Here is a 72089-nt window from a genome sequence, read left to right as displayed (position 1 = left end):
CCCATATAAATATAAGAGGCAAGCCGAGGTCGTGGAGTCCACCCCAAACATACGTACAAACCCGTGTTTCACAACCACTGACGGCGACGTGCACCGGTGGAGCGGCAAAGTAGGTGACGTGCACGGGCATTGTGGCAATTTGGGCGACATGCGGGAGCGCCGGCGGGCAAGGTGGGCGACGTGTCGTTTGAAATGCGATGTGCCGCGCGGATGTTAGCCATGAACCTGCACATGGTTGTTCATTAGCAGTTTTTCCGGTTGCATGCAAGTAGTATAGTGCGTGCATGAGCCTACATTTTCTTTGTGAGGGCCTTGCCCTGATTAGTGGATCAAGCCTGACGTGAAGTTAGTCTAAAAACATAATTAGTTTTTATTTTGTTTTGAAAATAACACATACAGATAAATGATTAGTTGAAAAAGCAAACAACATATAAGTTGACCTCGGGAGTCACGCACCATTAATAGATGTATATGGAGTACTTCACTAGAAAAATATGTATATACAACTCTGTCACATGCATGTGTACCAAATACAATCTGATTTCTTGCATAATCAGCAGCAGACAAGCATAAAAAAAAACAATAGCCCAGAAGCACAACACATGCACTATCAGTTTCCTGATTGATTTCTATTGCCTCAATTATTTTTTTTAGGATCACCTTAATTGATTTCTGTCAAGCACATAGATGCTCATTCATTTTCACACGGACTAAGCAGGACTCGAATAATATGAACCCGAGGTGACAAAATTGACCGAAACAATTCACAAGAAAGAAAAAAAGAGAAATGACCACAAATGTGAAATATTACTGTCAATACAAATACATGACACACAGTGGTATAAACACATACTGCGATGGAAGACAGCCAGCAAATTGAAAGAAAGCCTACACCAAATCTATATTTCATTAGTATTTAGTTTGTATTTTAATTTCTAAAAACATAAACTCCAATTAGGTTTAAATTACGATTTGAACTACAAATATGGGATTTTGAATTTAAAGATTTGTATATTTAAAGTTCTCATAGTATATGTCTAATTTTTTTGATCTGTTTTTAGTTTTTACACAATAAAATCCCTCAAAATCAAATAACAAGATGATTGTTGACAATAGTTCATTCATGTTTCTACATATCTTGATAAAGCTAAATTTTTCATGAATTGTGGATGTAAATATTTAATCTTAATACGGGCCAATTTTTCTCTACCGTTGCAACACACAGGCTCGAAAATTTCCATATTTTTTTCCTTCAGATCATAACCCATGTCCTAAGCTTCATGTTGTGATTCTCAAATCAACCATCTTTTTTTTCATGAGTGGCCATTGTCACTTGACATAGTTCCTCGACCTCACCAACCATACTTCATAGGAACTGGTATTTTCGCATTTGTGCTAGTAAATACCAAAGATGAAAACCTACGATCTCCTCTCCTAGATGATGAAGCAATCGCCAACTTCATGAGGCACATTCATCCGGATACATCTTATTATGTAGCGTTGTAGACTATATAATGTCGTGAATCTTAGAAGCATATAGTCGATCTGATCATACAGATGTCTTGCAAATTTGCCTTTTTATATTCAGATCAATGGGAGTACACAGTTCTCACATATAAGGTGTATTTTTTTTTTATAAAACTTCAGAATGAAAGGTGCATTTCTTATAATTTCTCATAACTCCCTTGTTATTCCTCGACAAAAGGGAAAGTATCTCTCTCCTGATTGTATGTATCTCTCCTTGTAGCAAAAGAAGAAAAGTATATGTGTGTCAATTGCATCTATCTCTTACTTTCCCTGTCTAGCTGATTTACTTGCCACTAACCAACAAATTTGCCAAGGGTAATTTCGTCATCACATGTCTATAATTATGTGCCTTGGTCACAGTGCCGAAAATAATACACCTTACATGAAGGAACAGAGGGAGTATGTAACAACATAAATAAACACCCAAATGGCAGGAACAACAAACCCATCCTCCCACCCATTTCCAACAAATTCACCAAAACACACAATGTTTTTGTGGTCAGCTTGCCGTGGCCTTTCCGGCAACTTTCTGCGCTATCCATCCCATCCCATCATAGAGGCCCTCACCAGTGATCGCACACGAGGCCTGTATGTGCCAGTCGTGGTTCTTTATGCTGTGGAGGGACAGGGCGTCTGTGATCTCAGCCGCCGACATGGCATCCTTGAGATCCTGCTTGTTCGCAAACACAAGGACCACCGTGTTGTCAAGATCTGCATGCTGAATCAACCGGAAGAGCTCATCCTTGATGATGTTGATCCGAGCACGGTCGGTGCTGTCGATTACCACGATGACAGCATGAGTTCCTCTATAGTATGTCGCCCATGAAGCGCGTAGGCTCTCTTGTCCTCCAAGATCCCACACCTACTTCATCAAACATATATGAAGTTAAGTACAAATAATACAATTGCATTTACTGAAAAACAGTTTTTTAGTGAATGTGCCACATGAATGGGTCAAACAACCTCCATAAGTCAAGAAGTAACCTTAAAACAGAATATGCAACTTCCACAACACAAAGGCATGTTTGGTTTTGTTTGTGCCCATCTAGTTAAGCATCAAAAATTGGTTATGGACGAAACAGGAGAACGACAAATATTGTAGTTAAATATTAGATTAGAGTTTGAACTATAGCGACTCCAAACCTGCCAAAAAATGGCGAAGCATTTCGTCATCCACAAATTTAGACTAGGATTTGACATGTCTTAGTTCCGTGCAAGTTGCCAATTCTGTTTTCATGAAATTTGACAAGCGTGCAAGACGAATTTTGCTACCAGTCCAACTAAGAAAATGTTAGGCACTATCAAGTTTTAGTAAGCTGTGGTAGTCAGACGATCGCATCTTTCCAGGAAGCAAGTGAAATTACAGATTGCTGGGATTTGTGGTAAATGATAAGTATGGACAACTCACCACATTAGACCTGGTCTAGGAATAACCAAGTGAAGTCTTATAACTTGAAGAAAGGCAAATGATTAAATGGATAATGGCTTATGAACACAAGGATAGTTGGGCTTGGGAGAATAGATAAAATTTAGACCGACAAGTACTAAGTTTGAGCGGAGAAACAAGACAGACTTGATTTGATTTCGGGTGGCATGGAAGTGTTGGCCAATCCTGCCAGAATCTGATAGCCATTGTTTTGGTCAATACTGGCACCAATGTGCAATTGGAAATGGGCATACCAAAAGTTTGACAACATCTAAATAAATTTCAATTTTCTGGACATGGCCAGAAAACTAGTAGGCAACTAATGTATATATGTGAGACAGTTCCACTATTGTGTTAAATTTTGTATATGTACAACAAGCTTGACTTTCTTTTTCATATCCAATTGGATCATTTCCTTATTGGCATTTCTGTTCTGAACTTGAACAATTTATTAGTTGGGCAAAATATGGGTGTGCAGACATGTCCAGAAACAAACTATGAAAGTAGATCAAAAAGTTCCTGCTATAGGTAGAAGGTTCTCCTTTTACTACTAGTCTGGATGGAGGTACGTGGTATGCACCATCCTCAGCAAGTCAGCATAGTGACATGTAAGATAGGCAAATCTAAGCTACTCAATAGATCTAACAGCAAGGAATTCATTATCTGCAACTTCGCTAAAGTGTTCACATGCCCATGGAGCTATGAACGTACACAGACCTACAGAGGCAACCAAGATCGCCTGCTGCTCATCGCTGCTAGAACTTCTCAAGGAAGAAACAAATAACTCTTTTGTATCTCCTAACCCTCTTGCCGAGACCAGATCTTTAATCTCAAGGAAAAAACATACAGCGCCGGATGCATGATATGCCATGCTTTCCGAGCACACTAATCATGGAGCAAGAAGCAGGATCTGAGTATACCAGCAAGAGCAAATCTAGTCGCGCAAATTCGGATTCTAGCATCCAGACCGGGAGAAAAGGAAGGGGCTGGAGCGCTGACCTCGAAGCGTATATTCTTGAACACGACCTCCTCGACGTTGCTGCCGATGGTGGGCGCGGCGGTGACCGCCTCGCCGAGGTGGAGCTTGTAGAGCGTGGTGGTCTTTCCGGCGTTGTCGAGCCCCACGACCACGATCTTGTACTCCTTGGCCGGGAACATGAGAAACCACACCCGGGACATCCACGCCCCCATCCTTCCCCTCCCTCAAATCTGAACCTCGATGGTGATCGGATCTACGAGGGGACGGAGAGGAGATTGGATCGGATTCGTGGAGGAAAGCGAGGAGGAAGAAGGAAAAGGTGTCGTCGCGTCACCCGCCGTCCGTGCGTGCCACAGCCGGGCTGTACCGAACCAAGACAGAAACTCGGTGTTCTGTTTTTGTGTGAAACAGCAGGATTTGCCGTCCCTTGCAGACATGTATATCGCGCCAACCCGCAAAACTCGTTTACAATTTACGGAAAAAGATTTCACGAGCCGGCCGGCATCCGGCCGAATAGACTCCGCATTGCGGAACTGTAAAATAGAATATCCGCGGATATTTTATTTTACAGTTTCGTTATGCGGTGTATGCTCTGCCGGCGCCCACGCGCGGCCCGCATATCAGATACGGTTTTATCTGAATTTGACACATATGCCACATATTCAAAATTACTAATTTAATATAAAAAAATAACAATATTACAATACAACAATCATCCAAATTACAATAATTATTCATATCACCGAAGCAAACTAAATAATTTAATACAAAACTTGTCCTGAATACAAATCACACATGAATTAAATGAAAATGAATGGAAAAAATGGAATGTGTTACTGCCCAGCCCTTTGCCAATGGTGCTTAATGAGATCCTCCTGAAGCTGAAAGTGAGTGCTTGCATTTTCAATCTCCCTGTAGATCTGAAGAAAAGCTCTAATGCGATTAGGGTCTCTACCTGATTTGACACGGCTACCCACATTGTCGTAGAAGAACTCCAAGTTCATGCCTCTCTTATCTTCGAGAATCATATTGTGAAGAATAACACAACATGTCATGATGTTTTTCAGGGACCGCTTGTCCCAAAAATGAGCAGGACCATGAACAATGGCAAACCTAGATTGCAAAACCCCGAATGATCTTTCAGTGTCTTTTCGGGCTGCCTCTTGTACCCTTGCGAATTCACATTGTTTCCCAGTTTGGGGGTCTTTGATGCTCTTGACAAATGTGCACCAAGGAGGGTATATACCATCTGCAAGATAGTACCTCTTTGTGTATTTATGCACATTAATAATGCAGTTGCAAGCAGGAACATCACCACTAGCAAGCCTAGCAAACAAATGAGACTGTTGCAATACATTGACATCATTGAGAGTACCCGACATACAAAAAAAGCAATGCCAAATCCATAAATCCTCGGATGCTACGGCTTCTAGCACAATTGTTGCATCACAAGACTTGCCACAATACATTCCCTGCCATGCCTTCGGGCAGTTATTCCAAGTCCAGTTCATAAAATGAATGCTTCCTAGCATGCCAGGCCAACCTCTTCTCTCATTAGATGCCATCAATTTTTTTTGTCTTCCTCGTGGATGCCCGAAGATATTCAGACCAAAGACACGGATGATCACTTTGGCAAACCTACGCACTGACTCAATTGTAGTATCTTCACCAATGCGAAAGTACTCATCGACATAGTCAGCCGGAATGCCGTATGCAATTGCCCGCATAGCTGCCGAGATTTTTGATATGCACTAAATCCCTTCAAGCCCGCGACATTTCTTCTTTGAGTAAAATACCGACAGTTGGCCTTGCAAGCTTGAACTATTTTCACAAAGAGGGATCGGCGCATTCGGTACCTTCTCCGGAAGAGGTGTGGCGGATATGTTGGATTGTCCGCGAAGTAGTCTTGCATCAACATCTCGTTCCCGAGATGGCAATTTTGAGGAATGCAAAGACGGCCGACGGTCGATCCTCGCTATCTCTTTCGGTTCTCATATTCGTGCTCCATCACGGCGAGGGCCATCACCAACGTCTGCTAGCGATAGTTGACAAGCAGCGTCTCAACATCCGAGTCGTCCGAATCGGAAGAATCCTTAAGCAAAAATTTCTCGCACGGTCTCAATTCCATCTAAATTTACAAATACGCACGTCGCGTTAACCAACTATGCATACCGCTCGGCACAAGCACAAGCACAAGTACAAGTACTCACCGGCGGCTCAGGGCGGTGGCTCTGCGGCGGTGGATCCCGGGGCGGCGACGGCGACTAGGGGCAGCTCGAGGAGGTGGCTCTGCGGCGGTGGATCCCGGGGCGGCGACGTCGACTAGGAGCGGCTCGGGGCGGTGGCTCCGCAGTGGTGGATCCCGGGGCGACGACGGCGACGTGGGGCGGTTCAGATCGGCGGATCCGGGGAGCCGGTGAAGCGCTAGGTGGCAGAGGGGAGGGGCGCCCTCGCGGCGCGATTGCGCCAGCAGATTTGGCTGGAATTGTCGGCGGCGGACGGGCGGCGGTGGGAGGGGTGGGGAAAGGGCGTGGGCTGAAATGTCCTTCTCGCCAATCGCTTTTCTGGGATACGGGGCACCGTCGGGGTTAGGTGGAAACCTGCGTTTTCACGGGTTCGGGATGGGATTTTACCGTGCCCCTAAAAAAATTTACGGGTCGGATGTGTTTGCGGAGTCTGGACAGGCAGCATTTTATGCACAGACTCGTATTTTGGTGGTTATTTTCTCTGGCAGACCCCGTATAATGCCGACCCGCAAAATGCGTTTACAGTTCGCGGAAAAATGGATTTACGGGCCGGCGAGGGCTGCGGCCAAGCAGACTCCGCAAAGCGGACCCGTAAAAAAGGATATTCGCAGATGATCTATAGTACTTTGTTCCTACGTCAGACGAACGATCCGGTTTCTACGTCAGCTTTGTTCCACCGACCATGTGTGGCACTCGCGGAAGAGCCGCTCTGCTTCCTCCTGCACCGTGCGGAGCATCACGTGGCGCCCTAGCCCTATGGTCACTGGCGGAGGTGTCACCAAGCGACCATTCCTCGTAAATCTTGTCGAGCTCCCCGTCGAGGCGGCGGTTGATGTGGTCACCTATTACAAGCAGGGTCAAGGACCCATCAATTGGGACCCACATGGGGCTCATCATCATCATAGGTAGGTCCCTGGACCGTGCCAACATTGGGATGCATACATTAGGAAGTTCACTCGGACGGCTCTGCGGCACTCGGGCGATCGCACGTCGCTCGGCTGATGGACCACCACTCGAACATAGAGGACATGGGGACATCGTTGGAGCTCCAACGGTCGAGGAATCCTAAATCATCCACTAATTAGAGTTATAGCTACCGTTACCTGTAACTGTTGTAGTAGAGGCTCATTACACTAGTAACTGACTCATTCAGTGTCATTAATTGCCCAAACGGCATGGAGGGCGTGGAGCTGCAGCACACTTTATATAAGCTGCACCCCCTCCATAGCAGGGCACGAGCAATCTTTGTAACTATACCCATCAAATCAAAGAAAGCCTTAGGGCACGAGACGTGGGACTTTTACCTCCACCGAGAGGGGACTGAACTCGTAAAACACAGAGTGTTACACCTGTGCCGTAGCTAGGCTCTACCCCTTATTCGTACCCCTAGTACTCATTGTGAGGATTGTAACCCTAACAGTTGGTGCCCACCGTGGGGCTATGTGCCGCCCCCGGTTCGACCGTACACTAATCATACACGCAAATGTGTACGATCAAGATCAGGGACTCATGGGAAGATATCACAACACAACTCTACACACAAATAAAATAATACAAGCTTTATATTACAAGCCCGGTGCCTCGAGGGCTCGAATACGTAGCTCGATACACAAGAGTCAGCGGAAGCAACAATATCTTAGTATAGACATAAGTTAGACAAGACTGCCTTAAGAAGGCAAACACAAACGCAACAACGATCGAAGAGGCAAGGCCTCCTGCCTGGGACCTCCTAACTACTCCTGGTCTTCGGCGGCCTCCATGTAGTAGTATCCGTCGGCGGTGGCATCTGGCTCCAGGGATCCACCATCTGGTTGCATCAACTGGAAAGAAGAAGGAAGGGGGAAAAGGGGTAGCAAAGCAACCATGAGTACTCATCCAAAGTACTCGCAAGCATCAGATCTATACTAAGTATGCATTGGCATCAAATGGAAGGGTTGCATCTATCGAGAATGCCAGAATAGAGGGGAATGCCTAGCCTATCGAAGACTAGCATCTTCAACCAGCTCCAAGCATCTTGCAGCATGTAGAAGAGTAAGGAATAGCAGTTTATATATAACCACTAGTAGAAAAAGGGCCTATTGTTCCGGTTGGTAAGGGCCTTTTGTCCCGGTTTTTGAACCGGGACTAAAGGGTCGTTACTAATGCCCTAACCCTTTAGTCCCAGTTCTTACATGAACCGGGACAGATGGGCCTCCACGTGGCCGGTGCGGCGAGCCCAGGCAGGAGGGCCTTTGGTCCCGGTTGGTGGCACTAACCGGGACCAATAGGCATCCACGCGTCAGCATTTCAGGGGCTGGGGTTTTTGTTTTTTTTGAAGGGGGGGGGGGGTTGGGGGTTTTGGGGGGTTAATTTAGGTGTTTCATATATTGTGTTAGCTAGCTAATTAATAGAGAGAAGTGTCCTCTCTTATCTCCATGCTTGGTCGACGCTACGTACTATATACGTATGGAGAGGACTAGACACGCTAGCTAGTAAGCAAATGAAGGAAACAGAAGATCGTCATGAACATATGCATACAGAGAGAAGTGATATCGACCACCTCTCCTTCTTCGTGAGATTGGTCGAACAACAAGTTCTCGTATATCTATCCGACACTACCGGCTACATATATACAATAATTATCTCTTACAATATAATCTCCTAATTAAATTGCAAGAACACAGGGTCCACATAGTATTCTCCGTTTTCAGCGATCACGTGGTCAAGGAAGAATGCCGCCAATTCCTCTTGAATTGCTCGCATACGATCTGGTGCTAGGAGTTCATCCCGCATCCGAAAGATCTAATTTGAAGAAGGGGGTCAATACATATATATATGAATAAATGAAACTCGACACAAATGATGGTAATAAAATAAAATTGTGAATATTATTGCTTATGCACTTCATATTGTTCGTCAGAGTAGCCCCGCTCACAGGTCGTGTAGCGGATGGACTCGCAAACGTAGTATCCACAGTAATTATTCCCGGGTTTCTACCACAACCACTTTACAAGAAATAGAGGTCAATCAAAATGATAAGCAAGCATGCTAAATGGTATTGATGAAACTAGCGCTTGAATCACTAGGAGATGCGCGGAACATGCTACTATAGTACTTACTTTTGGGTGTCTAAATTGCAACTTCTTCGGCAGTCCCGGAGCTTTTTTGGTGAATTTTCTCCAAACCCTGCCAGACAAAGAAAACAATTACTTGATATCAGGAAATGAACAAAGTTGCTGATATGGTGGATAATGATCGATTTAACTTACTTCTCGAGCATTTGAGTCATGGCTGCATAGTCCTGGGGATCTTTTCGTCTCGAGTCTAAGACGGTTACTACTCCCTGCTCAAGCTTAATCTCTAGGAGAATGTAGTGGAAGCTGCGCACGCATGCATAAGTCATTAATTACATTACTATAACCCGGACTAATAAGGGAAACCGAATATGCACAAGACAGTTACACTCACTTGACGTTGTAAGGAAAGAGTATTATATCTTTGTTTTCATTTATTACCAACGATCGTAGCAAGTTGGCCTCGGTATTTTCGGCATGATATTTAACCTCAGTTGCATCTATGAGATTTGTGTTAATGAACCCAATATCACCGATTTGTCTTTTCTTCAATTCGGCGATCTTCAATCTGCATAATATAGTGAGGGTAATTATAAATACATGCAATGAAAGAGCTGACCTATATAGAGAGACTTAATGACAGAAGTAGTACTACTTACAGACAGTAGCAAGTGATCGTTGATTTATCGAGGGCCTTTTGATTGAAAAACTGGAAGAACTCCTCAAATGGAACATTCAACAGTTCAATTCCAACGAGGTCATGCTCCGGTTTAACTCTCAGCGTCAAAGTATTCCTCCCCCCAGACTCTCTGCAGGTTTTCATGTACCAATCATGTAATCTTCGCATCATCGTTGTTAGAGATCTTTCATCTTTGACGAGAGGCTTCCTGTAATGGTATTTGTGTTCGTCCACCTCCAAGATTTCATAATGTACATCGTCGGGCAGGTAATCTCCAAGATTGCTATAACCGGGCACCATCCTCGGATCTGCAGCGATGATGTCGCTAGACACCTTGAGCGGGGGGCACGATTGGTTCGCTTGTTCGCCGAGCTGGGCAATTTTTTTCCCAGCTCGTCGTTCTTTTAACCTTTGATCACTGACAGTACTTCCCGACCGCTCCGCTTCGGCAAATGTCTTTGCAATAATGCGCTCATAGTTGCCTCTCGGCGGAGACTTTGGTGGTTTTGTCAGGGCAGCCAGAGTGCACTTCGCTTTCACCGGATCTACCTTCTCCTCCGGAGGTGGATGTTTCTTTGCTTTCACCACTTCAAAGAAGTTCGTCACTTCGGCTCGCACGATCTTCGTGGTTTCCTCCTCGGTCCTCTCGTATGGTAACTTCTCTGGAGTCTTCAGAGACGGACCGAATCTGTATTGCCTCCCGCCTCTGGCTGTACTGCTAGACGCCGGCAGAGCAGACGGAGCGGCTGCGGCTGTCTTCTTTCCTTGATTACGAGGCAGAGGAGAAGGACTACGACGCGCCGGAGCAGCCGGAGCGGCGGCGGGTCTCTTCCGCCCTTGCTGACGAGGCGGAGAAGGAGGAGGCTGGCTGCTCTGGCGCACCGGCGCAGGCGGAGAAGGAGGCGAGAAGGAGGCTGAGTGCCCTGATCACTCGCCGGAGAAGGAGGTGGAGGAGGAGGCGGAGTGCCCTTACTCGCCGGAGGCGTCCAGTTCGGAAGGTTGATGAGCTCCTTCCGCCATAGGCATGGAGTCTTCAGAGCAGAACCTAGCCGAGTCTCCCATTCACCGGTAGGGTGGTCAAGCTGGAGGTCCTCAAATCCCTCAGTTATTTCATCCACCATCACCCTAGCATATCCTTCTGGAATCGGCCGGCAGTGGTAGGTTGCGCCGGGTTCAGGAGGTAAAACAGAGCCAACAGCCGCCTTGACTTTGAAGTTCTGCCATTGCGTCATAAGGTGGCAATGTTGAGACTCCGTGATAGCATCCACGGGGTAGCTAGCAGGAGCCGTCAAGACATGCTCCGGCTGAAGCAGCTCGGTGGAAGCCACGCTGCTTCTCCGCTGAGATGGCGGGGTAGCTTCGTGGGTAGTTTCGGCATGTCGATTGTCGTCTCGTACCTCTAGCGCTTGAACCCTTTCGTGCAGCTTCTGAATTTGGGTCTGCTCCACTTTTTTCCTCCTCTCCTGGCTTTTGTAACCGCCTGCGTCCGGAAAACCAGACTTCCACGGAACGGAGCCTGGCGTGCCTCGTGTCCGTCCAGGGTGCTCAGGATTCCCGAGGGCCATTGTGAGCTCGTCGTTCTCTCTGTCTGGAACGAACATCCCTTCCTGCGCTGCATCGATATAGTGCTGAAGCCTCTTGACTGGTATTCTCAAAAGCTCGTCCGTCCAAATGCACCTCCCTGATACAGGGTCCAATTTTCCGCCAGCCCCGAAGAACCAAGTCTGGCAACGGTCTGGCCAGTTCATTGTCTGTGGTTCGATCCCTTTATCAAGCAGATCATTCTCAGCCTTGGCCCACTTAGGCCGGGCTTTGAGGTAGCCACCTGACCCCGTGCGATGGTGAAGCTTCTTCTTCGTAGCATTCTTCTTGTTTGTCGCTAACATCTTCTTACTCTTTTTCGATGTCTTGTGGGCCACAAATGCGGGCCAGTGATCTCTGATCTTCTCATACCGGCTGATGAATTCTGGTGTCTCTTCTTTGTCGACAAACATTTTCAGCTCATTCTTCCACCTCCTGAATAGGTCTGCCATCTTCTTAAGAGCATGAGACTTGATTAATTGCTCTTTAACTGGCTTCTCCGGATCCTCCTCTGGCGGTAGGGTGAAATTTGCCTTCAGCTCAGTCCAAAGATCATCTTTCTGCATATCATTGACATAAGACACCTCAAGGTCTTCCTTCTTAGGCTTATACCATTGGTGGATGTTGATCGGGATCTTGTCCCTAACAAGAACCCCGCACTGAGCAGCAAATGCTTCCTTTGTCTGGATGGGTTCAATCGGTTGGCCGTCGCGCGCGATTGCTGTGATCTCAAACCTTTCATCCGAGCGCAACTTTCTCTTCGGGGCTCGTCTCTTTACCGAAGTTGTGCTCGATCCGGAGGGCTAGAAAAAAGAAGAAAGACGAAAGTTAATTAATATGTGTACATACCAAAACAATGAATGCATCAATTAGCTAGTCAGCGCAGGCTTAACTAATATATTTACCTGGTCGGACTCTGTTCGGTCACCGGAGCCGTCACCACGGGCTCCTTCTTGCACCAGCATTGGGTCACCGAAGCCATCATAATCATGCCTTTCCTCCTCCACTCTTCGATCATCGTAGCCTGCTTCGTCACCCTGTTCTTCCAGACCATCATTGTCATTAAGATACGACAAGACATCACCTCCGGCTAAGATTATGTCCCCCAACACCTCTTCTGCTTCCTCGTCTCGTCCGTGCTCCATTGTTTCTGCAAATATTACAACATGGCAATTATTACACAAACATGACAGCAGGTGGATATATTAGTGCAAACGTAGACCTAGCTTATTCCGGGTTTGGGGTGGCCTCAGCAACGCTTCAAGGGTAGGGGCGCGGCGGGAGGGGGTAGGAGACCGACATCGTTTTTTTTCTACGGTTTGGGTGTCCTCGAGAGTTTTGGTCGAGCGAGAGGGCCGGGGGGTGCTCCCGTGGTATAAGTTATCACGGTCGAGAGGGGGTATATATATCGACCACACATCATGTCGAAGTTATTTTGGAATGGAGGTCCCGATAAAAATTAAGAAGAGGAAGTAGAAGATAAAAAAAGAGGAGAAGAAGAAAAAAAGGAGAAGAAGAAAAAAAGGAGAAGAAGAAGGAATAGAGGAGAAGAAGGAAAAATAGAAGAAGGAATAGAGGAGAAGAAGGAAAAATAGACTCTATTTTTCCTTCTTCTCCTCTATTCCTTCTTCTTCTCCTCTTATTTTTCTTCTTAATCCTCTTCTTAGTTCATTCCTTCTTCCTTTCTTCCTAGCTAGATATATAAAACTTTTCTAAAAAATGTTGTCGGGGAGGGGGTATCGACCTCCCCTCATGTTGAAATTATCGGGGAGGGGGTATATCGACCCCCACCCCCCTCATCATGCATATATAGCTACCACATACATATATACATTGAAAAAAATTACATATATACAACAAAAACATTAATACACATATGAACAAAAAATACATATATGAACAAAAACATGTTGTGAACAAAAAATTAATGTAATAAATCTAATAATAAATTAATCTAATAAAAAACATGCTCTGAACTTACATGTAGCCACATACATACAAATATACATTATATATATATGAACAAAAAATTAATCTAATACAAAATAAAAACAGAGTCGGACCGGCGCGGCGGCTCACAGCGGGGGCGTCTGGCAATGGCGACGGCGGGGGAGGCGAGGGCGCCGGCGCGCGGGGACATGCCACGGGAAGGGGCTCGGGCGCGCGGCAGGGGCCGGCGCGGCGACGGCGTGGTCGGGGACAGGCGCGGCGCGGCGCGGCGACGGAGTCGGAGGCAGGGGCGGCGCGGCGACGGCGTCGGAGGCAGGGCGGCGACGGCGTCGGAGGCAGGGCGGCGCGGTGACGGCGTCGGAGGCAGGGGCGATGACGGCGACGGCGACGAGGAGCAGCGCTGGGGCGTCGGGCACGAACTGACGGTGAAGTTGTGAAATTTCACAAGTCCAACTTATATACAAAGAGCATTGGTACCGGTTGGTGGCACCAACTGGGACCAATGCTACCTTTAGTCCCGGTTGGTGCCACCAACCGGGACGGAAAGCCTTGCACAGCGGCGTGGTGGTGGGAGTTTAGTCCCACCTCGCTAGCTGAGAGAGAGCCGCACCTGTTTATAAGGTGCGGTGCGCCTGAGCTGTCGAGCTCCTCTCTAAAGCAGGCTTACGGGCCTAACCTCTCTGTACATGCCTGTGGGCCTACTAGGCCTTCTGCGGGCCTGAATCCTGGCCCATGGATGGGTTTCTAGTCGTATTCAGGCCGTGGTGGCCCAGTAGGTGGCATAATTTTTATTTTTTGCCTGTTTTTTTGTTTTCCTTTTTGCTTTATTTATTTTGTTTTGTTTCTACTTACAACAAAAAACTTATTTATTTTATTTTATTTTGTTTCTAATTACTTATTTATTTTACTTTATGATAATTCTTTTTGCTATTAAAGTTTCTAACAAAAAAGTTCTTTATGAAAATTCTTTTTGCTTTCAATGATTTTGAACAGAAAATACTTCGATAATTTCAGTTGCATCAATTTTATATAATTTTAGTTTCAATAATACTAGAGGTTGCTTATAATGTTTTGAACAGAAAATACTTTGATAATTTTAGTTTCATAAATTTTATTTATGTTATTAAAGTTTATTTTATTTTGTTTCAACTTATATATTTTATTAAAGTTTATATTATTTTGTTTCTAATTACTTATTTATTTTATTTTTTATTTTTCATGCATTTACTGATTATTTTGAGCTATAAGACCCTAAAATTGAAAAGCATTTCAAATGAACTCTGAAAAGGTTGAAAGTTGGCATGGTATCATCATTTGATCCACATAGCATGTGCAAGAAAGTTGAGAGGGTTACGGCAAAAACTGGATGCACTTCATGTACAAAACGGACAATCTCTTTCGAAGTATCATCATAATAGTTGCGGGAGAAAGTCTTCACTTTTTCTTCGCTTGTGTCATTTGCTTATTGCGCCGTAACCATGGATAATCTTCATCGTTTATCAGGATGCTTGGGTCAGCCTTGACTTTGAAGGGAGGAATTTCATGAAACTTTTCATAATCTTCAGACATGTCTGTCTTGCCCTCCACTCCCACAATGTCCCTTTTTCCTGAAAGAACTATGTGGCGCTTTGGCTCATCGTATGATGTATTCGCTTCCTTATCTTTTCTTTTTCTCGGTCTGGTAGACATGTCCTTCACATAGATAACCTGTGCCACATCATTGGCTAGGACGAACGGTTCGTCAGTGTACCCAAGATTGTTCAGATCCACTGTTGTCATTCTGTACTGTGGGTCTACCTGTACCCCGCCTCCTGACAGACTGACCCATTTGCACTTAAACAAAGGGACCTTAAAATCATGTCCGTAGTCAAGTTCCCATATGTCCATTATGTAACCATAATATGTGTCCTTTCCCCTCTCGGTTGCTGCATCAAAGCGGACACCGCTGTTTTGGTTGGTGCTCTTTTGATCTTGGGCGATCGTGTAAAATGTATTCCCATTTATCTCGTATCCTTTGTAAGTCAATACAGTCGAAGATGGTCCCATGGACAACGAGTACAACTCATCACAAATAGTGGTGTCACCTCTGAGACGTGTTTCCAACCACTGCTGAAAGTCCTGATGTGTTCACATGTAATCCAGTCGTCACACTGCTCCGGGTGTTTGGAGCGCAGACTGTTCTTGTGTTCATCGACATACTGGGTCACCAAGGTAGAGTTCTGTAGAACTGTGTAGTGTGCTTGAGACCAAGAATGCCCGTCCCTGCATATTATTGAGTCTGCTCCTAGCGTGCCTTTTCCAGTCAGTCTCCCCTCATACCGCGATTTAGGGAGACCTATCTTCTTAAGACTAGGAATGAAGTCAACACAAAACCCAATGACATCCTCTGTTTGATGGCCCATGAAGATTCTTCCTTCTGGCCTAGCGCGGTTATGGACATATTTCTTTAGGACTCCCATGAACCTCTCAAAGGGGAACATATTGTGTAGAAATACGGGCCCCAGAATGACAATCTCGTCGACTAGATGAACTAGGACGTGCGTCATGATATTGAAGAAGGATGGTGGGAACAGCAGCTCGAAACTGACAAGACATTGCGCCACATCACTCCTTAGCCTTGGTATGATTTCTGGATCGATCACCTTCTGAGAGATTGCATTGAGGAATGCACATAGCTTCACAATGGCTAATCGGACTTTTCCGGTAGAAGCCCCCTCAATGCAACCGGAAGCAGTTGCGTCATAATCACGTGGCAGTCATGAGACTTTAGGTTCTGGAACTTTTTCTCTGGCATATTTATTATTCCCTTTATATTCGACGAGAAGCCAGTCGGGATCTTCATACTGAGCAGGCATTCAAAGAAGATTTCTTTCTCTTCTTTCGTAAGAGCTTAGCTGGCAGGACCTTCATACTGCTTCGGAGGCATGCCGTCTTTTTCGTGCAAACGTTGCAGGTCCTCCCGTGCCTCAGGTGTATCTTTTGTCTTCCCATACACGCCCAAGAAGCCTAGCAGGTTCACGCAAAGGTTCTTCGTCACGTGCATCACGTCGATTGAAGAGCGGACCTCTAGGTCTTTCCAGTAGGGTAGGTCCCAAAATATAGGTTTCTTCTTCCACATGGGTGCGTGTCCCTCAGTGTCATTCGGAACAGCTAGTCCGCCGGGACCGTTTCCAAAGATTACGTGTAAATCATTGACCATAGCAAGTACGTGATCACCGGTATGCATGGCGGGCTTCTTCCGGTGATCTGCCTCGCCTTTGAAATGCTTGCCTTTCTTTCGACATTGATGGTTGGTCGGAAGAAATCGACGATGGCCCAGGTACACATTCTTCCTGCATTTGTCCAGGTATATACTTTCAGTGTCATCTAAACAGTGCGTGCATGCATGGTATCCCTTGTTTGTCTGTCCTGAAAGGTTACTGAGAGCAGGCCAATCGTTGATGGTTACAAACAGCAACACGTGCAGGTTAAATTCCTCCTGTTTGTGCTCATCCCACGTACGTACACCGTTTCCATTCCACAGCTGTAAAAGTTCTTCAACTAATGGCCTTAGGTACACATCAATGTCGTTGCCGGGTTGCTTAGGGCCTTGGATGAGAACTAGCATCATAATGAACTTCCGCTTCATGCACATCCAAGGAGGAAGGTTATACATACATAGAGTCACGGGCCAGGTGCTGTGATTGCTGCTCTGCTCCCCGAAAGGATTAATGCCATCCGCGCTTAAACCAAACCATACGTTCCTTGGGTCACCTGCAAACTCATCCCAGTACTTTCTCTCGATTTTTCTCCACTGCGACCCATCAGCGGGTGCTCTCAACTTCCCGTCTTTCTTACGGTCCTCACTGTGCCATCGCATCAACTTGGCATGCTCTTCGTTTCTGAACAGACGTTTCAACCGTGGTATTATAGGAGCATACCACATCACCTTCGCAGGAACCCTCTTCCTGGGGGGCTCGCCATCAACATCACCAGGGTCATCTCGTCTGATCTTATACCGCAATGCACTGCATACCGGGCATGCGTTCAGATCCTTGTACGCACCGCGGTAGAGGATGCAGTCGTTAGGGCATGCATGTATCTTCTGCACCTCCAATCCTAGAGGGCATACGACCTTCTTTGCTGCGTATGTACTGTCAGGCAATTCGTTATCCTTTGGAAGCTTCTTATTCAATATTTTCAATAGCTTCTCAAATCCTTTGTCAGGCACAGCATTCTCTGCCTTCCACTGCAGCAATTCCAGTACGGTACCGAGCTTTGTGTTGCCATCTTTGCAATTGGGGTACAACCCTTTTTTGTGATCCTCTAACATGCGATCGAACTTCAGCTTCTCCTTTTGACTTTCGCATTGCGTCCTTCAACTAAATTTAACCTCTCGACAATAGGGTCGGTTGGAATTTCCGGTTCACATACCTCCTAGATAAATAAAATCTATGTCACGTTGGTCGGCATAATTTTCATAAACAATAAATGAACCAATAGTTATAAAGATAATATATACCACATCCGAATCATAGACAGGACGAGGGCCGACGGGGGCGGATACCAAAACCATTGCACTATATAATAACAAGCAATACAATAGTAAGAAATATAGTCAAGTGTCTATCTAAAGTAAGAATTTTTTTCTTTCAGAAAGAAGATAAGAACAAGAGGCTCACCACGGTGGTGCCGGCGACGAGATCGGCGCGGGCGATCAACGGCGGTGAAGACGGGAATGGGATGTGACAGGCCGCTAAACCTAGACAAATCTCGAGGAAAATGGAGCTTTGAGGTCGAGCTTCGAGAGGAGAAAGCTTAACTACTGTGGCTCGGGCATTTCATCGAACACCTCATGTGCATAGGAGGTGAGCTGGAGCACCACAAAGCCCTCCCCTCGCCGGCCAGAGAAAAACAGAGCACTAGAGTGCTCTGCTCGCGGGCGAGGGGTATATATAGGCACCTCATTGGTCACGGTTCGTGGCATGAACCGGGACTAAAGGGCAGCATGTGGTCCCGGTTGAAGCCACCAACCGGGACCAATGGTGGTAGGCCAGGAGCGAGGCCCATTGGTCCCGGTTCGTCCCACCAACCGGGACCAAAGGGGCCAGACGAACCGGGACCAATGCCCCCACGAGGCCCGGTAGGCCACTGGCCTCACGAACCGGGACCAGTGCCCCCATTGGTCCCGGTTCTGGACTGAACCGGGACTAATGGGCTGACCCGGCCTGAACCAAAGCCCTCTTTTCTACTAGTGAACAAACATGTTGTAGCATTAACGCCCAGAGATCCTTCCTCGACTCCCTACGAGAAAGCAATCCGGGAGCCACATATCCATCACATGTCTCAAGTAACCAGTTCTAGTTATAGTTTTAATGACCCGAGACCGACGCTCCAGAAGCCTTCCATGTTCTTCGTTGTCGTCGTGTGTTTTATTTTGTTGTTGTTGCATTTCATCATGTCATCATGCATATTGCATCCGCATGTTTTCATAGAACTCGTAGTCATTCATAGTTGTCGCTTCTCCTTGTCTCTGGGGGATGTCGTCAGACCGTTTGTCTTCCTTGACCATTCTCAGTCCGACCACACACTTGACCTTGTCCGCCTAACCCTCTTTGCATAGTGCATCGACCCCTCGCCCGTGTTCGGAATTTCTCCGAACCCGAACCGGACTATCGTTACCGTTGGGTCCGGATCATCCCTAAACATCTATAAAACATCTCCGTTTTCTTAATTGGACGTCCTAACCTATATTTTCTCACCCGTCCGATTGCGATCGTAGGGACGTGATATCCCCTAACCTAAATTCATCTGATATAAATATCAGTCTAACCCTAGATCCTAGGGGCTTGTCCCATCCACCAAATCCCCTCACCCGTCGCCGCCAGTCCTCTTCCACCTCGGCATCTCCTCCCGACCCAAATGCTCTCCGACCAAGTCCCTTGTTTTCCGCCGCCACCCAATCCACCCATCCAGCCCGCAATAGTGCCTCCCCTCGATGGCTCCATCGCTCTGGAGCCCGACGCCCTCTGCGCCTCGATCCCCAATCGCCAAGGACCTCGCGCTCGAGGGCCTCACCGACCACCATCTCCTCCGTTTGCCTCGCCGGAGCAGACCAGAGCCACCTCATCTCGCGGCCTCCTCTGCTTCTCCTCGAGCCCACAGCAATAGCACAACCCCGAGCACCCCAGCTGATGTCCAGGCGCCGCCTCCCGAGCCTCCTCACGCCGCGCCGGCAACCTCCAGGCCAGTCCTCGCGCGCCTCCCTTCTCCTCCTTCCTTCTTTTTCTTCTCTGCGTCCCTTCTCAACTCCATGTCAACTCTCTCTGCACAGGAAAACGCCATGGCCGCCTGAGTTCTTCCACGCCGGCCAGCTACCTCGCCTCCCCGACCCGAACTGGCCCGGATCCGGCCATATCCGACGCCGCCTCGCCGGAGTCCCGCTCGCCCCACCCGCGCCCGTTTGACCGCGTCAGCGCCTCCTCAGCCGGCCCGGTTAGCGCCTCCTCAGCCGGTCTGCCTCCTCCACCGAACCGGGCCGAAGCCCATGGGTGAGCAGCCCCTCCAGCCCCTCTGCTCTGTTCGGCCAACCAGTTTTGGCCCGATGCATGTTTTTTTTCCTCTGTTGCGATTTTAGCATTATCCAGAGAATGCCTGTTTTGCAGAAAAACCCTTGCTGTTCATGCATTTAATAACTAAATAACCATGCACCATATGTTAAAACTTCAAATATGAAAAGTGCTTAGAATTTCTTCTAGTTTCATATTTTCCAACTCTCATCCATGTTTAAAATGTTTAAACTTTCTGTTTGTTCAATTTTGCATAAATACCATGTTAAAATGATTTATTTCATAACTAATTAACCGTAGCTCCGAATTTAAACAAACTTTATATGTAAATGGGGTGGAATAATGCATAGATTAACTTGGTGCACTTTGTTTTATTGTTTAACAACATTTAAACATGGTTTAGGGCAGAACAGTACCAAATTCAAAATATGCATATGGGGATTTTTCGGAATTGTTGTTTGGCGGCCTCATTTAACCTTGCCTAGATAGGTAGTTTTATTATGCTTCACCTCTTGCCATGTTAACAACATTTAATATTGTTGGGTACATAAACGAGAGAGAACTAAATAATTGATGTGGTGTTTCGTCAATATGCAAATGCATATTGAGCTCCACTTAATTTGTAGTATTGTTTGTTGCACTTTGTCATGTCATGCCTCATTAAACCGAACATGCATCATACTTGATTGTGCATCATGCCATGTTGATGTGATGGTTGTTTACCATGATGTTTCCTTCTTTCTGGTTGCGCTTCTCCTTGATAGTTCCGGTTACGTTGCGATTGTGAGGATTCGTTCGACTACGTTGGTTCGCCTACTTCATGGATTCGGTCTTCTTCCTAGCGGGATTTCAGGCAAGATGACCATTACCCTCGATATCACTTATATCTTTGCTTGCTAGTTGCTCGTTCTATTGATATGTCGCGCCACCTACCACTTGTTATATCATGCCTCTCATATTGCCATGTCAAGCCTCTACCCCACTTTGCTAGCAAACCGTTGTTTGGTTAAGTTACCGCTTTGCTTAGCCCCTCTTATAGCGTTGTTAGTTGCAGGTGAAGTTGAAGATTGCTCCATGTTGGAACATGATTATGTTGGGATATCACAATATCTCTTATTTAATTAATGCATCTATATACTTGGCAAAGGGTGGAAGGCTTGGCCTTTTGCTTGGTGTTTTGTTCCACTCTTGCCGCCTTAGTTTCTATCATACCAGTGTTATGTTCCTTGATTTTGCGTTCCTTACGCGGTTGGGGTTATGGGACCCCCTTGACAGTTCGCTTTGAATAAAACTCCTCCAGCAAGGCCCAACCTTGATTTTAACATTTGGCTAACAACCCCCTAACCTTTTCCCTTGGGAGTTGCAAACCCGAGGGTCATCTTTATTTAACCCCCCGGGCCAGTGCTCCTGTGAGTGTTGGTCCAACCTAGAGCCACTTGCGGTCCCCTTCACCCAGGGTCTTTGGTTGCTGTACATAGTGTTCATCCGGTGTGTCCTGAGAATGAGATATGTGTAGCTCCTATCGGGATTTGTCGGCACATTCAGGCGGTCTTGCTTGTCTTGTTTTACCATTGTCGAAATGTATTGTAACCGGGATTCCGAGACTGGTCGGGTCTTTCCGGGAGAAGGAATATCCTTTGTTGATCGTGAGAGCTTGTGATGGGCTAAGTTGGGACACCCCCGCAGGGTATAAACTTTCGAGAGTTGTGCCCGCGGTTATGTGGCAGATGGGAATTTGTTAATATCCGGTTGTAGAGAACTTGACACTTGACTTAATTAAAATGCATCAACCGCGTGCGTAACCGTGATGGTCTCTTTTCGACGGAGTTCGGGAAGTGAACACGGTTGGGTTATGTATGAACATAAGTCGTTCAGGTTCACTTAATCATTTCTAGCTTACGACCGTTGCGTAGTCTCTCATCTCACTCTTGTACTCGTATGTTAGCCACCATATTTGCTTAGTGCTTGCTGCAACTCCACCTCATATCCACATCCTACCCATAAGCTTAAATAGTCTTGATGTCGCGGGTTTTGAGATTGCTGAGTCCTCGTGACTCACAGATATTTCCAAAATAGTTGTAGGTGCCGATGATACCAGTGCAGGTGATGCTACCGAACTCAAGTGGGAGTTCGACGAGGACCTTGGCCATTACTACGTGTCTTTCCCTGATGATCAGTAGTGGAGCCCAGTTGGGGGGGAGGGTCTAGCATTTGGGGTCATCTTCTTTTTATTTGGATTTGTCCGTAGTCGGACTATGTGTGTACTCTGATGATGTATGAATTATTCAATATTTGTGTGACGTGGTGATTGTAAGCCAACTCTATTTATCCCTTTCTTGTTCATTACATGGGATTGTGTGAAGATGACCCTTCTTGCGACAAAACCACAATGCGGTTATGCCTCTAAGTCGTGCCTCGACACATGGGAGATATAACCGCATCATGGGCATTACAATAATAGATCAGGATACAAGTCTGAACGTCCATTACCGTGGACACGGTATTCGAATATATATCTTCCCTGCAGGGGTGCACCACATTACCCAACACGCTCGATCACTCTGGCAGGACACACTTTCCTGGGTCATGCCCGGCCTCGGAGGATCAACACGTCGCAGCCCTACCTAGGCTCAGCAGAGAGGTCCCCCGATCTACATCCTAAGTGCCTCGGGGTCTTGGGCCCACACTACTATAGATAGACGCTTACTAGTAGCGCGTTATATTGACCCACACTACTGCTAATTACTAGCAGCGCGCCACATTGACCCCTCGCTACTAGTAAATATTTACTAGTAGCGCATGACAAAAAACACGATATTAGTAAATATTTCTTGCAGACCGGACATAGCAATAGCGTGGGTGGTAAAACCAACACTACTACTAAGCGAATAGCCATAGTGAGGTGAGATACCCCACGCTACTACAAGCGTGTCCACCGCCCCACCCCACGCACGGCCCCCTTCCCCCACTATATCTGGCCATGGGCCGGGCCGGGCCGTGCTTGGGCCGGGCCTAAAAAAGCCCACGGCAGAAAACTAAGGCCCAGGCCCTCCCAGGCCCTATCATTAGGCCTACTTTTCAAGCCCAAGCCTGACCCATCTGGTAAAAAGCCCTGAAAAGCCCTTAGGGCTTAGGGCCATGGGCCGAGCCTCTTCCTTAAAATGCCAATATGCCAAGCCCAAGCCCGTCCAGGCCCTGCCGGTGGGCTCAAAACTTAGGCCCAAGCCCGGCCCACGGGCAAGCCCATCGGGCCTAGGCCCTGGATTTTAGGGTAGGGCCTGGGTGGGCCGACAGGGCCGGGCCTGAGATGGCGAGGACTATCCCCCACCCTCTCTATCACGAATCCGTAAAAACTCTCTCTCTCTCTCTCTCTCGTGACCCTCAGCGGCTCAGCCCCACCCCCTCGGTCGACCTCCTCTCCCCCACGGTCTCCTTGCCGCCGCCACCACCCACGCCGGCCGGTTCCGGCGAGCTCTGGCCGAGCGCAACACGCCCCCAAGCTCCTCAAGCTCCGCCCCTCCCCCTCCGTCAGATCCGTGCCTCAAGGCCTGCACCTTTGCCCATATCACCCTCGCCCCCCTCCTCCTCCTGCTCCGCGCGCTGCAGCTCTCGCCCCCCGCGGATGGCCTCCGCCCTCTCCGTGCCGACGGCCTCTGCCTTCGCCGCCGCCCGGTGCAAGGCACGGGCCCGCTTCTCCACACTTGCCTGTCGGTGCTCCTTTTTGTGCAGTGGAGGATTTTGAACCTTTTTTTTTCTGTCGTGGGCGCAGGTGTTCTGAGGAGGAAGGCAGGATGGGAGGGTCGTGGGCGTAGGTGTTCTGAGGAGGAAGGCAATTGAGTAGCATCGTGTCCTGAACTGAATCCAATGCAGCTGTCTATCGTTGCACAATTTCGTAAGTGCATCCATCCACATCGTGTCCATCTTGCAGTTCCAGGCTGAGCTGATTTCTTGAGTGCTCTGCCCTCCCTGGAACTTCTCAAACATGTGTTCCAGGCCAGGCATGTGGCCTGGAGCAAGACCCTAGGGCATCGTGTCCTATTTTTTCATTGATCCATGCGAATAAGTCCCACATGAACACGCCCCCAGGGAAGGCACACCGTAAATCTAGCCAGCCAACCACAAGATCACTGGACGACATCAATACATGGATAGATGAACAAGAAACAAGTACTCACTCCGTACTAGTACTAGATGATCTCACTGAAGAAAGAAACTTGTTTTTCTCTTCAGATAGAGAAATAAAATACTACTACTAACAAGAAGCTTTAGTGCACGAGCAAGAAAAAAGTGAGGGAGCCTTTTTTTCTTGTCCTCGCTAGCTAGTGATATATGTATATAATATAGAAACCCATGCATCATGCACTCAAAGGCACACATGTATACCCATCCTGCCTGCTGAAGAAACAAACTCTTCATGTGTAGTGATTTTTTTCTTCTTTCTTTCTTTCCTTCACATTCCAGTAGTGATTTTTTTGTCCCTGCCTGCACAATTTGTGTCTTGATCACGCCATGTTTCACAAGGGAGGGGCAAGCGCATAGATACACAGATAGATTTATCCATGCGGTGAATTCTTACAGCACTAAATTCTTACAGCCATACTGTAGTAGTACTGTTTTTTGTTCACGCGAGCTGTTGGATTTGTAGCAGTAGCAGTGATGATTCAGAGTTTGAGACAATGCCTCCACGCACTAGGATGAGGTGAGGGTCCAATGCCTGCACGCATGAGTGACATTGACGCGGCCTGCCTAGATTAGGCAACCAGATTGATTATGATAGTACTGTAAGTATTACTGACACAAACCTGCATCTACCCAAGATTCAGACAGATTTCATTTCTTTTTTTGTAGCAGCATGCAGCGTGTCCTGAACCACCTGCACAATTTTCATTTCTTCAGTGTGTCCACCCGCATCTGCGCAAGTTTCAGACAAATTTCTTGAGTGCCCTACGTGTTGTGTTGCCTGAATTCGTTTCCGTTCCATTGCATTCCACCACCACTCGAGAATAAAAGCTTTATATTCATGATCCTGCTCCACCACTTGAAATAAAAGCCTCTGTTCGATCAAAAAAATAAAAGCCTGTGCAGTGTTAGATCAAAAAAATAAAAGCCTGTGCCATATACAAGAATGGCCGACATAGAGAGAGAGAATTCATTTCCTCTCCGCAGAATTACATATGACATACAGAGTGACATTGGTCCTTGTTAATCACCACTATAGTAGTAGTAATTATTGCACACAGAGTGGTCCTTTTTTATCTTCAAATGGCAGTATGTGTAGGATTCAATAGGGGCTGCTAGTGGTTTAGTATTAATATATGTACATCAATGTTCAGAATCGGCTAAGCAAGTGCATAGTCTGCACCGTGATTGGCAATCGTGCATGATGCTACAAGCTTTTAGAATAACAGCGGTTCATGGAGTAATATGCTTTGGACTGCTGTTGTGCCTCCTGGGATTCAGCTTTTTTGTGGCCTCGTAACTTGCTTCCTGGACTAGCAATTCAGGACTACTAGCGTTTTGCTTGCGGTGTTCTCGGTTCAGGACTGTGATTTCCAATTGTGCACGACGCCACAAGCTTTTAGAACCATAGTGAGTCACGCGGAATCTTATCTGGGCTGCTGGTGTCTCCTGGGATTCAGACTTAGAATGACTCAGAAAAGCATATCGGCAGCTGGTCATCTATTCTTTGTCCTCCTGATATATGTTTGGATGTTAGATGGTTCATGCATATTTCTGTCTACTTCTTCTAGAATTATTGTGTTACCTAGATTCCAAAACCACTTCAACATAGATGGCATTGTGAACATGAAACTGAATACAGAACTTACCCTCTCTGTTTTCATTTCGTTTTGGAAAATCACAGGTCTCTAGAAGTAGTCTGCAGGGGACCTCTAGTACTAGTGTTTTTTCTTTGCAGATGAGCATGTTGTTTGTTCATCTGTGATTCGTCCTTGAACTCCTAAAACTTCTGATGAGAAGAATGTTAGTAGATGCACATTTTATCTGCTTCTGCTAGTTTTCATGTGTCCGGTCTTGCCTTTTCGGAGCCTCTACAAGAGGTTTTGTTTGTAGAAAAGTATAGTTGACTGTCCATCTACTCCCTCCGTTCCAAAATAGATGACCCAGCTTTGTACTAACTTTGTATTAAAGTTAGTATAAAGTTGAGTCATCTATTTTGGAACGGAGGGAGTATTTGTTTGTAGGAAAGTATATCTGACGGTCAGTTAAGCATAGATGCACATTTTTCCTATTGTTTTAGTGATAACATAATAAATAGATGGATTGGTTCTACAAGAGATTTTATCTGTAGAAAAAAGCATATAGGCTGCCTGTTCATTTATTGTTTGAACTGAAACATCCTGATGTCCTGATAAGTTTGGATGTTAGATGGATACATGCTTCTATCTGCTTCTTCTAGAATTACTGTGTTACCAAGATTCCAAACTTCTTAGTGTAGCATTGTAGCTTTATTTTTACATGGTCAAACTACCTTCTGTATGCAGTATGCAACAACACTATGTTGTATATCTTCAGTAGTAAATGTATCATCTTAAGAGTGTACTGAAGCTAGATTATTTTGTAGCTCATTTTTTATGCTCTCTCCATGGTTAATATAAATTATGCAAAACAATGTTTACTATGAGTGTAACTCTAGTGCTATTCTTATTATTCAATGTACATCGATGGTGCTGCTGGACATGTGCTAGTCAGAGGGGAGAAAGCTAAGAACCTTGGCCTTTAAGTTCTTGCAAGGATTAGAGGGTATGTTGGTGCTGCTCAGGTAAATCTTACATGCCTCGTCATTAATCATTGTTGGTGAAACAAATGCCATTTGAGAAATCTCGGTCAATTTTTCTTGTTAATGAAGACTTTTACCAATATTATCCTTCCCGTGCCTCGAAACTATCAACCTAGCCCAAAGAATGATCTTTTTCTTTAGGATTCATGGTTATTTTTCTTGTTATTATGCATTACTATTGATTCATGTGCATGTGCTAAAAAGAAAGAAAATACCCTACTAGATGTGGATGCGGACACCAACTAACAAGTTTTCACTTTCCAACATGGGCTCAGGGGTGATCGACGTGGACTACCGCGACCTGGTGGGCATCGTGTTCTTCAACCACTCGGAGGCGGACTTCAGCGTGAAGCCCGACGATCGCGCCGCACAGATGATCGTCCAGGTCATTGCGACGCCGGAGGTCGCCGAGGTGGAGGACCTCGACGCCACCGTCCGCCGCGAGGGACTGCTCGGATCCACCGACGTTTCAACTCAGAAACTTTGTAGATACATCTAGGGAAGTGGTCTAGTCGTTTATTTGCACTGGACGTGTCTTGATTTCCATCCATGATCTCGAGTTGAGATGTTCAATGTTGTATCCATGAATGTTGCAGGTGCTAAGATGGTTCTGTGAACTTAGTTTATTTGCACTGGACGTGTCTTGATTTCCATCCATGAATATTGCATTTGACTTCTATTTTTATTTTTTTATTTTTTGGTTACTTAGTTGTAGCGTGGGGGAAAGATGTGGTGCTACTAGTACTTGGATAGTAGTAGCGTAGGTGTAAATGGGGCACTACTAGTAGTTAGATAGTAGTAGCGTAGATTTGGAATAGTGGTAGCGTGGGTGGCACCGCGCTATTACTAACTTTTTTAGCTGTAGCGCGGGGTAAAAAACATGTTACTGCTAAAAGTTAGTTGTAGCGTCGTAGTAGCAGCGTGGGAACTCACGCTACTAGTATGCAAAAAACCTACGCTACTGGTAGTGTTTTTCCTAGTAGTGCCATCACCCGTTGCACTCCGGGTCGTTGCGCGCAGGGTGAATACCAGTGCCACCTCGGATGGTCGACGCGATCCGACCGTGCTGCCTTGCTGAACTGGTCGTCTGACAAAGCTTTGGCTGATACTGCGACATCGAGGCCCATAACCATCTCGCGTGGTGGTTAGTGCGTAAAGGCCAAAAGCCAACTCAGAACAAATACCCAAACCTGTTAGTGCATTGGGGGCTGGCGGAGACGAGCAGAGAGTCACGATAATGTGACCCCGTCGCCCCGTCTCATGGACTTACGACAAGGGCCCAAACTGTGCGGCCGTGCCACGTAGAAAACTCGCGGGTGCTCTACAGGCCCGCCCGACTTTCACATCAACTCGCGGGTACCCCTCAGGGCCGACCCGACTTCAACAATGGTCTCAAGTAAAGTCCGAGTAATCGTGTGACCAAAACATCAAGGAGGAAAACCCGAGGAATCACCCTCGGTGAATTCCATTTGAGTAATCATCAAGGTGAACGTAAGAGGAACCACCCTCGAGGTTCACACTTGAGGGGATGCACGACAGAGCCGTATCGGGAATGGTGAAGGAGGAACCACCCTCATTGACCACGATCGAATAGCTACACTACAGAGTTGTCATCATGAGTGCATTGTGAGGTATCACCCTCGGCACTCGATAGTAGCTCTGTAGAGTCGAGCAACAAAAGGGGCGTGATCTGATGTGAGGTGTCGGGCTCTGGTCGTTGATCACGTTGATCGAGTCGTCGTGATGAAGCAGGGGCAACAAGGACAAGGTGGGGGTCACTGATGGATCACTAACCAACCTATACTAAGCAGTTTAGGATGACCAGGTAAGGTACAATGAGCAGGTTACAAAAGCAGGCTATGCATCAGAATAGGAGCAATCAATTACAATAGCAAAATCTAATGCAAGCATGAGAGAATGGAATGGGCGATATCGGTATGATCAAAAGGGGGGTCTTGCCTGGAAGCTCCGATGAAAGGGAAGAAGGGACGTCGTCGACGTAGTCAATCACAGGGGCATCAACAGCGGTCTCGGGGTCCACCGGAGAGAAGAGTGGGGAAGAAACAATAAATACAGAGCAAACAAGAGCAATACTATGCATGACAAGACAAAAAGCAGCACTAGGCGTGTTCTAATGCGATGCTACACAATACCGGCGAAGGGGGGAAACATCCGGGAATGTTTTCCCGAAGTTTGGTATTTTCGGACAGATGAATCGGAGGGGAAGGTTGCATGTTCGCTATTCTAGGGACGTGTGATAGATGAATGGACCGCGTATTCGGGTTCGTCTCGTCGTTCTAAGCAACTTTCATGTATAAAACTTTTTCATCCTAGTTACAGATTATTTTCTATGATTTTTCAAAGATTTAAACAATATCCTGAAAATCCCTGAAATTTTGCTAAGTCTGAGAATTTGTCAGTTTTAAGCATAACTTGGCTGTTTTCAAAACGCGACAACTATTGTTCTGTATATCCTATGATTTTGTGTCTTATATCAATTTTGAGCATTTTATGTGAACTACATGTTAGTATCACTTTCATCCATATTAGTGTTCATTTGCTTGATCATCAACAGCTCTAAAGTAGCTATGAAAAAAGCTGTTTTTCGGTTTTTCTGTTAACAGAACATTGAACTTTGTGATTTTCGTAGGAATTAATCCATGCGTCAAAAGGATTTGGTCCCATGGGATAAAGTGGAGTTTGTCAAGTGTACTTTCTACTCATATTTTTTTAGTCTTGTTAACAGTTGTTTAACCACAGTTTTGGGGCTGCCCAAGGGGTTATTCAGTGTGATATTTGTGAAGCTAGCCATAACTATAGTAATCAACCGTAGCACACCAGAGGTAGCAGCGGTGGCTAAAAGCAGGCAAGCAGCAGCAGGTGCATCAGCGGGCAGCAGCACTGCGAGCAGCAACAGGCGATGGCGAGGCCACGCACGGGCGCAGGCGGTCGCGGCCAGGACGCGCGAAGCAGGCGTGGGGTGGCTACAGGGTGCAGTCTAGGGATGCGGCGAGCGCGCGGGCAGGGGAGGCCAGGGCTCGCCAGCGCGGGCAGCAGAGGCCAGCAGTGGGGACAGCGGCGGTGGCGACAGGTAGCAGCAACAGCTAGTGGCGACAGTGGATAGAGCAGCGGCGGCGGCGCCAAGGAGCAATAGAGCAGCGGTAGGGCCACGGCCGCAGCGGCGAAACGAACGGCAGTGACGAGCTTCGGCAACAACGGCGACAGTGGCTACCAACATGGAAATGAGCGGGAAAGAGAGGGGAAGGACGCGGTGCTCACCGGGGAGCACAAGGGTGGCTCGGCGAGGGCTTAGGAGTAGCAGGGGCGATGTAGTTCGTCGGAGTGGCGTCGGTGACCGAAGGCGAGGACGAGCTTGATCCAGTCGAGCTGGGGTCTCCAGCTTGATCCAATGTGCGTGGTCGACGTAGAGGAGGCAGACAAAGCTCCCGGACACGGAGCTAAATGGCGGGGAGCAAGGTGGCCGCGGGACCGACGAGGGTGCGAGGCGAACGGCGTCGAACGCGTCGGGCGAGAAGGGGAAAGGGGATCTGGGTAAGAGGAAGGGAGGCCGAGAGGGTGAGGGAAACAGGCGGGGTAGCTTGGGTTTCAGGGGAGGGGCAAGGGGGTCTCCCATATAGGTCAAAGGGAGGGGCTCGTGGCATCCATCCATGGCCATGGCGCCGTGGATGAGCGCAACGCACTCCTGGTCTCCTGTAGAGGAGGGAAAGGTGGAGGTGGGCTGGTTGTTTAGCTAGATGGGCCAAGTGGCCCAGTGTCACGCCCAATATGCGATACTATCCTAAAGAGACTCGAAGGTCCCACCAAGGATAGAACCGCATATTGACACGCTTTTGCAAGGTGGATATCATTACATCAACATTACATAATATATGGGGATACATACAAGGCATACAAATGCCGCAATAATACATCAATACATCAACCATAATATCAACATCCGACTACGGATGAAACACAAACAGAAGCTCAAACGACATCCACCCTGCTAGCCCAGGCTGCCGACCTGGAACCTATCCCCTGATCGAAGAAGAAGCAGAAGAAGAACTCCAAAACAAGTAACATCGCTCTCGCGTCAAGATCATCGCAAAACCTGTACCTGCAACTGTTGTTGTAGTAATCTGTGACCCACGAGGACTCAGCAATCCCATTACCATGGGTATCAAAACTAGCAAAGCTTAATGGGTAAGGAAGGGGTAAAGTGGTGAGGTTGCAGCAGCGACTAAGCATGTAAGGTGGCTAACATACGCAAGTAAGAGCGAGAAGAGAAGCAACGGAACGGTCGTCAACTAGTAATGATCAAGAAGTGATCCTGAACTCCTACTTACGTCAAACATAACCCCAAAAACCGTGTTCACTTCCCGGACTCCGCCGAAAAGAGACAATCACGGCTACACACGCGGTTGATGCGTTTTAATTAAGTCAAGTGTCAAGTTCTCTACAACCGGACATTAACAAATTCCCATCTGCCACATAACCGCGGGCACGGCTTTCGAAAGATAATACCCTGCAGGGGTGTCCCAACTTAGCCCATTATAAGCTCTCACGGTCAACGAAGGATATTCCTTCTCCCGGGAAGACCCGATCAGTCTCGGAATCCCGGTTTACAAGACATTTCGACAATGGTAAATCAAGACCAGCAAATACACCCGATGTGCCGACAAATCCCGATAGGAGTCGCACGTATCTCGTTCTCAGGGCACACCGGATTGTCCAAACTTCCGGTAGGCGAGCCCAGAGTTGCCCCTGGTGGCCACCGGCGGCTGACAGGTTGGACCAACACTCAGAGGAGCACTGGCCCGGGGGTTTAAAATAAAGATGACCCTTGAGTCTACAGAACCCAAGGGAAAAAGGCTGTAACACCCCGCATGTAACTTTCCATATTTGTAACTCCGACTCTTGCCATTTTCGGCTATGTGTTATGATTTTTCCCTCCGTGGTCGGGTTTTGTTTCTCGTTTTGCCTTTTGTTCATGTCATGCATTTCATATCATGTCATCATGTGCATTGCATTTGCATACGTGTTCGTCTCTTGCATCCGAACATTTTCCCCGTTGTCCGTTTTGCAATCCGGCGCTCCTATCTCCTCCGGCGCATCCCTCTTGTTTTCTTTCGTGAGCGGGTGTCAAACTTTCTCGGAATGGACCGAGGCTTGTCATGTGGCCCTAGTATACCACCCGGAGACCACCGGTCAAGTTTCGTTCCATTTGGAGGTCGTTTGGTACTCCAACGGTTAACCGGACATCCGCAAAGTCCATTTGTGTGTGCAGCAAAACCCCCCTAAAAAACCAGCCCAAAACCCACCAAACTCTCTTCCATGCTCTAGGTCGTTCGATCACGATCGTGTGGGCGAAAACCGCACCTCATTTGGACTCTCCTAGCTCCCTCTACCTATTTATATGTGAGACCCCGAATTTTTCCCGAGACGAAACCCTAGCAACTTCCCTCGCGCCGCGCCGGACGTGTCCGTCCGCGCCGGACACATCTCCACCGACGGCCGCCCCGCCGCGGGCACCCGCGCCCCGCCGCCCTCGACGCCGGGTCCTCTCCCTCCGCCGCCGCCGCGTCCTCCTCCTCCCGCGAGGGCCCGCCGTCTCCTTCCTCCGGCGCCGCTCCGGCCGAGCTCGAGCTCCCTGTTGCACCCGATCCAGATCTGTGACTTCCCGTTTCCCGATTCCACTAAGTCCTTTTTTCTCACAATATGTACCCATGTTCATCGTTGCATAACTCCTTGCATGTATCTCCGTTTTGCGCGTGTAATATGTCAAATTGTTCGTCTCGTGATGCTCTACATTTTGTTCAATTGCACCATGTTCATTAGAGGTAATCTTGATGCCCAAATCTCTGTTGCAAGAAGGCTAGTTGCTGTTATCTTCTGGTTCTTAGCCGAACTTGGAGATTTGTCATTTTTGCATCTTTAAATCTGTGCATCTTATGGGCATGAGCTCTATATGTGATTTGTTGTATGCCATGCCATCTTTCCAGTGGTGTATGCCATGTAATTTTGTGGTCTCTGTGGTGACTAGCACAAGCATGCAAACTAGGCCCCGTAATGTTTCTGATTTCAGGGACTTAATGATTTCTCTAAGTCCTTGTCTGCTGTTATTTTGTTGCCATGTAAACTTGATGCTACAGAGAGATCCATGCATATTTTCGAGATATTCATTAAGGATGTTTTGTATCTATAGTTGTAATTGATCCATTCCTTCCCTTGTTTGCAATTATGGAGTGCCATAGCATGACTCAATCTTGCTCTACTTTTGCTATAAAATATTTCTGGCAGATTCTTAACATGATGTTCATTTTTGCCAAGCTTATTGTAGCTGATCCATGGATGCTATGTACTTGCTCTTGCCATGGTTAGCTTCATAAACATTCCATATTGCTGTAGGTATGCTTGTTTTGTCATGCATTGCCTTGTGGTGAGTGCATCAAGCTCACCAACATGCCCTCATATTATTGTTTCTGCCATGCTCTGTTTTCTGCTAAGTCTGAAACCTGATAACGAAACTTGCTATGTTTACATGCTTGCCATCATATCTTCTGGTCCTTTTTGGCTTATGGTCAATAAGAGACTTTTGTCATATGCATTTAGTAGAACACTGCGATGCCTTGTTTTGCTATGTTAAGTTCCTGTAGCATATTGATTTCGTGCTCTGAACATTGCTACCTGATGCTGTTTCTGCCATGTCCAGTCATTTCACCAAGTCTGTAAACCTGTTATCTTTTGCACTTTTGCCATGCTTGTTTGAGCTTGTTATGTTGTGAACTAGCCATAGGTCAGTGTTCATCTTTTGTCAAGCATCTTCTGTAGATTACTGCCATATGCTCTGTTGCTATGTTGGAGTGCTGTAGCATTGTTGCTTGTTGCATTTTAAGTGCTATCATGCTGTCAATCACAGATTCGTGTCATTCTTGTTTTGCTTGCCATTTGCAACCGTGCATCCGTTTCCGGTGATCTTTATATCGATTTTGACCAAAATCATCTCATCTTTCCAGTGGCATGCTTGGTTTGCCAAGTTACTGCCTTGTTCACCATTTTCCTTCCGGAGCACGCATATGCATCGCATATCATATCTTGCATATCATACATGTTTTGCATCATGTTGCTTGTGCATTTCTTGTGGTTGATTATGGTTCCGTTTGTTTGTGTTCTTGTCCGGGTAGAGTCGGGAGACGAGTTCGTGAACGAGGAACCTGTTGAGAACGCTTACGAGGATCAAGCTTTCGACAACTCTGAGAACCTTGCAGGCAAGATGACCACCCCTCGAAATCACTTCTATCTTTGCTTTGCTAGTTGTTCGTTCTATTGCCATGCTGCGCTACCTATCACTTGCTATATCATGTCTCCCATTTTTCCATGTCAGCCTCTAACCATCCTTTCCTAGCAAACCGTTGTTTGGCTAAGTTACCGCTTTTGCTCAGCCCTTCTTATAGCGTTGCTAGTTGCAAGTGAAGTTGAAGTTGGTTCCATGTTGGAACATGGATATGTTGGGATATCACAATATCTATTATTTAATTAATGCATCTATATATTTGGTAAAGGGTGGAAGGCTCGGCCTTATGCCTGGTGTTTTGTTCCGCTCTTGCCGCCCTAGTTACCGTTATACCGGTATTATGTTCCTTGAGTTTGCGTTCCTTACGCGGTCGGGTGATTTATGGGACCCCCTTGACAGTTTGCCTTGAATAAAACTACTCCAGCAAGGCCCAACTTTGGTTTTACCATTTGCCGCCTAAGCCTTTTCCCCCGGGTTTTCGCGAGCCCGAGGGTCATCTTTATTTTAACCCCCCCGGGCCAGTGCTCCTTCGAGTGTTGGTCCGAACCGAGCAGCCTGCGGGGCCACCTCGGGGAAACTCGAGGTCTGGTTTTACTCGTAGCTTGACTTATCTGGTGTGCCCTGAGAACGAGATATGTGCAGCTCCTATCGGGATTTGTCGGCACATTCGGGCTGCTTTGCTGGTCTTGTTTTACCATTGTCGAGATGTCTTGTAAACCGGGATTCTGAGACTGATCGAGCCTTTCCGGGAGAAGGTTTATCCTTCGTTGACAGTGAGAGCTTATGATGGGCTAAGTTGGGACACCCCTGCAGGGTATTTATCTTTTGAAAGCCGTGCCCGCGGTTATGAGGCAGATGGGAATTTGTTAATGTCCGGTTGTAGAGAACTTGTCACTTGACCCAATTAAAATACATCAACTGCGTGTAGCCGTGATGGTCTCTTCTCGGCGGAGCCCGGGAAGTGAACACGGTCTGAGTTATGTATGACGTAAGTAGGAGTTCAGGATCACTTCTTGGTCATTGCTAGATGACGTCCGTTCCGTTGCTTCTCTTCTCGCTCTCTTTGCGTATGTTAGCCACCATATATGCTTTTGCCGCTGCAGCTCCACCTCATTACACCATCCTTTTCCTATAAGCTTAAATAGTCTTGATCTCGCGGGTGTGAGATTGCTGAGTCCTCGTGACTCACAGATTCTACCAAAACAGTTGCAGGTGCCGACGATGCCAGTGCAGATGATGGGGTCGATCTCAAGTGGGAGTTCGATGAGGAGCGTGGTCGTTACTATGTGTCTTTTCCTGATGATCAGTAGTGGAGCCCAGTTGGGACGATCGGGGATCTAGCATTTGGGGTTGTCTTATTTTCATCTGGATTTTGGCCTTAGTCATATGTATGTATTTTGGATGATGTATGAATTATATTTATGTATTGTGTGAAGTGGCGATTGTAAGCCAACTCTTTATCCCATTCTTGTTCATTACATGGGATTGTGTGAAGATGACCCTTCTTGCGACAAAACCACTATGTGGTTATGCCTCTAAGTCGTGCCTCGACACGTGAGAGATATAGCCGCATCGTGGGCGTTACAAGTTGGTAATCAGAGCCATCCCCGACTTAGGAGCCCCTGCTTGATCGAATCGCTGGCGTTGTTGAGTCTAGAACAAAAATGTTTTGAGTCTTAGGATTATATATATCGGAGAGTAGGATTCTTTTTACTCCTTAGTCCCTTCGTCGCTCTGGTGAGGTCTCCTGACGTAGAAGTTTTGACTATTCTCTCCTCAAATTTCACTAAATTTTTTTTAGGATCACGCGGGTATCTTGGAATCGTTCCGATGGTTTTGTGACGAGAACATTGTTCTTGGTGCCTCCTGACATTTAGGGGTTGTGGCAGTGTCCCGGGGAGTTGAGCTCCGAGGTGTTGTCGTCACAATTTTATCGTTGCAGTTCTGGAATACCTGAGTTTCGCCGACATCGAAATCTCTTTTATGCAGTTGTTGGTGAGATCACCTCGACGCCACCCAGTACTGGGGCGGGAGTTCGGGAGTATTGCCATAACTTGTATAACGGATGTTTTTCGAAGGTTGAGGTAAACGATTTCCGAAGGTTTCTTGGTTATGTGTTGACGGATGGATACAGCTGGATCTAGGGATTGCTAGTTTGGGTGATATATTTTGTGTCCCCTGTATCCCCAACACCAGATTGCATAACCAGAAAGTTTCGGGAGTTTATAAGTGGGAATTCAAGTAGCCTTATGATATCTTTCCGACAGACGCATGATATGAGATTGGGGTTCGACGTCTAGTGGTCCGCCTGTACACGGTTGGTTTTACAGTGGTCTCGTAGTGTCTTAAAGAGTCCTTGGCTATGCCGACTCGGGGACGCTTTGTATGTCACAGCCTTGTACATGATGGTGCTGTACGATTGAGCCCGTGTGGGCCCCACCACGAAAACTTCGGACGAAATCTTTATCATATGTTTGTTCCGGCTTATTCTGCAAGCCAATACTTTGTTTTGTTTTGTATTGTGGTATTCGAGTTGTTTTGAAGTCAGATGTTGATTCCATATCTTTTTCAAGTGGCTTCTCAACTTATGGAAGTGTGATGATTTACTACGGAATTCATTCGTTCATCCTCGTTCGAATGTTTATTGTGAAGACTATATGTTGCAATTTCTATCCGTTGATTCTACTTATCTATTTGTCTATCAAGATGCTAACGGATGTCACCCTCTTCAGGATGGCTCCGCCAACGCGTCAGAATCCGGATCACAATGAAGGGAGTCAAGCGAACCCTCCGCCACCACCTCCACCTCCGGAGGCATGGCAAGCTATCATGGCAGCCACCAACGCCAATGCTTAGATGATTCTGCAACTCTTGCAAGAACGCACCCAAGGGCAAGGCAATCAAGGCAATCAAGGTCAAGGCAACAATCAGTTTCACTTCGCTACACTCAACCAGTTTCTCGCAAATCAGCCCAAGTCTTTCAGCTACTGTGCCGAGGCCACGGATGCCGATGATTGGCTCGTGGACATCAACAAGCATTTTGAATGTAGCAATGTCAGGCCTGAGGACTATGTCAAGTTCGCTTCTTTCCAGCTCAAGGACCAAGCTGCTGATTGTTTTCAGCAATACAAAGATTCCAGAGGAGGTCGTGTGATCACTTGGACTGACTTCTGTCGGGACTTCAAAGTGCACCACATTCCACAAAGTGTTGTTGAGAGCAAGCGTGAGGAGTTCCGCAATCTCAAGCAAGGCAACATGTCTGTGTATCAATACAACATCCAGTTTCAGAAACTTGCTCGCTTCGCTAAACAAGACGTTCCTGATGAGAGAAGCATGATCTATCACTTCAGAGGTGGCCTTAAAGAGGATCTGCAGTTAGCTCTCGTTCTTGTTGAGCCTACTCAGTTTGATCAATTCTATAACATGGCACTGAAGCAAGAGGCTGCTCAGCTCAAGTGTGAGGCTTCTAAGAAGAGAGTCAGGGACGCAGTTCAGTCTTCTTCTTCCTCACTTGTGACAGCTAAGCAACAGAAGTTCTGGTTGCCTCCTCCTCTGTTTCGTCAGCCTTACCAGCAGAAGAACAAAGGTGGCCATGGTTCTTCCAACTCTTCCAACTCTGGCTATCAGAACAAGTCTCAGAATCAAGCTCCAAAGTTCAATGCTCCTTATCACCGTCCACTCTCAGAGGTGACTTGCAACAAATGTCAGCAGAAAGGTCACTATGCTAACAAGTGCTTCAACCAAAGGCGTCTTCCTCCCCCTCCTCCTGTCAGATCTTCCAGCAATGCAGTGGTCAAGCATAATCCAAAGTCTGCAAAGGTGAACATGATGAATGTAGCTCAAGCGGAGGAATCTACTGATGTGATAATGGGTAATCTTCCTGTTAATGATATTCCTGCAAAAGTTCTTTTTGATACTGGTGCATCGCTTTGTTTCATGTCAAGACCTTTTTTGCCAAGCATGAATTCACTTGTTCTCATCTGAGTAAACCCATTGATGTCGTTTCTCCGGGTAAACGTTTGAGTTCTAGTATGATGGTTCCGGATGTTTCCATCAAGATGGGCGACTATGAATTTCTGTCTTCTCCAATTGTTCTTGGTGACTCGGATATTGATCTTATTCTCGGGATGGACTGGCTTTCTAAGCACAAGGCTCAACTTGATTGTGCTGCCAGGGAAATTCAATTGACACACTCTTCTGAGGATGTTATCATTTATGCCGCTTGTGATGAAACCATTCGTTTTTTCCCTCAATGAGAAGGGCGAATTGAATGCCATCTCTCAAATTCCAGTCGTTTGTGAGTATCAAGATGTCTTTCCAGAAGAGCTTCCGGGTATGCCTCCTCACTGGCCAGTTGAGTTCGTTATCGAACTAGAGCCTGGCACTGAACCCGTTTGCAAGCGTCCATACAAGCTTGGACCCAACAAGCTGAAGGAATTGAAGAAACAGCTCGATGAACAAGAGCGTCTGGGTTTGATCAGACCGAGTTCTTCTCCATGGGGTTGTGGTGTTCTTTTTGTCAAGAAGAAGGATGGCACGGACCGACTTTGTGTCGACTACCGTCCATTGAACAAGAAGACAATCAAGAACAAGTATCCACTTCCCAACATCAATGAGCTATTCGAGCAACTCAAAGGTGCTAAAGTTTTCTCGAAGCTTGACCTTCATATGGGTTATCATCAGATTCACATTCGTGAAGAAGATATTCCCAAGACAGCATTCAGAACAAGCTTTGGTTCTTATGAATATACTGTCGTGTCTTTCGGCCTTGTCAATGCTCCTCCAGTATTCTCTCGGATGATGAATTTCATCTTCAACCCCTATACCAATGAATTCGTTCTGGTGTATCTCGATGATATCTTGGTCTTCTCCAAGAATAAGAAGGATCATGCCAAACATTTGCGATTGGTGCTCGACAAGCTCAGAGAGTATCAATTCTATGCGAAGTTCTCTAAATGTGAGTTTTGGCTTGATGAAGTTCTTTTCCTTGGCCACATCATCTTTGCCAAGGGCATCGCTGTTAACCCCGAGAAGGTGTCCGCAATTGTGAATTGGGAACCTCCTCAGAATGTCAAGCAGCTTCGCAGTTTTCTTGGTCTTGCAAGCTATTGCCGAAGATTCGTTGAGAATTTCTCCAAGATTGCAAAGCCTCTTTCCAACCTCCTCCAGAAGCATGTGAAGTATGTCTGGTCTCCTGAGTGTGACGTTTCTTTCAACACTCTCAAAGAGAAACTAGTCACAGCTCCTGTCTTGACTCCTCCTGATGAATCCAAGCCGTTTGAAGTTTTCTGTGATGCTTCTCTCCAAGGTCTAGGTGCTGTGTTAATGCAAGAGAAGAAAGTTGTGGCATATACCTCTCGTCAGTTGAAGCCCAACGAGAAGAACTACCCCACTCATGATCTTGAGTTGGCGGCAGTTGTCCATGGATTGATAACGTGGAGACATCTCTTGTTGGGAAGACAAGTGGACATTTTCACCGATCACAAGAGTCTCAAGTATATCTTCACTCAGCCCAACCTCAACCTCAGGCAGACTCGATGGGTCGAAATGATTCAAGAGTACAATCCGAGTATTGAATATACTCCAGGCAAAGCAAATGTCATTGCAGATGCGTTGAGCAGGAAGGCCTATTGCAACAACTTAATTCTCAAGCCATTCCAACCGGATCTTTGTGAAGCTTTCCGCAAGCTGAATCTCCAAGTTGTTCCTCAAGGCTTTCTTGACAACCTCATAGTCTCTCCTACTTTGGAAGATCATATTCGTGAGGCACAACTCCTTGATGCCATGGTGAAGAAGGTGAAACGTGGTATCGACAAGGGTCTTTCCAAATACAAGTGCTATCGCATTGATGACAGAGACACTTTATTCTTCGAGGACCGGATTGTGGTTCCTAAAGGTGATCTAAGGAAAGTCATAATGAACGAGGCGCACAATTCTCTTCTGTCCATTCATCCTGGAAGTACGAAGATGTATCATGACCTCAAGCAGTCGTATTGGTGGACTCGAATGAAGCGAGAAATCGCTCAATTCGTGAATGAATGTGATGTCTGTCGAAGAGTGAAAGTAGAACACCAACGACCAACTGGTCTCCTCCAATCGCTTGCTATCCCAGAGTGGAAGTTTGATCATATCGAAATGGACTTCGTGACTGGCTTTCCAAAGTCCAAGCGTGGAAATGATGCTATCTTCGTTGTCATCGACAAGCTTTCTAAAGTGGCTCATTTCCTTCCAATCAAAGAATCCATCACAGCAGCTCAGCTGGCAGAGCTATACACCTCCAGAATTGTCTCCTTGCACGGCATTCCACAATTGATTTCTTCAGATCGTGGAAGCATCTTCACCTCTAAGTTCTGGGGCTCCTTCTAGAAGGCCATGGGCACAAACATTCGCTTCAGCACAGCTTTCCATCCTCAAACTAGTGGCCAAGTCGAGCGAGTAAATCAAATTCTTGAAGATATGCTCAGGGCTTGTGTCATTTCCTTTGGCATGAAATGGGAAGATTGTCTTCCATATGCTGAATTCTCCTACAACAACAGCTTCCAAGCGAGTTCGGGTAAGGCCCCATTCGAGATTCTCTATGGCAGAAAGTGCCGTACTCCTCTCAATTGGTCAGAGACTGGTGAACGCCAACTTCTTGGCAATGACTTAATCACTGAAGCTGAAGAAATGTGTAAAGTCATCCGTGCTAATCTCAAAGCCGCGCTATCACGCCAGAAGAGTTACTATGATAGTAAGCACCGTGATTTGGCTTTCGAGATCGGAGACCAACTCTATCTCCGCGTCTCTCCAATGAAAGACACTCGTCGCTTCGGTATCAAAGGGAAGCTTGCCCCTAGATACGTGGGTCCTTTCAAGATCATTGGCAAAAGAGGCGACCTCGCCTATCAACTTGAGCTTCCTTCCAACTTCGCGAACGTGCACGATGTGTTCTACGTGTCACAGCTTCGCAAGTGCTTCAAGACGCCTGAGCGCACTATCAACTTCGAAGAGATTGACCTCCAAGAAGATTTGTCTTATCATGAGCACCCCGTTGCTATTCTTGAAGAAACTGAGCGCAAGACTCGCAACAAGTCAATCAAATTCCTGAAAGTGAAGTGGTCGCACCATTCCGACCGGGAAGCCACATGGGAACGCGAGGACCATCTCCGTTCCGAATATCCGGAGTTCTTTCAGTCCTAGATCTCGGGACGAGATCCTCTCGTAGTGGTGGAGTGTTGTAACACCCCGCATGTAACTTTCCATATTTGTAACTCCGACTCTTGCCATTTTTGGCTATGTGTTATGATTTTTCCCTCCGTGGTCGGGTTTTGTTTCTCGTTTTGCCTTTTGTTCATGTCATGCATTTCATATCATGTCATCATGTGCATTGCATTTGCATACGTGTTCGTCTCTTGCATCCGAACATTTTCCCCGTTGTCCGTTTTGCAATCCGGCGCTCCTATCTCCTCCGGCGCATCCCTCTTGTTTTCTTTCGTGAGCGGGTGTCAAACTTTCTCGGAATGGACCGAGGCTTGTCATGTGGCCCTAGTATACCACCCGGAGACCACCGGTCAAGTTTCGTTCCATTTGGAGGTCGTTTGGTACTCCAACGGTTAACCGGACATCCGCAAAGTCCATTTGTGTGTGCAGCAAACCCCCCCCCCCCCTAAAAAACCAGCCCTGTTGAGGATATAGACCTTAGAGTCACCCGCTAGGAGGGTCCGGTTACTCATATGGTCATTGCCAGAAGCCCGGCGCCCAGCTTAAAGACGGTGGGCCAAAGATGGGCTTAAGACCCGGATATGGCTTAAGGCCCATAGTTACAATCGTTATTATGGTAGAACTTGTAGTGTAAGGCAAGAATAGTTGAGAGTCCGAGCCGGACACTCTTATGAGCCGGCCGGGGCTCTAAGAGCTGCAGGGCGTCAGCCTCTTTATATAAAGGGACGACCCGGCAGCGGTTTGAGGGCGACAACAATCTCATCGTGAGCCGGGCATAGCAGTTTAGCTCCCTGGTTATCGAAACCTCTAATCAATACCACATCAAACTGGACGTAGGCTTTACCTTCACCGTAAGGGGCCGAACCAGTATAAACCCTCGTGTTCCTTGTCCCGCATTAACCCCTACAAGCTTCCTAGCTGCGATGGCTCCACGACTAAGTCCTAACTCAAGGACATCTGCCGTGACAATTCCACGACAGTTGGCGCCCACCGTGGGGCCTCCGCACGGTGGATTTGAGTTCTTGAAGGGCAGCTTCGAAGGGCTCAAGGGATACGCTGTGGGCCGGATGACCAAGAGTCGTCGCGGCAAGCTCTACATCGACGATGCAAACTGGGGCCCCGATGCCGGCTCAATTGAGTACGGGTACCGGGTCCCCTTCGGCGGGATTCATGTTTTCATTGGCAAGATTGGTGAGCCGGGCCCTGAGCCGGGTCTCTGCGCCGATCTCGTCGAGACGGCTCAGCGTGCGCGACCCGCCCGGGCCCGGCCTGCCGTAAGGCGCGCTTTTGTGGGATGTATCCATGGAGGGCCCTCTGATCTGTCTGGGTCCGGTGATGAGGCGGTCGCCGGCTCTGACGGCGAGTCGGCCACTGATGAGTCAAACTCGCTGTATCAACTTCAAGATGGCAGGCTCATGGGTTGCTCCGATGGTGACAGTATTCCGGACCCGTTTGAGCCGCCAAGTCAGGTTGGAGTATTTATGGCTGGCGCACAGCCTGTTCAGAACCCCGCTGCTGGAGCGGGAAACCCGGTGCCTTCTCCGGCTCAGGTAATGATGGATCTCACGGACAAGATGACGACCCTGTTAACCGCCACGGTTGACCCAGCGGATCAAGCTCAGCATGATGCGGAGGTGGCACAGTTAAAATTGGATCTAGTGAAAGCTAAGGAGGAGCTCGCAGCAGAAGGGATCAGGATGGCTGCGGAGAGGGCGGCTCTCGAGGCCCAAACTCAGTTGATCCAGGCGCGGTCCTTCCAACTCATGATGGATCAGAACGCGTCCAATGAGGTCATGAGAAGGAGGCATCAAAAGACCCAATCTCGACTCCCTCCGGTTTACGATCCACGCAATCTCTTCAACACGCCAGGTGCAGGGTCTAGTAACCCGCCAGGGGTCATAGTGCCCGGGTCTGGAATCCCTATTCAGCCAATGGTGATGGGGCCTCCCCAGGTGCCCCCTGCCTCGCCTCAGTACGTGCCAATACCCCCGGGTCATTATAATAACCCACTGGAGAACATGGTCGCTGCGGCAGCCCGGCTGGCGGCTCTCCTAGTCGAAGGCGACTCTCCGACGGCTATTGAAACCCGCCGGGTCAGGGAACTCCTTCAGACAGCACTGGCGCAGCAAGAGGCGTACTCCTACAGCCGGGACAGGATCCACTCGACCCCTCGGCCAGGCCAGAGCCTGAGTTACAGCCGGCACATGGTCTCAGCAACCGGCTCAAGTAACGTCCGACGCCATGACCCGCCCCCTGGCCATGGCCCGGCTCACAATGGAGCCTTTTACGCAGCAGACCAGGACAAAGCACGGCAAGAGGCGGAGCAAGTGCCTCAATTGACGGCTTACCAGACCCCTCCGGCTTATCCGACGACTTCCGTCGACGTGGGTGTCCCTACCAGGACCGGGGGTGTCCCTTGTTTAGTGCCAGCTATCCGTAATGAACGTCTACCTAAGGACTTCAAGGGCCCTAGGAAGGTGCCTAATTACACAGCTGACTTACAACCCGCAGCCTGGATCGAGAGTTATGAGATGGCTATGGAACTGCTGGAGGTCAGTGAGGTGGCCATGGCCAAGTATTTCACCATGATGTTAGATGGGACTGCCCGCGCTTGGTTGAAAGGGCTACCACCGAATTCCATTTGGTCTTGGGCTGAGCTGAAAGCCCGGTTCATCCAAAATTTCAAAGATACCTGTAGGCAGTCTATGTCAATCGTGGATTTGACTAACTGTAAGCAGTAGGAGGGTGAGTCTATGACACATTGGGTTCGCCGGGTTAAGGAGATCATACACTCGTCAGACAAGATGGATGCCGGCTCAGCGGTTTTAATGCTGGAGCAGAATTGTCGTTTTGTGCCCCTGAAGATGAAACTCGGGCGGCTTAAACGCGACTGCAGTGATATGGGTACACTAATGGCAGCTCTTGTCAAGTACGCCGATTCTGATGGTACCAAGGATCCCCCTTCGGATGATGAAAGGACAGGGAAGGGAACGAAGAATGGCAATGGCAAGGGTCCTCAGTTTAACCCGGGGAACCAAGGAGGAGGCAAGCGCAAGGCCGATGGCAGCCTAGAGTTTGTAGCCAACGCCAGCTCACAAGGTAATAACCAGCGACGCAAGGGGAGGCCCCCTCCCCGAGGCGGCGGGTCAGGTCCGACGCCGGAGGAGCTGTTGAATGAACCTTGTCCAAGGCATGGCTCTAGAGAGAAGCCAGTGACTCACCTGTGGAAGGATTGTGCGATCATGAAGGCCTTTAAGAATTACAATGGCCCGGGCGGCGGCTCAGGCGCCGGCGGTTTTCATGGCCCAGGCGGCGGCTCAAATTCCGGTCCTCAGAATGGTCAAGGGGGCTTTAATCAGCAGTCTGGCCAGGGTCATCAGCAGCAGCAAGGGGGTTATCAGACCAATCCAAAGCAGCTCAGCGGTGGACAGTATCATGTGTTTACCACCAGTCTGTGTAAGCGAGATCAGAAGCTTCATAAGAGGGCAGTGAATGCTGTTGAGCCGGCGATCCCGCGCTACTTGCGGTGGTCTGAGCAGCCTATAGTGTGGAGTAGGGAGGATCACCCTCCCCGGGTGGATAACCCGGGCCACTTGGCCTTAGTGGTGGCTCCTCAAGTGGGAGGATATAAGTTCACAAAGGTGCTCATGGATGGAGGCAGCAGCATCGACATCCTCTATTATGAGACTTTTCGCCGTATGGGGTTGGTTGATAAGAACCTTAGCCAGTCAAACACTATTTTCCATGGTGTGGTACCTGGTAAATCGGCTTATCCAGTCGGCAAGATCGAATTGGAAGTGGCCTTTGGTGATGAGAACAACTACAGGGTGGAGAACTTGACCTTTGAGGTGGTCAAGATAAGGAGTCCATACCATGCTATATTTGGGCGGCCGGCTTACGCCAAGTTCATGGCACGGCCATGTTATGTGTACTTGCAGCTCAAGATGCCGGGTCACAATGGGACCATTACGGTTCACGACAGTCGAAAAGTGGCTCTGGAGTGTGAGGAAGGCGATGCGGCTTATGCAGAATCTGTGTGTGCTACAGAGGAGTTGAAGTTTTACAAAGACAATGTTGACCCAACAGATATGACCTCTCTGAAAAAGCCAACTACAGAACAAGAGCCGGCAATGAAATTTAAATCGGCTGATGAAACTAAACTTGTTGATTTTGTTCCAGGTGACTCATCTCAGCAGTTTAGCATCAGTGCAAATCTGGATCCAAAATAGGAAAGCGCGCTCATCGAGTTCATCCGTGAGAATAGGGACATCTTCGCATGGAAACCTTCTGACATGCCAGGTGTACCTAGAGAACTCGCTGAGCATACTCTCAATGTTGATCCGAAATTTAAGCCGGTCAGGCAGTTTCTTCGGCGGTTTAATGAAGAGAGGCGGAAAGCTATTGGTGAAGAGGTGGCCCGGCTCTTGGCGGCGGATGTGTGTGGACTACACGGACTTAAACAAGGCATGTCCGGCTGATCCTTTTGCCCTCCCCCGTATTGATCAAATCATTGACGCTACGGCAGGTTGTGCACGCTTAAGTTTCTTGGATGCTTATTCCGGATATCATCAGATTAAGATGGCAGTTAAGGACCAGGAGAAGACGGCGTTCATCACTCCCTTTGGAGCCTTCTGCTATGTGTCTATGCCTTTTGGACTCAAGTGTGCACAGGCGACTTACCAGCGTTGTGTACAGAACTGTCTTCATAAACAGATTGGGCGCAATGTTCACGCTTATGTGGATGATATTGTGGTTAAGTCCATAAAAGAGGAAACCCTGATAGATGATTTAAGGCAAACCTTTGATAATCTCCGGGTCTACAAGATGATGCTTAACCCAGCCAAGTGTGTCTTTGGTGTTCCTTCAGGCAAACTCTTGGGTTTTTTGGTTTCTGACAGAGGCATTGAAGCTAACCCGGAGAAGATCAAGGCCATCACCTCCCTGGCTAAGCCGGCGTGTATAAATGACGTTCAGCGTTTGGCGGGTCGCATCGCTGCTTTAAGCCGGTTTATAAGCCGTTTGGGTGAGAAGGCCATGCCATTATATCAGTTGATGAAGAAAACTGATAACTTTGTCTGGAATGATGCAGCTAATACCGCTTTTGAGGATTTGAAGAAGCAGCTGGCAGAGCCCCCAGTCCTTGCTGCTCCGGTTGATAAGGAGCCCTTATTACTGTATGTGGCGGCAAATGCACGAGCCGTCAATGTGGCTATTGTGGTGGGGCGCAAGGAGGAGGGTAAGGAACATCCGGTTCAACGGCCGGTTTATTATGTCAGCGAAGTGCTCATTGAGTCCAAGCAGCGGTACCTGCATTGGCAGAAGCTTGTGTATGGTGTGTTCATGGCGAGCCGGAAACTGAAGCATTCTTTTCAGGGTCACCCCATCACTGTGGTCAGTTCTGCCCCTCTTGGTGATATCATTCAAAACAGAGAGGCCACAGGGAGAATTGCTAAGTGGGATATAGAACTTGGACCTCATGGTCTCAAATATGTGCCACGCACTGCTGTTAAGTCTCAGGCCTTGGTGGATTTCATCAATGATTGGACAGAGTCACAAGTGCCCGGGCAAAAGCCGGATAACACATATTGGACTATTCACTTCGATGGGTCCAGACAGTTGGAGGGCTCGGGGGCTGGCGTTGTATTGGCTTCCCCTAAAGGTGACAAGTTCCATTATGTGCTACAGTTGATGTTTCCTTGCACTAACAATGCGGCTGAGTACGAGGCCTTGCTCCACGGTCTTCGGATGGATAAGGAGATGAGCTTGAGCCGGGTAAGGTGCTTCGGTGACTCAGACTTGGTGGCTCAACAAGTATCAGGCAAATGGGATTCTAAGGACCCTCTCATGGCGGCTTATCGCCGCGAAGTTGATGCGATTGCTGGGCACTTTCAGGGCTACCAAGTAGAGCACATTGATCGCAGGAAGAACGAGGCGGCTGATGCTCTAAGCCGGCTAGGCTCTCAGCGAAAGCCGGTGCCGCCTAACACTTTCCTGGACGTCCTGTATAGCCCTTCGGTTACGTTGCCTACGGAGGAAGACTTGGCTGTCCCTGACCCGGAGGCACGACTGGTGGCGGCTCTCCATAACAGACTGGACAATGCCATATCTGGCTTACATGACCCGGGGCGAGTTACCTGAGGATGAAACCTTGGCCAGGCAAATAACCCGGTGGGCTAAGTCAATGATTGTCATCGATGGTGAGTTGCATCATCGCAGTGTTACAGGAGCATTTCAGCGTTGTGTCTCCCCTGAGGAAGGTCAAGAGATCTTGCGTGAGATCCATGAAGGGGATTGTGGCCATCACGTCGGCTCAAAGTCCCTTGTGGCCAAGGCTTTTCGTCATGGTTTTTATTGGTTAACGGCTCATGCTGATGCAGAGGACTTGGTCAGTAAATGTGATGGTTGCCAGAGGTTCTCACGACGGGCTCATGTGCCGGCTCAGGAGCTGAGGATGATCCCAATCACTTGGCCCTTTGCGGTCTGGGGGCTTGATATGGTTGGGCCTTTTAAAATGTCCAAGGATAAGAAGACCCACCTCTTGGTGGCAGTTGATAAATTCACAAAGTGGGTGGAAGCTGAGCCAGTTAGCAAGTGCGATGCAGCCACGGCGGTTCAATTTATGAAAAAGGTGATTTTCCGCTTTGGCTTTCCGCACAGCATTATAACTGACAATGGCACCAATCTCTCCAAAGGCGCCATGGAAGAGTTTTGTCAACGCGAGCATATCCGACTTGATGTTTCCTCAGTGGCTCATCCTCAATCCAACGGTCAAGCTGAGAGAGCTAATCAGGAGATTCTGAAAGGTATCAAGCCCCGGCTTTTGGTCCCTTTGCAACGGACGCCGGGTTGTTGGGTGGAGGAGTTGCCCTCCGTGTTATGGAGCATCAACACTACTCCTAACAGGTCTACAGGCTTCACGCCTTTCTTCATGGTTTATGGAGCAGAAGCAGCCCTCCCCAGTGACATCCTTCATGACTCACCTCGAGTGGCGGCTTATGTTGAGGCGGATAATGAACTGGCGCGACAAGATGCTCTTGACCTATTGGACGAACAGCGTGATGTGGCAGCAGCTCGATCAGCGATTTACCAGCAAGACCTGCGCCGTTACCATCGCCGCCGGGTTAAATCCCGGGTCTTCCAGGAAGGCGATCTCGTGCTCCGGCTCATCCAGGATCAAACAGATGCACACAAGTTATCCCCTCCTTGGGAAGGGCCCTTTGTGGTCAGCAAGAACTTGCACAACGGGTCATATTACCTCATTTACATTCGGGAGCACAAAGATTCACGTAAGTCGGAGGAGGAGACCCGGCGGCCGTGGAACATAGCTCAGCTTCGGCCTTACTACACTTGAGCCACCGGCTCTCGTGGTGTACATATTTCTCTCAGCCATGTATATATTATGATAAGCAATAAAGCAGGACCTCTATCCTTTTTTGTCCTCCAAATATGCACGTGTTGTTCTTATTGCAAGATTACATGGTGACTTAAAGGAGGATCCGGTTTATGATCGTATTCGAATCTAGCCGTAAGCAGTAAAGTCACTTGGGGGCTTCCTGTTCAAACATGGGTCGTATTCGAACCAAAGAGAACATAGCTGTCGATACCCATTTGATTGGCAAAACGCCGAGCTCATTGGGAGGTTACCTTTGGTCATATTTGAATTATAGTTTAACCCCTCTGAGAACCGACGTGGATCGTATTCGAATCAGCGTCGTTAAACAATTCTTAAAATCACTTGGGGGCTTCCTGTTCAAACATGGGTCGTATTCGAACCAAAGAGAACATAGCTGTCGGTACCCTCTTGGTTGGCATCGCCACACCCACTGGGGGCTATATGATCGTATCCGAATCTTAGCTTAATCCCTTTGGGCCGGGTCTCTGGTCGTATTCGAACCGGAAGCCCCTAAGTTCTTCTGCTTTATCACAAGTTTACTCTGATTATGTCAAGATGTATACGGCCGGGTCTCACTTTGCCGGCTTAACTTTGGTTTACAGTGTTAGTTGAACACCATGGGTGTTATTAAGACAAGTAAATCGGAGTTAAGATACCAACCTTGTTACCCGGGTTATCTAAACCGGAAGTATGCTTACAGGCCGCTAAGTGTGTTATTACGGCTGTGTTAAGGATATAATTGGGGACCAGTCTTTTTTGATTCATATTCCGGGTTATCTATCCAAAACACCTAATTCTCAGGGTGGTAAGCCGCCTTGAGACTTGTGATTTGCCTTTCTATGCAGGTTACCTAAAGGCACCTCTTTAAGGTTGAGAAAAACAAAGGGATGATTATGACCCGGAGAAACATCAAAGAGACAACTTCAAAAGACCTTGGCATTCAATACATGCACGATGGCACGGCAGAGATAAACTGTTGCACATACTCTATTACAAAACTCGTCAAGTCTAAAAAGGGTGGAGCATTGTTTGGTAAACCGCCAGCCGAGTTACGATGCCCGCTGAGTTGAAGTCTCCGGCTTGTTCCTATCCTCCCCTCCGGCTGATCCCAAGACCTGGAAGGTTGATGACTTCCAGTCGATGCCGCTGAGAGCTTCGAATTGGGCTTCCTCGTCAATTAACCCGGCCGGGTCAATCTCTGGGGCGAAAGTGTGCTGACGAGCCAGCGGGATCAAGTTGAGGGCTTCATAGCGAGGGGTTGGAATCCTCTGATTCTCCGCATCATAACCCGGCTGGTACTTGGTCAAATCTGTGTCGTTCCCGATAAGGGTGGCCACCGGGCGTACCGCCTTCACGCAAGCCGCGAAGTCCTTCTGATCGAAAGCTGAGCCGTCTTCCTTCAGGCTTGGATAGCCAAGGGCGATGTCTGCCGGGTCTAACTCCGGCAGGAATGCCTTGGCCCGGCTCAGCGCGGCGATCGCTCCGGCCCTCGCAGAGGCCCGTCGCAGCTCTTGGATCCGCTGAGGCAGAACGGCAAGCCGGCGCAGGACTTCTGCCAGGTGAGTCGGCACCTCGTTGGATAAGGCCACCACAGCTAAGGCACGCTGTGACCCGGTGTAGAGCTGCTCCACCAGGGTATACACGGCCTTTAGCTTGGTGACCACGCTCTGGTTGAGGTTGGCACTTCTGGGACCTGTTTAACAGAATCAGATAAGCCGGCGACAAGGATGAATCATGAGATATAAACATTCTAAACTTGATGAAAGCCGGTGAGGCAACTTACCGAAGATGGCGGCCACCATTTGGGAAACCTGGCGCTTTAGGCCGGAGAGCTCAGCGGTCTTCTCAGAGAGAGCCTTCTCCGCCTGTTCCGCCCGGGTCACCAGCGCGGCCTTCTCTTCGGCCCAGGCTTTCCGCTCAGCATCAAATTCTGTCTTCAGCTTTTCTTGAGCGGCGATGCTAGATACAAACTTGGCGTTTGCCTTCCGGGTCTTCATCTCCTGCATCTTCAGCCGGCTCTTGAGATCCGCAAGGTCCGCTTCTAGCTTCTTGCCAACAGCCTGCATACATTTCCGGGTTATTAACAGTCATTATATAAGTCCCAAGCGTTTTCCAAGCAAAGACACTTGGCACTTGGGGGCTAATGCATATTGAACATATCTATCTACATACTGCTGGCTCAATTGAGTAAGCCGGAACCTAAGTCTACAACATATTCACTCATAAGTCGTCGACTTGGGGGCTATCATGGCAAAGGTAACTATGCAGTAAGTAAGAAGGACAGCGGAATGATACCTCAGATTTTTGCTGGATCTGGTTCACCATGGCGACCTCTGCGTCCTGGCTCTTGTGCACTTGGCTAATGTAGCTAGAGACGAGCTCTCCAATGCTCAAGTTGGTGTAGTTGGAGAGGTCCAGGTTCACCCGGTGGGGCGGCAGCAACTCCCCCTTAGCGGAGCACTTGGCCAGCACGGTAGGTCTCCCCGGCTCAACGAACTCCGTCCGGGTGATTACCACGTCCGGGTCGTCTGCTGGTGGAGCCGAGCCGGAGGCCTCCGGGTTAATAGAAGCTTCGGTCGTTGCCTTGGTAGTCGGGGCAGTGGCCTCAGGTGCCGTGTCCATTGGAGTGGTGGCTTCGGGGGCAGAGGCAGCTGGCGGGTCTTGGACCGTCACCTCCGGCTCAGGCAAATCCGGCACTCCGGCCGACTTGGTTTTCTTCACCCTCTTGGTGAGCTTTGCCTGGGCACTGAAAGAACAACAAAGGTTAGTACAAAAAATATGAGTAAAGATCAGAACAACATGAGATGATTATCGTTACCCGGGCGCGGTCTTGAAAGCCGGCAGATTCGACTGCATAGTCGCCGGAAGAAGGGGACGTCTCCTGATAATTTGAGTCAGAAGAATTAAGCGGTTGGCGTATAACACCCGCAAAAGGATGAAAAGGGTATAATTTTGCGATCACCTCGGTCCGGCGTTTCCTTGATGCCTCAGGTAACCCGGAGGAGAGGTCTGTGTCCTTGCTGGTCCGGGTGTGCCGCCGGCTCTCATGAACCTGTCGCTTCAAAATAAATTGAGGATCTTGGTAAGCTAAAGGATGGGAAAAGCTTACTTTCCGGGTTACTCTTCGGGTTTTCAGCTTTGGCAAGGGCTCCGAGTCGGAGGAAAGTATTGTTACCTCTTCAATCACCGGGTTACTGGCTCCGGTGTCCTCCTGTTGATAAACAGTATTGATAAGGCGGACAGAAATAAATGACAAATATAACAAGAGCTTACAGATTTAGGAATTACCTCAGACTCGGAGCTGTCACTTAGCTGCAACAGCTCCGAAGCAGTGGGCCTACTTCCCTTCTTACGGGGAGCGGCTTTCTTCGCCTTCCTGGCTTTCTTGGCCGCCTCATGGTCGTATTTGACCCGCCAGAACTTGTCATCAGCCTGAAAAATACAACGATGAACGGTTCAGATGAAGGTTATATGCAGAAGAAGATGAAAAGTTAAAGTCAGCGGCTTACCGCTGGGGCTGGGTTGGTCTTGCAGAAGGGGGCTAACCCTGTCCTTCCGCAGTCTGCCAGGCTCTCGTTTAACAGAGCCTTGGTCATCTCCTCTGCAACGTCTTCTGGAAGATCATTGCGGCTGTGTCTCTGAGGGTCATCCTTTCGTCCTGTGTACTCACACATTAAGCCGGGGCGGCAGCTCAATGGGATCACCCGCCATGAGATCCAGACCCGGACCAGGTCGATTCCGTTCAGACCATTGCCCAGGAGAGCCTTGATCTTGTTGATAGTGGGGAGCAGAGGCTGGCGCTCCGCTTGAGTCAGCTTGTCCGACAGTGGGTGAGTCGGCTCCAGGCGTGTTGGGCGAAAGCCGAGCAGCGGGCTTTCATCAGCCGGGGACGTATCTTGGCAGTAGAACCAAGTCATGTTCCAGTCCTTTGGGTGGCTCGGCGGCTCTGCGTAAGGGAAAAGGCAGTCCCTACGCCGCTGGATGGAGATACCACCTAATTCCAGACTTGGCCCATTGGCGCACTCATTCTGACGGTTTAAATAAAAAAGCTCTCTGAAGAGCAGCAAACTAGGCTCTTCTCCAAGGTAAACCTCGCAGAAGACTTGAAAATTGCAGATGTTGGACACTGAGTTGGGTCCTATATCTTGAGGCCGCAAGTCGAAGAAGTTGAGCACGTCCCTAAAAAACTTTGAGCCGGGCGGTGCGAAGCCCCGGCTCATGTGATCCGCAAAAATCACTACCTCCCCATCCTTTGGCTGTGGCCTCTCTTCTGACGGGTCAGGGGCACGGTAGGACATGATGTCTTTCTTGGGCAGATATCCTGACTTAACAAAATCAGCTAGGGTCTCGTTGGTCACATTGGACCTCATCCAGTTGCAAGTAATGGGAGCTTTGGGAGGCATGGTGAAAGTCGGCAGTCTATGACAAAAAGGAAAAACGTCCGGGTTAATTATAAGTCGGAGGAGATCTACAGTTCAAAACTAAGGTGGCAGCTTAGGAAGGGGACTAATGGTATATACTCAGGTACAGTGGGTTATTTAAGCCGCAGGGGCATTCAGAATAAATTGATTATCTACGGCCTTATCGCAGCTAAGCCGGAGGATTCTACGAAGCATGGTTCTCTTTAAGCCGGAACTGTAAACCGCCAAGATTCAATGATTGCAATTTTTTCCTAAGTGTGGTAAAACAGGTTTCACACATCGCAGTAAAACTTTTGGATCAAAATGGTCGGGTGAAATGAAAAATTTCTAGACCTAGAAACAGACGAGCGGATGTTCTTGAGCTCGAACGAAGCCGTTATGCAGTGGAAAGAGACCTACTGGCATTAGAAATAAGTGCCAAACAGCCGCCGCACTAGTTCTATGCAGAGCTAAGATCAAACAAGGGCAGTAACTATGAGAACTACCGAAGCTTGCGGACAATGGCGACGAACACGAAGAACGTGGGCAAATCCTACGGCAGATCTACTCTACAGGTCAAGCAGGACTTACCGGAGTTGAAAAGGTGCGGGGGTCGCCGCCGTTTGTCTGGTCCGAGTCAGGGTGATGCAGCGGCCAAGGTTGAAGAAGACCGGAGGCGAGGTGACGGCGGTGGAGTGCGAGGTCAGGCAGAAAGGCAGTGGCGCGAGGAGGAAGAAGGGTGGTAGAGAAGCCCGTCGGGCCGGCCTATTTATAAGGCGAGCTCGTAAAGCGGGCGCGAGAATCAAGGAGACCGTGGCGTGGTTATCTCCCCCCCCACAACGCCTCGATTTTCGGGATGACAGTAAAAGCAAAGATCCGTTGCGGATTTGGTGGAGTAAAAAACGGGCTTAATGGAAGATGACGTCACGGCGGATTATCCGGGGTCCCGAGGATGACGTCACGCCGGGTTATGGCCTTCACATAAATGGTAAGCCGGAGATTTTTTTTCTGTCGAAAGAATTGAAGATTGACATGAGCCGGCTCAAATCAATCTGGGGCCTAATGTTGAGGATATAGACCTTAGAGTCACCCGCCAGGAGGGGCCGGGTTACTCATATGGTCATTGCCAGAAGCCCGGCGCCCAGCTTAAAGACGGTGGGCCAAAGATGGGCTTAAGACCCGGATATGGCTTAAGGCCCGTAGTTACAATCGTTATTATGGTAGAACTTGTAGTGTAAGGCAAGAATAGTTGAGAGTCCGAGCCGGACACTCTTATGAGCCGGCCGGGGCTCTAAGAGCTGCAGGGCGTCAGCCTCTTTATATAAAGGGACGACCCGGCAGCGGTTTGAGGGTGACAACAATCTCATCGTGAGCCGGGCATAGCAGTTTAGCTCCCTGGTTATCGAAACCTCTAATCAATACCACATCAAACTGGACGTAGGCTTTACCTTCACCGTAAGGGGCCGAACCAGTATAAACCCTCGTGTTCCTTGTCCCGCATTAACCCCTACAAGCTTCCTAGCTGCGATGGCTCCACGACTAAGTCCTAACTCAAGGACATCTACCGTGACAATTCCATGACAAGCCCAAAACCCACCAAACTCTCTTCCATGCTCTAGGTCGTTCGATCACGATCGTGTGGGCGAAAACCGCACCTCATTTGGACTCTCCTAGCTCCCTCTACCTATTTATATGTGAGACCCCGAATTTTTCCCGCAGACGAAACCCTAGCAACTTCCCTCGCGCTGCGCCGGACGTGTCCGTCCGCGCCGGACACATCTCCACCGACGGCCGCCCCGCCGCTGGCACCCGCGCCCCGCCGCCCTCGACGCCGCGTCCTCTCCCTCCGGCGCCGCCGCGTCCTCCTCCTCCCGCGAGGGCCCGCCGTCTCCTTCCTCCGGCGCCGCTCCGGCCGAGCTCGAGCTCCCCGTTGCTCCCGATCCAGATATGTACAGTAGCAGGTTGACTTCCCGTTTCCCGATTCCACCAAGTCCTTTTTTCTCACAATATGTACCCATGTTCATCGTTGCATAACTCCTTGCATGTATCTCCATTTCGCGTGTGTAATATGTCAAATTGTTCGCCTCGTGATGCTCTACATTTTGTTCAATTGCAGCATGTTCATTAGAGGTCATCTTGATGCCCAAATCTCTGTTGCAAGAGGGCTAGTTGCTGTTATCTTCTGGTTCTTAGCCGAACTTGGAGATTTGTCATTTTTGCATCTTTAAATCTGTGCATCTTATGGGCATGAGCTCTACATGTGTTTTGTTGTATGCCATGCCATCTTTCCAGTGGTGTATGCCATGTATTTTTGTGGTCTCTGTAGTGACTAGCACAAGCATGCAAACTAGGCCCCGTAATGTTTCTGATTTCAGGGACTTAGTGATTTCTCTAAGTCCTTGTCTGCTGTTATTTTGTTGCCAAGTAATCTTGATGCTACAGAGAGATCCATGCATATTTTGGAGATATTCAGTAAGGATGTTTTGTAGATATAGTTGTAATTGATCCATTCCTGCCCTTGTTTTCAATTATGGAGTGCCATAGCATGACTCAATCTTGCTCTACTTTTGCTATAAAATATTTCTGGCAGATTCTTAACATGATATTCATTTTTGCCAAGCTTATTGTAGTTGATCCATGGATGCTATGTACTTGCTCTTGCCATGGTTAGCTTCATAAACATGCCATCTTGCTGTAGGTATGCTTTTTTTGTCATGCATTGCCTTGTGGTGAGTGCATCAAGCTCACCAACATGCCCTCATATTATTGTTTCTGCCATGCTCTGTTTTCTGCTAAGTCTGAAACCTGATAACGAAACTTGCTATGTTTACATGCTTGCCATCATATCTTCTGGTCCTTTTTGGCTTATGGTCAGTAAGGGACTTTTGTCATATGCATTTAGTAGAACACTGCGATGCCTTGTTTTTCTATGTTAAGTTCCTGTAGCATGTTGATTTCATGCTCTGAATATTGCTACCTGATGCTGTTTCTGCCATGTCCAGTCATTTCACTAAGTCTGTAAACCTGTTATCTTTTGCACTTTTGCCATGCTTGTTTGAGCTTGTTATGTTGTGAACTAGCCGTAGGTCAGTGTTCATCTTTTGTCAAGCATCTCCTGTAGATTACTGCCATATGCTCTGTTGCTATGTTGGAGTGCTGTAGCATTGTTGGTTGTTGCATTTTAAGTGCTATCATGCTGTCAATCACAGATTCGTGTCATTCTTGTTTTGCTTGCCATTTGCAACCGTGCATCCGTTTCCGGTGATCTTTATATCGATTTCGACCGAAATCATCTCATCTTTCCAGTGGCATGCTTGGTTTGCCAAGTTACTGCCTTGTTCACCATTTTCCTTCCGGAGCACGCATATGCATCGCATATCATATCTTGCATATCATACATGTTTTGCATCATGTTGCTTGTGCATTTCTTGTGGTTGATTGTGGTTCCGTTTGTTTGTGTTCTTGTCCGGGTAGAGTTGGGAGACGAGTTCGTGAACGAGGAACCTGTTGAGAACACTTACGAGGATCAAGCTTTCGACAACTCTGAGAACCTTGCAGGGAAGATGACCACCCCTCGAAATCACTTCTATCTTTGCTTTGCTAGTTGTTCGTTCTATTGCCATGCTGCGCTACCTATCACTTGCTATATCATGTCTCCCATTTTGCCATGTCAGCCTCTAACCATCCTTTTCTAGCAAACCGTTGTTTGGCTAAGTTACCGCTTTTGCTCAGCCCTTCTTATAGCGTTGCTAGTTGCAGGTGAAGTTGAAGTTGGTTCCATGTTGGAACATGGATATGTTGGGATATCACAATATCTATTATTTAATTAATGCATCTATATATTTGATAAAGGGTGGAAGGCTCGGCCTTATGCCTGGTGTTTTGTTCCGCTCTTGCCGCCCTAGTTACCGTTATACCGGTATTATGTTCCTTGAGTTTGCGTTCCTTACGCGGTCGGGTGATTTATGGGACCCCCTTGACAGTTTGCCTTGAATAAAACTACTCCAGCAAGGCCCAACTTTGGTTTTACCATTTGCCGCCTAAGCCTTTTCCCCCGGGTTTTCGCGAGCCCGAGGGTCATCTTTATTTTAACCCCCCCGGGCCAGTGCTCCTTCGAGTGTTGGTCCGAACCGAGCAGCCTGCGGGGCCACCTCGGGGAAACTCGAGGTCTGGTTTTACTCGTAGCTTGACTTATCTGGTGTGCCCTGAGAACGAGATATGTGCAGCTCCTATCGGGATTTGTCGGCACATTCGGGCGGCTTTGCTGGTCTTGTTTTACCATTGTCGAGATGTCTTGTAAACCGGGATTCCGAGACTGATCGGACCTTTCCGGGAGAAGGTTTATCCTTCGTGACCGTGAGAGCTTATGATGGGCTAAGTTGGGACACCCCTGCAGGGTATTTATCTTTCGAAAGCCGTGCCCGCGGTTATGAGGCAGATGGGAATTTGTTAATGTCCGGTTGTAGAGAACTTGTCACTTGACCCAATTAAAATACATCAACTGCGTGTGTAGCCGTGATGGTCTCTTCTCGGCGGAGCCCGGGAAGTGAACACGGTCTGAGTTATGTATGACGTAAGTAGGAGTTCAGGATCACTTCTTGGTCATTGCTAGATGACGTCCGTTCCGTTGCTTCTCTTCTCGCTCTCTTTGCGTATGGTAGCCACCATATATGCTTTTGCCGCTGCAGCTCCACCTCATTACACCATCCTTTTCCTATAAGCTTAAATAGTCTTGATGTCGCGGGTGTGATATTGCTGAGTCCTCGTGACTCACAGATTCTACCAAAACAGTTGCAGGTGCCGACGATGCCAGTGTAGATGATGGGGTCGATCTCAAGTGGGAGTTCGATGAGGAGCGTGGTCGTTACTATGTGTCTTTTCCTGATGATCAGTAGTGGAGCCCAGTTGGGACGATCGGGGATCTAGCATTTGGGGTTGTCTTATTTTCATCTAGATTTTGGCCGTAGTCGGTCTATATGTATGTATTTTGGATGATGTATGAATTATATTTATGTATTGTGTGAAGTGGCGATTGTAAGCCAACTCTTTATCCCATTCTTGTTCATTACATGGGATTGTGTGAAGATGACCCTTCTTGCGACAAAACCACTATGCGGTTATGCCTCTAAGTCGTGCCTCGACACGTGGGAGATATAGCCGCATCGTGGCCGTTACAAAGGCTTAGGTGGAAAATGTTAAAACCAAGGTTGGGCCTTGCTGGAGGAGTTTTATTCAAAGCGAACTGTCAAGGGGGTCCCATAAATCACCCAACCGCGTAAGGAACGTAAAATCAAGGAACATAACACCGGTATGACGGAAACTAGGGTGGCAAGAGTGGAACAAAACACCAGGCATAAGGCCGAGCCTTCCACCCTTTACCAAGTATATAGATGCATTAAGTAAATAAGAGATATTGTGATATCCCAACATATCCATGTTCCAACATGGAACAAACTTCATCTTCACCTGCAACTAGCAACGCTATAAGAGGGGCTGAGCAAAAGCGGTAACATAGCCAAACAATGGTTTGCTAGGAAAGGTGGGTTAGAGGCTTGACATGGCAATATGGGAGGCATGATATAGCAAGTGGTAGGTAGCGCGGCATAGCAATAGAGCGAACAACTAGCAAGCAAAGATAGAAGTGATTTCGAGGGTATGGTCATCTTGCCTGAGATCCCGCAAGGAAGAAGAACGAGTCCATGAAGAAGACAAACAGACATAGTCGAACGAATCCTCACAACTCCGGAACGAAACCGAAGCTAACGAGAGAAGCAACCCAGAAAGAAACAAACAACATAGTAAACAATCATCACATAAACATGGCATGATGCACAATCAAGTATGATGCATGTCCAGTTTAATGAGGCATGGCATGGCAAGGTGCACAAACAATACTACAAATTAAGTGGGGCTCAATATGCAACGACTTGCGTATTGACGAAACACCACATTCAAGTTATTTAGTTTGCTCTCGTTTAGGAACAAGACAAGATTAAATGTTGGTTAACATGGCAAGAGGTGAAGCATAATTAAACTAACTATTTAGGCAAGTTTAAATGAGGCCGGAAATAAGAAACAACAATTCCGGAAAATCCCCATATGCATATTATGAATTTGGTACTGTTCTGCCCTAAACCATATTTTATTGTTGTTAAACAGGAAAATAAAGTGCAACAAGTTAATCTATGCATTTTCCACCCCATTTACATATTAAGTTTATTTAAAACCGAGATACAGTTATTTAGTTATGAAATAAATGATTTTAGCATGGCATTTATGCAAAATTAAACAAACAGCAAGTTTAAACATTTTAAACATGGATGAGAGTGGCAGATTATGAAACTAGATGAAAAACTAAGCATTTTTCATATATAAATTATTTACATATGATGCACGGTTATGAAGTTATTATATGCATGAACATGGAGGGTTTTTCTGTAAAACGGCACTCTCTGGAAAAATAGCTAAATCGTAGCAGCATGAAAAAAATACACAACGGGCTGAATCTGGTTGGCCCAATCGGCGGAAAAAAACAGATGGGCGCTGGGGTGTGGCCTCACCCATGGGCTTCGGCCCGGTTCGGTGGATAGGGAGGCTGGAAGGGGCGCTGGGCCTTGGAGACCGCTAGAGGCGCGATCAACGCTCGGGACGAGCGGGCTCCTGCTGCTCGAACGACTCGAGGGAGAGGCAGGGGCGTCCTCCTCCTGCTCGATGCAAAAGCAGAGGAAGAAGGCACGGCGGCGCAGAGGCTTGGCGGACGGAGGCGAGCGGCGCTGGGTGTCAGGAGGTGCGGGGAAGGCCAGGACGGTCCCGATCTGGGAGGACCCGAGGTGGACGAGCGGTTCTTGGTGGTTGCATCCTGATACAGAGAGAACGGGAGAGAGAGATGAGATACAGAGAGGAGGAAAACAGGGGAAGGAGAGGGCGCGACGGGGCTCATCTGCTGGTCGACGAGGTGGAGGGGCTGGACGAGGAGGAGGGCGCAGCCTCAGACGCTCGCGGGCATAGGGGCGCGTGAATCAGTTCCTACTGGAGCTCGACGTCGAGGTTGCCGGGGCGGACGACGCTCCGGAGGCTGGCGCAGAGCGGTGCTGCTTCCGATCCATACCGGATCGAGGCACGGGAGGAGGGAACGAGGCGCTCGGGCCTTGCGGGGCAGTTGGATCCAGGCCTCGGTGGGATGAACTGGGACGATGAGGGCCATTCGTTCTGGATCGGACGGTCCAGATCGACGGTGGGGGCTGCACGGGTTGGTTGGCTGGAAGTGGCTGCGCGAGAGGATTGGGCAGATGGTATTTGGAGGGATCCCGAGGTGGGAGGCGGCGGCGGCGCGACCGAACAAGCTCCCTAGGGTTTAGGCTGATTATAAATAGTAGGTTGATTTTTGGGTAGGGGCTAGCTCGTCCCTACGATCATAATCGGACGGTTGGGAAAAAATAGGTAGGAAGTCCAAATAATAAAACAGAGATGTCTTATAGATGTTTGGGGATGATCCGAATCCAACGGTCATGACTGCCCGGGTCGGGTTCAGAGAAGTTTCGGACACGCACGCGAGGGGTTTGAGTATTGTACAGAGAGACTCCGGTTTAGACATGAGGGAAAACGAAGAACAAGGGATTTGATGAGCTCAGAAAAGAGAGAGAAGAGAGCGGTCTGGTTGATCTGAGAGAAGGTCAACCGAGACACGGAAGAAGCGGCAACTACTAGCGGATGCAAGTTTTATGAAAACATGAGAATGCAATGCTCATGATGACATGATGAAATGCAACAAACAAAATAAAACACACGACGGCAACGAAGAACATTGAAGGCTTCTGAAGCGTTGGTCTCGGGGCGTTACACCCAGGGGGAAGGGTTCCTCTTTTCTCTTTATCTATTTTTTATTATTTATTTTCTGTTTTCTATTTGGCTACTATTTCTATTTAAATGTAAGACTAAATGAGTTTTATTAGATATGAGACTTGTCACTTAAATCAAGCACATTATTTATAGGAGTCACAAAAAGTTTGAGGCCAAAAGGAGTTGTCTAACAATTTTTAGAAATAGAGAAGGCCAATTTTTAAATGCTGCTGGACCACTAAATAATTTCCAGGGGCACTTTGGGAATCCAAAAAAGGTTGGTTCCAACATGACAAATATCCAGGGATTATTTGCCACACTTTCAACATTTTAGTTTTCATGTTTGGAAAATTTGAATTTTTGACTTTGAATTTAAAGTTTGAACACGAACAGTGATTTGGATCAAGTGAGGATTAGCAACAGTAATGTGATGACGTGGCATCATTAGCAGGGGATTACTATCACTTGATTTTCCAGGCGTCACAGGCTAGGCATCTAGAAAAGTTTCACGGCGCAGGTGGTTTTCTTCATCATCATGTTAGTCGGCGGCAAAATCCACTTTGGGGCACTCTTCTTCATCCCCGACGACTCAGCGTGGTTTCGCGAGGCCCCGCTGGAAGTGGAGGCATTGCCTGTCCGCAGTGCGATATTGGAAATATGCCCTAGAAGCAATAATAAATTGGTTATTATTATATTTCCTTGTTCATGATAATCGTTTATTATCCATGCTAGAATTGTATTGATAGGAAACTCAGATACATGTGTGGATACATAGACAACACCATGTCCCTAGTAAGCCTCTAGTTGACTAGCTCGTTGATCAATAGATGGTTACGGTTTCCTGACCATGGACATTGGATGTCGTTGATAACAGGATCACATCATTAGGAGAATGATGTGATGGACAAGACCCAATCCTAAGCCTAGCACAAGATCGTGTAGTTCGTTTGCTAAGAGCTTTTCTAATGTCAAGTATCATTTCCTTAGACCATGAGATTGTGCAACTCCCGGATACCGTAGGAATGCTTTGGGTGTACCAAACGTCACAACGTAACTGGGTGGCTATAAAGGTGCACTACAGGTATCTCCGAAAGTGTCTGTTGGGTTGGCACGAATCGAGACTGGGATTTGTCACTCTATGTAAACGGAGAGGTATGTCTGGGCCCACTCGGTAGGACATCATCATAATGTGCACAATGTGACCAAGGAGTTGATCACGGGATGATGTGTTACGGAACGAGTAAAGAGACTTGCCGGTAACGAGATTGAACAAGGTATCGGGATACCGACGATCGAATCTCGGGCAAGTATTATACCGGTAGACAAAGGGAATTGTATACGGGATTGATTGAATCCTCGACATCGTGGTTCATCCGATGAGATCATCGAGGAGCATGTGGGAGCCAACATGGGTATCCAGATCCCGCTGTTGGTTATTGACCGGAGAGTCGTCTCGGTCATGTCTGCGCGTCTCCCGAACCCGTAGGGTCTACACACTTAAGGTTCGGTGACGCTAGGGTTGTAGAGATATTAGTATGCGGTAACCCGAAAGTTGTTCGGAGTCCCGGATGAGATCCCGGACGTCACGAGGAGTTCCGGAATGGTCCGGAGGTAAAGATTTATATATGGGAAGTCTTGTTTTGGTCGCCGGAAAAGTTTCGCGCATTATCGGTATTGTACCGGGAGTGCCGAAAGGGGTCCGGGGGTCCACCAAGGGGTCCACATGCCCCGGGGGGGCACATGGGCTGTGGGGTGTGCGCCTTGGCCTATATGGGCCAAGGGAACCAGCCCCAAGAGGCCCATGCGCCAAGAGATAAGATAAAGGGAGAGTCCTAAAGGGGGAAGGCACCTCCTAGGTGCCTTGGGGAGGATGGACTCCTCCCTGGCCGCACCCTTCCTTGGAGGAAGGGCCAAGGCTGCGCCCCCCTCTCCCTTGGCCCTTATATAGTGGGGGGAAGGGAGGGCAGCAAACCCCAAGCCCTGGCGCCTCCCTCTCCCTCCCGTGACACATCTCCCTCCTCCCGCAGCGCTTGGCGAAGCCCTGTTGGAATCCCGCTACTTCCACCACCACGCCGTCGTGCTGCTGGATCTCCATCAATCTCTCCTCCCCCCTTGCTAGATCAAGAAGGAGGAGACGGTGCTGCTCCGTACGTGTGTTGAACGCGGAGGTGCCGTCCGTTCGGCGCTAGGATCATCGGTGATTTGGATCACGACGAGTACGACTCCATCAACCCCGTTCTCTTGAACGCTTCTGCTCGCGATCTACAAGGGTATGTAGATGCACTCCTTCCCTCTCGTTGCTAGTAAACTCCATAGATTGATCTTGGTGATGCGTAGAAAATTTTGAATTTCTGCTACGTTCCCCAACAGTGGCATCATGAGCTAGGTCTATGCGTAGTTTCTATGCACGAGTAGAACACAAAGTAGTTGTGGCGTCGATTTTGTCAATTTACTTGCCGTTACTAGTCTTATCTTGATTCGGTGGCATCGTGGGATGAAGCGGCCCGGACCGACCTTACACGTACTCTTACGTGAGACAGGTTCCACCGACTGACATGCACTAGTTGCATAAGGTGGCTAGCGGGTGTCTGTCTCTCCCACTTTAGTCGGATCGGATTCGATGAAAAGGGTCCTTATGAAGGGTAAATAGAAATTGGCATATCACGTTGTGGCTTTTGCGTAGGTAAGAAACGTTCTTGCTAGAAACCCATAGCAGCCACGTAAAACATGCAACAACAATTAGAGGACGTCTAACTTGTTTTTGCAGGGTATGCTATGTGTGTGATATGGCCAAAAGGATGTGATGAATGATATATGTGATGTATGAGATTGATCATGTTCTTGTAATAGGAATCACGACTTGCATGTCGATGAGTATGACAACCGGCAGGAGCCATAGGAGTTGTCTTAATTTATTGTATGACCTGCGTGTCAATGAAAACGCCATGTAATTACTTTACTTTATTGCTAACCGTTAGCCATAGTAGTAGAAGTAATAGTTGGCGAGACAACTTCATGAAGACACGATGATGGAGATCATGATGATGGAGATCATGGTGTCATGCCGGTGACGAAGGTGATCATGCCGCGCCTCGAAGATGGAGATCAAAAGGCGCAAGATGATATTGGCCATATCACGTCACTTTATGATTTGCATGTGATGTTTATCATGTTTACATCTTATTTGCTTAGAACGACGGTAGCATAAATAAGATGATCCCTCACTAAAATTTCAAGAGACGTGTTCCCCCTAACTGTGCACCGTTGCGAAGGTTCGTTGTTTCGAAGCACCATGTGATGATCGGGTGTGATAGATTCTAACGTTCGCATACAACGAGTGTTGACGAGCCTAGCATGTATAGACATGGCCTCGGAACACATGCAAAACACTTAGGTTGACTTGACAAGCCTAGCATGTACAGACATGGCCTCGGAACACAAGAGACCGAAAGTTCGAACATGAGTCGTATAGTAGATACGATCAACATGGAGATGTTCACCGATGATGACTAGTCCGTCTCACGTGCTGATCGGACACGGCCTAGTTTGACTCGGATCATGTATCACTTGGATGACTAGAGGGATGTCTATCTGAGTGGGAGTTTATTAAATAATCAGATGAACTTCATTATCATGAACATAGTCTAAAGGACTTTGCAAATTATGTCATAGCTTACGCTTTAGTTCTACTGTTTAAGATATGTTCCTAGAGAAAATTTAGTTGAAAGTTGATAGTAGCAATTATGCGGACTGGTTCCGTAAACTGAGGATTGTCCTCATTGCTGCACAGAAGGCTTATGTCCTTAATGCACCGCTCGGTGTGCTGAACCTCAGCGTCGTCTGTAGATGTTGCAAAACATCTGACATACACGTTTTGATGACTACGTGATAGTTCAGTGCGTAATGCTAATGGTTTAGAATTGTGGCACCAAAGACGTTTTTGAAACGTCGCAGAACATATGAGATGTTCCGAAGACTGAAATTGAGATTTCAGACTAGTGCCCACGTTAAGAGGTATGAGACCTCTGACAAGTTTCTTAAGCCTGCATAATAAGGGAGAAAAGCTCAATCGTTGAGCATGTGCTCAGATTGTCTGAGTACTACAATCACTTGAATCGAGTGGGAGTTAATCTTCCAGATAAGATAGTGATGGTTCTCCATAGTCACTGCCACCAAGCTATTAGAGCTTCGTGATGAACTATAACATACCAGGGATAGATATGATGATCCTTGAGCAACTCGCGATGTTTGACACTGCGAAAGTAGAAATCAAGAAGGAGCATCAATTGTTGATGGTTAGTAAAACCACTAGTTTCTAGAAGGGCAAGGGCAAAAGGGATACTTCATGAAACAGAAAATCATTTGCTGCTCTAGTGAAGAATCCCAAGGTTGAACCCAAACCCGAGACTAAGTGCTTCTGTAATGAGGGGAACGGTCACTGAAGCAGAACTACCCTAGATACTTGGTAGATGAGAAGGCAGGCAAGGTCGACAGAAGTATATTGGATATACATTATATGAATGTGTACTTTACTAGTACTCCTAGCAGCACCAGGGTATTAGATACCGGTTCGGTTGCTAAGTGTTAGTAACTCGAAATAAAAGCCGCGGAATAAACGGAGACTAGCTAAAGGTGAGATGACGATATGTGTTGGAAGTGTTTCCAAGGTTGATGTGATCAAGCATCGCATGCTCCCTCTACCATCGAGATTGGTGTTAAACCTAAATAATTGTTATTTGGTTGAGCATAAACATGATTGGATTATGTTTATCGCAATACGGTTATTCATTTAAGGAGAATAATGGTTACTCTGTTTATTTGAATAATACCTTCAATGGTCTTGCACCTAAAATGAATCTCGATCACAGTGATACACATGTTCGTGCCAAAAGATATAAAATAGTAATGATAGTACCACATACTTGTGGCACTGCCATTTGAGTCATATTGGTATAGAACGCATGAAGAAGCTCCATGTAGATGGATCTTTGGACTCACTCGTTTTTGAAAAGATTGAGACATGCGAACCATGTCTATTGGTATATATGCATGAAGAAACTCCATGCAGATGGATCGTTTGGACTCACTTGATTTTGAATCACTTGAGACATGCAAATCATACCACATGGGCAAGATGACTGAAAGGCCTCGTTTTCAGTAAGATGGAACAAGAAAGCAACTTGTTGGAAGAAATACATTTGATGTGTGCAGTCCAATGAGTGCTGAGGCACGCAGTGGATATCGATATGTTCTTACTTGACAGATGATTTGAGTAGATGCTGAGAATATTTACTTGATGAAACACAAGTCTGAATTATTGAAAGGTTCAAGTAATTTCAGAGTGAAGTTGAAGATCGTCATGACAAGAGGATAAAATGTCTATGATATGATCATAGAGATATCTGAGTTACGAGTTTGGCACACAATTAAGACATTGTGGAAAGTGTTTCACAATTAATACTGCCTGGAACACCATAGTGTGATGGTGTGTCCGAACATCATAACTGCACCCTATGGGATATGGTGCATACCATGATGTCTCTTATCGAATTACCACTATCGTTTATGGGTTAGGCATTAGAGACAACCGCATTCACTTTAAAAGGGGCACCACGCAATTCCGTTGAGACGACACCGTTTAGAGAAACCTAAGTTGTCGTTTCTTAAAAGTTTGGGGCTGCGATGCTTATGTGAAAAAGTTTTAGGCTGATAAGCTCGAACCCAAAGCGGATAAATGCATCTTCATAGAATACCCAAAACAGTTGGGTATACCTCCTATTTCAGATCTGGAAGCAAAAGTAATTGCTTCTAGAAACGAGTCCTTTCTCGAGGAAAAGTTTCTCTCGAAAAGAATTGAGTGGGAGGATGGTGGAGACTTGATAAGGTTATTGAACCGTCATTTCAACTAGTGTGTAGCAGGGCACAGGAAGTTGTTCCTGTGGCACCTACACCAATTGAAGTGGAAGCTTATGATAGTGATCATGAAACTTCGGATCAAGTCACTAGCAAACCTCGTAGGTCGACAAGGATATGTACTACTCCTGAGTGGTACGGTAATCCTGTCTTAGATATCATGTTGTTAGACAATACTGAACCTACGAGCTATGGAGAAGCGATGGTGGGCCCATATTCTGACAAATGGTTAAAAGCCATGAAATCCGAGATAGGATCCATGTATCAGAACAAAGCATGGACTTTGGTGAACTTGCCCGATGATCGGCAAGCCATTGAGATAAATGGATCTTTAAGAAGAAGACGGGCATGGACGGTAATGTTACCGTCTATGAAGCTCGACTTGTGGCAAAGAGAATTTTCACAAGTTCAAGGAGTTGACTACGATGAGATTTTCTCATCCGTAGCGATGCTTAAGTCCGTCGGAATCATGTTAGCATTAGCTGCATTTATGAAATCTGGTAGATGGATGTCAAAACAAGTTTCCTTACCAGTTTTCGTAAGGAAAGGTTGTATGTGATACAATCAGAAAGGTTTTGTCGATCCTAAGGATGCTAAAAGGTATGCTAGCTCCAGCGATCCTTCCATGGACTAGAGCAAGCATCTCGGAGTCAGAATATACGCTTTGATGGAGTGATCAAAGTTTTTGGGTTTATACAAAGTTTGTTAGAAACTTGTATTTACAATAAAGTGAGTGGGAGCGCTACAACATTTCTGATAAGTATATGTGAATGACATATTGTTGATCTGAAATGATGTAGAATTTTTGGAAAGCATAAAGGGTTGTTTGAAAGGAGTTTTTCAAGGGAAGATCTGGATAAAGCTGCTTACATATTGGGCATCAAGATCTATAGAGATAGATCAAGACGCCTGATGATACTTTCAAAGAACGCACACCTTGACATGATTTTGAAAGAGTTCAAAATAGATCAGCAAAGAAGGAGTTCTTGGCTGTGTTACAAGTTGTGAGTATTGAGTAAGACTCAAGACCTGACCACAGCAGAAGAGAGAGAAAGGACGAAGGTCGTCCCCTATGCTTTAGACGTAGGCTCTACAGTATGCTATGCTGTGTACCGCACATGAAGTGTGCCTTGCCATGAGTTGGTCAAGGGGTACAATAGTGATTCGGGAATGGATCACATGACAACGGTCGAACTTATCCTTAGTATCTAGTGGACTAAGGAATTTTCTCGATTATGGAGGTGAAAAGGAGTTCATCGTAAAGGGTTACGTCGATGCGAACTTTGACACTAATCCGGATGACTCTGAGTAGTAAACCGGATTCGTATAGTAGAGCAGTTATTTGAAATGGCTCCAAGTAGCGCGTGGTAGCATCCACAAGATGACATAGATATTTGTAAAGCACACACGGATCTGAAAGGTTCAGACCCGTTGACTAATAACCTCTCTCACAAGCATAACATGATCAAACCAGAACTCATTGAGTGTTAATCACATAGTGATGTGAACTAGATTGTTGACTCTAGTAAACTCTTTGGATGTTAGTCACATGGTGATGTGACCTGTGAGTGTTAATCACATGGTGATGTGAACTAGATTATTGACTCTAGTGCAAGTGGGAGACTGTTGGAAATATGCCCTAGAGGCAATAATAAATTGGTTATTATTATATTTCCTTGTTCATGATAATCGTTTATTATCCATGCTAGAATTTTATTGATAGGAAACTCAGATACATGTGTGGATACATAGACAACACCATGTCCCTAGTAAGCCTCTAGTTGACTAGCTCGTTGATCAATAGATGGTTACGGTTTCCTGACCATGGACATTGGATGTCGTTGATAACGGGATCACATCATTAGGAGAATGATGTGATGGACAAGACCCAATACTAAGCCTAGCACAAGATCGTGTAGTTCGTTTGCTAAGAGCTTTTCTAATGTCAAGTATCATTTCCTTAGACCATGAGATTGTGCAACTCCCGGATACCGTAGGAATGCTTTGGGTGTACCAAACGTCACAACGTAACTGGGTGGCTATAAAGGTGCACTACAGGTATCTCCGAAAGTGTCTGTTGGGTTGGCACGAATCGAGACTGGGATTTGTCACTCTATGTAAACGGAGAGGTATCTCTGGGCCCACTCGGTAGGACATCATCATAATGTGCACAATGTGACCAAGGAGTTGATCACGGGATGATGTGTTACGGAACGAGTAAAGAGACTTGCCGGTAACGAGATTGAACAAGGTATCGGGATACCGACGATCGAATCTCGGGCAAGTATTATACCAGTAGACAAAGGGAATTGTATACGGGATTGATTGAATCCTCGACATCGTGGTTCATCCGATGAGATCATCGAGGAGCATGTGGGAGCCAACATGGGTATCCAGATCCCGCTGTTGGTTATTGACCGGAGAGTCGTCTCGGTCATGTCTGCGTGTCTCCCGAACCCGTAGGGTCTACACACTTAAGGTTCGGTGACGCTAGGGTTGTAGAGATATTAGTATGCGGTAACCCGAAAGTTGTTCGGAGTCCCGGATGAGATCCCGGACGTCACGAGGAGTTCCGGAATGGTCCGGAGGTAAAGATTTATATATGGGAAGTCTTGTTTTGGTCGCCGGAAAAGTTTCGCGCATTATCGGTATTGTACCGGGAGTGCCGAAAGGGGTCCGGGGGTCCACCAAGGGGTCCACATGCCCCGGGGGGGCACATGGGCTGTGGGGTGTGCGCCTTGGACTATATGGGCCAAGGGAACCAGCCCCAAGAGGCCCATGCGCCAAGAGATAAGATAAAGGGAGAGTCCTAAAGGGGGAAGGCACCTCCTAGGTGCCTTGGGGAGGATGGACTCCTCCCTGGCCGCACCCTTCCTTGGAGGAAGGGCCAAGGCTGCGCCCCCCTCTCCCTTGGCCCTATATATAGTGGGGGGAATGGAGGGCAGCAAACCCCAAGCCCTGGCGCCTCCCTCTCCCTCCCGTGACACATCTCCCTCCTCCCGCAGCGCTTGGCGAAGCCCTGTTGGAATCCCGCTACTTCCACCACCACGCCGTCGTGCTGCTGGATCTCCATCAATCTCTCCTCCCCCCTTGCTGGATCAAGAAGGAGGAGACGTCGCTGCTCCATACGTGTGTTGAACATGGAGGTGCCGTCCGTTCGGCGCTAGGATCATCGGTGATTTGGATCACGACGAGTACAACTCCATCAACCCCGTTCTCTTGAACGCTTCTGCTCGCGATCTACAAGGGTATGTAGATGCACTCCTTCCCTCTCGTTGCTAGTAAACTCCATAGATTGATCTTGGTGATGCGTAGAAAATTTTGAATTTCTGCTACGTTCCCCAACATGCGACGCATTTCCGCGCATCGACCAACGGAGTCCTTCTCCGACAGACCTCGGCTCCGTACTGAGTGGCCACTCGCCGTACCATCGCGCGTCGCGGCAAGCGTTCCAGGCGCTCGTGGCTACAACTCTGGATCAAGCATGCTGTGGCCACCCAGGCTGCAGCTGAACATGTGGAGGCCCCCAAGTTTGACGAGCCCGCCCTCTGCAGTGGGTCACTCGGTGATTCCTCTGAGGTGTCCGAATGCGAAAGCATCGAGTCGACCGCCGAAATTCTCATGGCGGACAACTCCGAGCGCCACATGCCCCCTGGGTGCACGGAGGCTCAGAGCGGCTGCGCAGGGGCATCATACGACAGCACTAACGGCCGTGCCGCGTGCCATGAACCGTACATGCCCCAAGCTCTCACCCGGGAGCAGCGGGACGAGCTCCGTCATGGGAACGACCAACTTGTCAACACGCCCATCACGGGGACGACACCCGAGGCATTGGCCATGGAATCGACCCGCCTTGCTACCTTGGCCGGGCACGTTCGCCTCAAACGGCTTCAGAGGGAGCTGGACAAATGCGAGCGCCATCAGCCCAGTTCCAGTTGGCACAAGCGTCGGCTCTACTTGAGTTACCAGCCTTGTAAGTATCAAGTCCTTAGTACTCCACTACAAAATCTAGCAGACACCACTCGGATAGCAGATTCCATCCAGCCCTCTAGCTCTTCAGCCGGTGAAGGGATTCGGCACATCCAGACGCTCCTCAAGACAACACTGTCGCATAATGCGGCGGTGTCCCGATCCAGAGACCGGATCCATAGCGCATACGTGCGCGCGGAGACCATTCAGTCGGCTCATAGACCACTCGGCTCAGGCAGGCGCCGAGCCACTTCCTCCTCCATAGATCGTCATGAATATCGGAAGCGTGATCGAGTTGCGTTGCCCCGGCATAACGACGACTACGATCGCGCCCTGATGCCACCACCATGAGACGATGCATACGGGCGCCAGCCCTACGACGACTGGCGGACACACGACGATGACCGCAGGTCGAGTCCTACTCGTCCCTCGAGAGATACTCGAGACCCGCTGTTCAACGCATGATCCGTTCTCGCTCAGAACCTGGTCGACAGAGGTTGGGCCCTGCGGGAAGGCCAAGATCATGATGTACCGAGTGGTTCCGTACCCCCATGTCCCGAGTGCTTCAGCCGTTACATACGAGCAGCTGAGATACCCAAAAACTTCAGGTTGGCCATGGGAATCAGCAAATTCACCAGTGAGTCGAAGCCTGAGATATGGCTGGAAGATTACCGAGTGGCAGTCCAGATCGACGGCGGCAACGACAATGTGGACATTAAGCATTTGCCGCTGATGCTAGAAGGCTCCGCTCGGTCCTGGCTTACACAACTCCCGCCAGGTAGCTTATTCTGTTGGGACGACTTGGCGAGAGTATTCGTCAAGACTTTTCAAGGCACTTACATGAGACCGGGTGGCCTAGCCGAGCTGCAGCACTGCATGCAGAAGCAGAATGAGACTCTCCGTGAGTTCATTCAGCGGTGGACCACCTACACAATACGGCGGAGAACGTCACCGAGCACCAGGCAATCTGCACCTTCAAGGCCGGTCTGAGATACCGGGAGCTGAACATGAAGTTCGGCCGAACTGAGACCTTGACTCTCAGTGAGGCTATGGAGATAGCCAACCGGTACGCCAACAGTGAAGAGGAAGACCGACTGAGGAGCGGCAAAAGCTGAGCAGGCGATGCTCATCAGTCGGATAACAAGGGCAAGAAACACAAGTGGAAGGCGATGCTGGAGGGAGCGCCGAGGCTGCGGCTCTGGCCGGCCAAGGCAAAAACAAGGGCTCCCAAAAGCAAAAGAAAAATTGGAAGGGGAAGAAGCAAGTCGCCATGAAGAGTGACATCCTCGACCA

General features: G+C 47.8%; 1 protein-coding gene and 1 long non-coding RNA gene across 3 annotated transcripts; one reads left to right on the top strand and one right to left on the bottom strand.

The window, feature by feature from the left end:
• Positions 1–1846: 1846 nt before the first annotated feature.
• Positions 1847–4342, bottom strand: LOC109745125 (uncharacterized). The gene is made up of 2 exons (XM_020304262.4): positions 3953–4342; positions 1847–2389 (listed from the first exon to the last, which is right to left on the bottom strand). Exons 1-2 carry the CDS (start codon positions 4142–4144, stop codon positions 2027–2029), a joined length of 555 nt encoding a protein of 184 aa, XP_020159851.1. The 5' UTR covers positions 4145–4342; the 3' UTR covers positions 1847–2026.
• Positions 4343–23363: 19021 nt separating this feature from the next.
• LOC109745124 (uncharacterized) lies at positions 23364–27414 on the top strand. Of its 2 annotated transcripts, none has more exons than XR_012182018.1 (4): positions 23364–23668; positions 23759–23881; positions 26701–26770; positions 27064–27414. It is a non-coding gene; the product is annotated as an uncharacterized lncRNA (long non-coding RNA). The 2 variants fall into 2 exon arrangements; XR_005753963.3 differs by having other exon boundaries at positions 26697–26770.
• The last annotated feature ends 44675 nt before the right edge of the window (positions 27415–72089 follow it).

This window comes from Aegilops tauschii, chromosome 4 (assembly GCF_002575655.3).
Source record: "Aegilops tauschii subsp. strangulata cultivar AL8/78 chromosome 4, Aet v6.0, whole genome shotgun sequence".
Taxonomy (NCBI): domain Eukaryota; kingdom Viridiplantae; phylum Streptophyta; class Magnoliopsida; order Poales; family Poaceae; genus Aegilops; species Aegilops tauschii.
Note: the sequence above shows the minus strand (reverse complement) of the source record. Positions and strands in the feature narration are given on the sequence as shown.

Coding starts and splice junctions, on each gene's coding strand:
- LOC109745125 (XM_020304262.4), bottom strand. CDS start 4,144: ATGGGGGCGTGGATGTCCCGGGTGTGGTTTCTCATGTTCCCGGCCAAG. Junction 2,390..3,952: donor TCAAGAATATACGCTTCGAG/GTCAGCGCTCCA, acceptor TTGATGAAGTAG/GTGTGGGATCTTGGAGGACA.